The sequence below is a fragment of the Poromitra crassiceps genome, assembly GCF_964638095.1.
Source record: "Poromitra crassiceps genome assembly, chromosome: 15".
Lineage (NCBI taxonomy): Eukaryota > Metazoa > Chordata > Actinopteri > Beryciformes > Melamphaidae > Poromitra > Poromitra crassiceps.
This window is the reverse complement of record NC_139634.1, coordinates 42766634-42836893: the sequence shown is the minus strand read 5'-3', so window position 1 is coordinate 42836893 and position 70260 is coordinate 42766634. Positions and strand designations below refer to the sequence as shown.

Sequence of the window (70260 nt, the reverse complement as noted above, 5' to 3'; positions counted from 1 at the left end):
AGAAGCTAATGAGTCCCAGTCGCAGCAAGCACTATCCACTGGTTTCATAAGGAAATGTGACCCCCCCCCCCCCCCCCCACACACACACACACACACACACACACCCCATAACCTGACATGTTTGGGGTGTCGTAGTATAACGGACTGAGGTGGGGTATCTCTTTAACATTTGAGATCTACATTATTGTTGCCTTTTTCCATCCAGACTTCAAGCAGGATGTTCGGGTGGCACCGATCCGGTCAGTGGATGTCTACAACCTGATGTGTCGGACCCTGGGCGTGGATCCTCTGCCCAATAACGGCTCGTGGTCCCGGGTGGAGTACCTCCTCAGAGGCTCCACTGGTCCCTCTCAGCCCACGGCCCTCTGGACCTGCGGCACGGGCCTGCTGGCGCTACTGCTGACGCTATGGGACTACAACATATAACCTTACAGTTCCTAGTATTAGAAATCACCCAAAACGACTTAGAACATACACTGTAGAACTTTGACGAGGTATCGGCTTTAAATGTCCCTATAATGTTAAATAGACTAGAACATTTTGTAGAATGTTCTTAAGGACCAAGAAAACAATGCCTGAAGCCTCCTTCACACTGTGCGATTTTGGACCAACGTGAAAGAAACGTGGAGATACGTATCTTTGGTCGTGGGTACCAAAACGCTCGTCTTGCGTCGCGTAGTGAGAGAGGTTGTTGTCACAGTCTTGCGACCAAAGATAGCCTAGGGGGAATTCTGACAGCGTCAGAAATTTAGCGTGACAGCTACGACGAGTCTGATAACCAATGGAAATGCTGCATGATCATATTAGCTTAGATATGCTAAATGCTAATAAATAGTTGACGTTACCTCGCAAAATTGGCATCCACATTCTCCTCTCCTCTTCGGATGTTTTTTCATACACATAAATTCCACTTTGCAACGGCTGGATTAGGATTACGAAAACTTTATTATCCACACGTGGAAATTTGTCTTTGGTTCCACCATAGACATAGAAGCCTCAAACACAACAAACACATATGAAACAATGCAATGTGATAAGAAATATGACTACACATTTACAATACAGTCAACACATTCATCCACATTCAAAAACATCCCGATGCATAAATGTACACCTCACATTCAGGGTCAAATTTACAAATCATAGGTGTGTGACCTGTCCAATTAAAAAACAATTTAAAACCTCAGCAAAGTAAAAAGTAAAAGCACCACCCTATGCAGTATCTACCACATCCTAGTTTTATGTATTGCCATGACAGCATCTGGGACAAAGGAATTTTAAATAGATGTTCCTCTTTGCCATCGGTAGTCTGTAACGCTTCCCTGAGGGTCAAAGTTCAAATTCACTGAACAGTGGATGAGAGGGGTCCTTAATGATCCTCTCAGCTTTACTTCTAATTATTTCATGGTACAGACTACTTAGCTGCTTCTGTGGCTTCCCTAGGATCCTGGAGGCCATATTCACTATTCTCTGCAGCTTGTTTCTCCATTTAATGTTCAGATAGCCATACCACATAATCATATCAAAATATAAAATACTTTCCACTAGGCTCTTATATACAGTTTCTAGAATGTTTTGGCTTACCCCAAAATTATTGAGCTTGCGTAGCAAGTGGAGGCATTGGGCCCTATTCTCCCACAAGCCTTCGGCGCTAAAACGGGCCTTAAACGCAAAAAAAACGTGCCTTGCGCCTGTTTTGGGACGATATCAATATGGCTTTAGGCTGCCAAATGCGCTTTAGGCCGAATGGGCGTGGCGCAGTCCCAGAATGGGCCAAAGTGGGCGTGTCGGCGCTAAATACCGGCGTACTGCTATCTTCCGACCTGGCGTTAATTTAGCGCCTTGCGCCTTTGAAAAGCAGGCCTATTCAGTGGGCCAGTTGTGCGGAGCGCTCCCCTCTGGCTCTCTCCCTCCCCTCTGGCTCTCTCCCTCCCCTCTGGCTCTCTCCCTCCCCTCTGGCTCTCTCCTCTGTCACCCTTCTCTGTGTCACCTCTCTCCCTCTCTCCTCAGTCTGACAGGCACAATACCAACTGTCTCTGACTCCCTCGCTCAGAGTCCCATAGAAAAAATAAGCTGTAACTTCACTGCAATGTGAATGTCCCAAGATGCATTGTGTTTCTCCATTTCGCTACTAAATAGCAACCAAATGAGCCGAAAACCTATATTAAGGGAGGATCTAAATAATGTGTAATGGTAAGACAACCTCCAATTGTAGAACATTTCAATATTGGACCAAATAAAACATCGAAATGAAAACACCACCCTATGTGAAACATATATGTCCTACTGGGGCTATATATACCCCTTGTCGATTTAACGTGATTTAGATAAGTGACAGCGGAACGCGCTTCGGAAGCTTCTACTGTCATCTGCTATACTGTGATGTCCGCTCCAATAACTTGGCCCTACTCCACATTTAGTTTTACAATAAAAACACATTTATGCAATGACTTTACATAATGTAGGCTATATTTATGTGCATCATCCTTCCTGCAGCAGGCGAGAGAAAATTATATCTTTCTGGACAAACTTTCACCAATCTAATAGGCTATATTTTTCTAGCTGATGCGTTTAGAACATTATTTTCACTTTGATCTTGCTATAGTGTAGCGTTTTTACATGCTTGCAGTATTTCAACTGCAGTTATATTGGTTTGAGAAGCATCATAATATGGAATAATAGCCGATATATGGAGACAGACGGGATGAAGGGAGGTGGGGGGGGGGGGATCAGAGGCTTGGGTTTCGTCTGGTTTTGCTGGACCACTGGAATGGAGCTTAAAAGGCAAGCATGCAATTCGTTTATTGCACTCATCCAATGAACTGACGGTGCATAATTTTACGCTTAAAAGGCGTGGTTGTAATGGTTGAGGCTGCGTCTAGCGCCAAGACCAAGATATCAAGTGCGCTGGTCCACGCCCACTGATTTGGGTTGCGCCAGGCGCTCGGCCTAGAAACAGCGCCGATGCAACGATAGGGATTGTGTTTATTTTAAAGGTGAGAATGCTGTCAATATATGTTCCCAGATATTTAAAATCGTCAACCATCTCAACCGTTTGTCCGTTGATGATTATTGGCTGCATTGAATTTTTATTGTTTTGTAAGATTACCTCCTTGGTCTTTGAGACATTTTTTTCTAAGGAGCTTGTTGAATTCTTGCTAAGCTTTGTCAGTTCATTGTTGACATCTCTACCAGACAACTGTGCACATCCTACCCAAGTTTATTAGATCCAATGTGGCACAGTGTGGCCTGCAATAAATGTATACGATTGCCAACAGTGTGTAGAGGGCTTTAAAGGAACAGTGTGTAGAGGGCTTTAAAGGGTCAAGAGAAATTGAAAGGACAATACTGGTAACCAAGATCACCTTTTGTGCCTACAACGCAACACCCCACAGACAGTCACTATCCATGTTGCCTGTGAACCCCTCAAGATACCATATATATATATATATATATTTATATATATATATATATACATACATACAATGTATATATATATATATATGTATACAGTATATATATACTGATATTTGCCAAAGCATTTTCAATAGTTTTTCTTTGTGACAGTAGTTTGTAGTAAAAATAAAATAAAAATGAGAGATACTAGATTTCTGCAGGACATCAGTAACGTGTAGACAGGGAATTCTGCTGCTTTACCATTTATAGTATATTTCTCTATACTGTGTAGCCTGTTGCTGAAAGCAAAACTAACCAGATCAAATTGTATTGAATCTAAAAATAAAAAATAAACAGGCATATCATGAACTTTGGAAACAAGTGAAACTATCTCACCCTAGTGGCAGATTTGGTGAAAATATGATTTTCAGACTCAAATCGCCTGTTTGCAGTGAATGTCCTGTAAGAGCCTGTTGGCAGTGAATGTCCTGTAAGAATCCTGTCCTTGTTTGGGTTCGATCATCTAATTTGGCAGTCTGTCTTGACATATATTGTACTGTAACTGCGATGCTGGTTTCGGGTTGTTTTTTTCTGGTTTTCAACTGAATTATTTTTGTGTCCTTTTGTTTGACCTAGACCTTTGTGACAAACTTGTTTTATAAAAAGCGCTTTATAAATAAATTTGCTTTGATTTGGAAATAATATGTTGTATGCAATGGCTTTATTGGGGCTGAAATCCATTTGAGAGCTAGCAATATAACTGTATTGTCTCTTAGGGTCTGACCGAGTGCTGCCACCTACTGCACCAACTGCTGTAAAACAACCATTCATGTTATGCTTCTTACTCCTACCTGCTACACACTGCCCTCAATGGCTGTGCTGATTTCTCAGCTCAACATACAGCTTCGAGCCAGAGGAATATATTTTGAGGCATCTATCCAAACCCAGGGTTGAATCAGAATGAGAATCGCTTTTATTGCCACAGTAGGTAATCAGATTACATGAGGAATTTGACTTTAAGTGTAAGTATGCAGTGTAGGGGTCACATAAATAGTCAGAAGACAAAAAATATAGAATCAAAGTGCAGTTCAATACAGTATACCGTAAAACTTCAAATAAACGTTTGGGCGTTTATTTACCACACAAAAAATTCAGACCCGGCGTCTATAAGGGAGCAGCGTTTAATTATTTTTGCACAGAATTCTTGCTCTGCAAAGATTGGAAAGTATCAAATTGCTTATTTAAACCAGTATGATAGTACTTAGTACACACAAGAAGGTAGGTACAGGCAGTTTTGAACATGCCTAGTATTGTAGAGTACGGATTGGAACAAAGAAAAACTGAAATGTCCTTCCTCATTGTCGTTGTCGTCGTCCGACTATACCGGTACGCTACCAGTTCATTGCTCTCCTCTTCCTCCTCTGCCAAACAGCCATACTGTATTTCAAACAAGTAACGTTAGCCTACTGCTCTCATTCAGTTGTTTAAAACATACCGTAATGAAAAAGTACCCGGTGTCTATTTGGGACCAGCGTTTATTTACCAAAACATGTAGCCAGACCCGGCGTCTATAAGGGACCGGCATCTATTTGGGACTCGCCGTTTATTTGAAGTTTTACGGTACACACCAATTAGAAGAACCTTAGTGATAAATTCACACTCCAAAAGGTCCACGATGAAGTTAAAGAGAATAGTATAAAGTAAATGAATAGTCAAATGTTCTGGTAAGAGAAACAGCTATGAGCAGCCGGCAAATGTTATCAAAAGAATGTTGTAAGAATAGTGCCCCAGTGGTTCAGTGCGAGGGGTGCGTGCCATAAGGCTCAGTCCTTCCCGCAGCGACTCAGGTTCGAATCCGGCCCACGGTCATTTGCTGCATGTCCTTCCTGCTCTCTCTCTTATATCTTCAGGTGTCTAAAAAGAAAAAAGATGCATGTTCAATGATGAGGGAAGACTCATTAATTGTCCCTGTGTGTTGCGCCCCTCTTCTCCCAAGTTGTACCAGGCAGACAGCACCCACAGCTCCATCTTGAGGTTCCTTCACCTTCTGCTGTGACCTCACATTCTGCTATGACCTCACTTTCTTCTGTGGCCTCACGTTCTGCTATGACCTCATGTTCTGCTGTGACCTCACTTTCTGTTGTGACCTCATGTTCTGCTATGACCTCGTGTTCTGCTGTGACCTCACTTTCTGCTATGACCTCGTGTTCTGCTGTGACCTCACTTTCTGCTATGACCTCATGTTCTGCTGTTACCTCACTTTCTGCTATGACCTCATGTTCTGCTGTGACCTCACTTTCTGCTATGACCTCATGTTCTGCTGTGACCTCACTTTCTGCTATGACCTCATGTTCTGCTGTGACCTCACTTTCTGCTGTGACCTTATGTTCTGCTGTGACCTCACCTTCTGCTGTGACCTCATGCTCTGCTACGACCTCACCCACTACACCAGGTTATCTACACCAGGCCCTGCTCACCCACTACCCCAGGTCATCTACACCAGGCCCCGCTCACCCACTACCCCAGGTCATCTACACCAGGCCCCACTCACCCACTACCCCAGGTCATCTACAACAGGGCCTGCTCACCCACTACCCCAGGTCATCTACACCAGGCCCCACTCACCCACTACCCCAGGTCATCTACACCAGGCCCCGCTCACCCACTACCCCAGGTCATCTACACCAGGCCCCACTCACCCACTACCCCAGGTCATCTACACCAGGCCCCACTCACCCACTACCCCAGGTCATCTACACCAGGCCCCACTCACCCACTACCCCAGGTCATCTACAACAGGGCCTGCTCACCCACTACCCCAGGTCATCTACACCAGGCCCCACTCACCCACTACCCCAGGTCATCTACACCAGGCCCCGCTCACCCACTACCCCAGGTCATCTACACCAGGCCCCACTCACCCACTACCCCAGCTCATCTACACCAGGCCCCACTCACCCACTACCCCAGGTCATCTACACCAGGCCCCACTCACCCACTACCCCAGGTCATCTACACCAGGCCCTGCTCACCCAGTACCCCAGGTCATCTACAACAGGGCCTGCTCACCCACTACCCCAGGTCATCTACACCAGGCCCCACTCACCCACTACCCCAGGTCATCTACACCAGGCCCCACTCACCCACTACCCCAGGTCATCTACACCAGGCCCCACTCACCCACTACCCCAGGTCATCTACAACAGGGCCTGCTCACCCACTACCCCAGGTCATCTACACCAGGCCCTGCTCACCCACTACCCCAGGTCATCTACAACAGGCCCTGCTCACCCACTTCCCCAGGTCATCTACACCAGGCCCCGCTCACCCACTACCCCAGGTCATCTACAACAGGCCCTGCTCACCCACTTCCCCAGGTCATCTACACCAGGCCCCACTCACCCACTACCCCAGGTCATCTACACCAGGCCCCACTCACCCACTACCCCAGGTCATCTACACCAGGCCCCACTCACCCACTACCCCAGGTCATCTACAACAGGGCCTGCTCACCCACTACCCCAGGTCATCTACACCAGGCCCTGCTCACCCACTACCCCAGGTCATCTACAACAGGCCCTGCTCACCCACTTCCCCAGCTCATCTACACCAGGCCCCACTCACCCACTACCCCAGGTCATCTACACCAGGCCCCACTCACCCACTACCCCAGGTCATCTACACCAGGCCCCACTCACCCACTACCCCAGGTCATCTACACCAGGCCCTGCTCACCCACTACCCCAGGTCATACCCCAGGTCATCTACACCAGGCCCCACTCACCCACTACTCCAGGCCATCTACACCAGGCCCTGCTCACTCACTACCCCAGGTCATCTACAACAGGCCCCACTCACCCACTACACCAGGTCATCTACACCAGGCCCCGCTCAGCCACTACCCCAGGTCATCTACAACAGGCCCTGCTCACCCACTACCCCAGGTCATGCAGGGCCCTAGTCAACCACTTCCCCCATAAAGGGAATGAGTTGATTTACACATAATTAAACGCTTACACTGCATAATAGAAATGTATGTAACCACAAAATATTCAAGGCAGGAATGTTTGACTTGTTCCTATTAAGAGTTCCAGATTGTTAAGTGTTATGGAGGATAACCAACAGTGTGGTAATCAGGGTGCGGTGGATCTCTCTCGGGATCGGGTGTAACGGGCAAACAGCGGTCAGTCTGCTGCTCCAAGAGAGGTGAGAGTTAAGTGAGTTCAGCTGCTCTCAACTAAACTGTGCCAAACGTCACACAATCACAAAGTGTGTGTGTGTGTGTGTGTGTGTGTGTGTGTGTGTGTGTGTGTGTGTGTGTGTGTGTGTGTGTGTGTGTGTGTGTGTGTGTGTGCGTGCGTGTGCGTGCGTGTCAGTGTCAAGCCCCCTGTCTTCGAATCCAAGAAAAATTATTAGGGCATGTTACAACAAACAGTCTTTATCAATTAACAACGCTGAGTCATCGTCTCCAACTGTGTGTGTGTGTGTGTGGGTGTGTTGTGTGTGTGTCTGTGTGTGTGTGTGTCTGTGTGTGTGTGTGTGTGTGTGTGTGTGTGTGTGTGTGTGTTGTGTGTGTGTACTATAATCCTCCTGTATTATTGACCGGTCGAGTATAATGGTCCCCTTGAGGGGCAGCAGTGGCCTGGAGGTTGGAGAAGTCGGCTTGTGACCGCAACACAACCATCACACCAGCAGAGGGAGCCATGCAGCCTCTGAAAGCAGCTGCTCTCTGCTCCCTTTGCAGTTAATAGTCGCCGGCTGAGTCAATCCAGGGACAATAGAGTACTGCAGGAATGAGTCCGGAAGAAGAAAGACCCAAGCTTAATTTGTAGTTTTTTAAGCTAGTTTGCTTGTGTTATACCCATGCACGCCATGCATAATGAGTTTATTGAGTCATTAATAGATGACAACTTAGGTCCCAAAACTCTCCATATAATTAAAGAATTGAGCCATTTCCTTTTCTGGTATGAGTTCATTCACACAAACGTTTTTACTATGGGATAGGCACCAGAGAATACTTTCATGGTTTTGCTTTTGCTTTGTTGTGTTTTTAACTCCTGAGAATATGGATATAATGTATTGAAAAGTAATGGAAGACCTATGTAGCCTACTTACCCATCTTTGTTACATTATGCTCCATTTTTCTTTATCTAAGCAGCAGTGATTTTGTGTAGCCTATATGTCTTTATTATATTTTTTATATGAGACAATCTAGTCATGAAAACATGACACCACCTGTCTCTCTCTGACTATGATAGTCAAATAAAGCATTAAAATGTAAAAAAAAAAAAAAAAAAAATTAAATCTTGAATTCATAATTGTTTGCATGGTCCATTATGGGCTATTGGAGTTCAATGACCCCAGGACCTACCAAGTCAAAATCAGCCTGTTTCCTTTAGTCGGTGATGACTTTTCATCTGACAGCAAAAATAAACATATTCCTTCTCCCAAATATCCACATGGAAAAAATTACAGTGTGTGGTCGTGCATAATGGGCAGCTGCCATAAACATGAGTGCATCGCTAACAGCCCATAATATCCAACAAGATAATACTTATTGCAAAGCAGGCAAGTGAAAGGAGTGGGAGAGCTGTCCCACCTGGGTCTGTGGCCCCTGCAGTCACTCCTTAGTCACTTCTGAGTCATCTAAGTGTTCTAATGTGGTCAGGGCGTTTTGATCCACTCGACCCCCGTGATATAGGAACATCTGTTCTGAGCATAACCACTAGCCACCACACCCACCTCCAACCCATAGACTGGACCCATTCTGTGCCTGTGCTTCCCCTCCTGAGGCGAAGAATGTGTTTGTGTGGTTGGGGGTGGGGGGGGGGGGGGGATGATTCCCAAATATTTTGTTCTCTATCTCCCTTTCTATTTCTTTTTTTTTGTGATCAACTCTTTATTGACATCATTCATTCAATACAGGTACATGATGACATCACTGATAGAGTCATTAGCCAGGATGTATGAGCCCTCTACAGGTACATGACATCACTGATAAGAGTTATTATTAGCCAGGATATACAGTATGAGCCCACTTCCCACCCGGGCCACTCATATCACCCACCCCAATACCCTTCAGAACATGTGATGAAAGACGTCAGTTTTGTTTACCACAAAATCAAAAAGAAATAGGAAATAGAGGAGAAGACCCTCTCAAACCCCCCCCCCCCCCCCCCCCCCCCCCAGCCCCAGCACCCCCCCCCCCCCCCTCCCCCCAGCCCCCTGCGGTCTCTGTTCAAAGTAAACATCTCAAACTTTGCTATGGAGAACTGGTTCTCCCTTTCTATTTATCCTCTTTTCTCCACCCTCCTCTGGCACTCCTCCCCGAGCCTCTCGGTACTCCTCCTTACACATGCCTCTTGTTTGTTGAGAGTGTGTCAGGGGTCCGGCATCCATACAGACCTGTAGCTCAGCACGCCAGCAGATCCATACAGACCTGTAGCTCAGCACGCCAGCAGATCCATACAGACCTGTAGCTCAGCACGCCAGCAGATCTGACCCTCTGCGTGGAAATCCTATCTGACTGTAGAAGGTATAGGAGGTGGATGAAGGAGCACTGCAACTCGGGACTCCTCTGCGTTTAGAAGCCCAGATCGCCTCCAGCTGGGTCCAGACGTGCCCGGACACAGTGATGCTTCTGACATTCTTGTAACTCCTGAAGGATATCTTTCTCCAGCTGCCCTTTTGGGTCTATCGGGCGTATATGATTCTATGGTTCGGGCAGTGTTAGTAGCAAGACCAAACTGCCTCGAGATGTGTGAGAGCGCAATCTGACTGATTATTTACAGCAAGGCTAATGAACATCGGCCGAGTCCTCACACTATAGCGCTTACTCTTTGCTACTTCGCTGATGCCCAAGTTAATCGGGGCCAGAGGCACAGAAGCTCAGGTTCATCTCTTGAGCACAAGAACTTCCAAGAACTGCTAGGATGTCCACAACTGACCAAGTGGAGCGGGCCACCATGGCGAAAGGCTTCTACATATCCAAGGCGTTCGCCATCATCACCGTCGTCGTGACCGCATCAGCCATCGCCAGCCTCATCATAATGGTGATCGTGTACCAGACTCAGATCGCCAAGTTGAATCCGACGCCCAGTCGGACCATCACGACCACGACATCCCCCACAGAACGCCCACCCAAAATGAGGCTGCCGGGAGACCTGGTGCCCGACAGGTATGAGCTCTACCTCTGGCCTCGCCTCTACACCCGCATTATCGAGGGCCCAAACCCGAACATCACCGGCCCCAACCAGACGCCGGTCTTCACGGGCAACTCCACGGTCCACTTTCACTGCATCCAAAGTACCAAGACCATCTTCCTCCACAGCAAGGAGGAGCTGGCACTGCCCGTGGTGAAGGTGACAAACAGAGACGCAAACAAGGAGATGCCTGTTGCCGATGTGAAGCTCCACGAGGATGCAAGCGACTTCCTCGAGATCAAGATGGATGAGGTGTTGGTGAAAGGAGGGAATTATAGCCTGTTTGTGACTTTTGAGGGAGAAATGAATGACGATGGGCCCAGAATGTATGACAATGGACTGTATGTACGCAAATACAACACAAGTGTCCCAGCTGATGGAAGTAATGCAGAGAGGTAAGTCAAGAAAAATGACATGCAGAAACTTCAAGGTACAGTTCACCCAAAAATGACACTTCTGTCATCATCTCCTCCCCCTCATGCCAGTTGAGATAGAAGTGACGTTTGTCCATATTACACACAGTTGCCAGCACAACTTGAGAGAAAACCAGTCACCACTGACTTCGGTTGTACTGGTTACGGTTATCTGGAGTTGTGCTGGCAACCGATCCCTGTCTGTTATATGGACAAACTTCACTTCTATTTCAACTGGCTTGAGGGGGAGGAGATAATGACAGAATTTTCATTTTTGTGTGAACTGTTCCTTTAAATCTTTAAGAACATGAGATGAAAAAAATAAGTATAAAACATCAAGTTAAACACGCTACTTTTACAGATGTGACTCCTGCGGTGGACTTTGCTGCATGTCATCCCCTCTCTCCCTCCCTGCTGTCTAGCACATACTGTCCTATCAAATAAAGGCAAAATTGCAACAACAAAAATGTAAGAAAAGAAAATCTGACCAAAAGGGCCAAAGTGCTCGCTTTATACATCGAGACACCGGATCGCTACAATACATACAGTACATACATACATACATACATACATACATACATAGTAATACATACATACATACATACATACATACATACATACATACATACATAGTAATACATACATACATACATACATACATACATACATACATACATACATATACAGTATATTAAAGATTCAAGATTTTTATTGTCACTCCGTTGTACAAGTATGTACGTGTGAAATTCTTATGTTGTGTGTGGGCTCCGTTACAGCAAACTACAGATAGGGCAATAAGGCAACAGTTAAATAGGGCAAACAGTGTAAACAGTGTATGTGAAGGGCAATTAAGGCAAACAGTAAAGTAAGAAGGTAATAAAGTAGAAGTAATAAAGTAAAAAAAAAAGTGTCCACAGTGCCCAAAAGTGTCCACTTGTCAGTGGAAGTGTGCAAATGATAGTAACACAGGTTTTTGTTTTGCACTAGTGTGTGTGTGTGTGTGTGTGTGTGTGTGTGTGTGTGTGTGTGTGTGTGTGTGTGTGTGTGTGTGTGTGTGTGCGTGCGTGCGTGCGCGCGCGCGCGCGCGCGCGCGTGCGCGCGCGTGCACATGTTATTTTGTCTCGTGGCCTGCGGAAAGAAACTATTGCGCCGGTTTGTGCGTGCTTTCGGGACCCTGTATCTTCTCCCTGAGGGCAGCAGGGAGAACAGGCTGTTGTGCGGGTGGGTTGTGTCTTGATGATCTTCCAGGACTTCCTCAGGCCAAATTTCTTTAAGCGTCTGAGTCCGTGCAGTCGCTGTTGAGCCTTTTTGACAACAGTGGTGGTGTGGCTGGCCCACGGCAGGTCCTGGTGGATGTTGACTCCCATATACATAAATATATAGTTGTAGATGTTGTGCAATACATAATGCACGTAATACTTAGGTAATATAAGTTGGTTTACCCAATCCAAGTCACTTCTAAATCCATTGCTTATCTTGTGTTGCTTTGAATATAATGCACTGCTGCACTTTACCCCGCTCGCCGGACGCTTCTGGCTCATACTGAGCGCATTAGCGCCCGGCGAATGCAACGCATTTCACATTTTAGATTTAGCCATTTTCACGTCTGGGTCTAAAATGCCCTGCTCCTACCTGAGTCTTCACGTGAAGTGAAGACGCTATCCGATGTCCAACATCCTCTTCTTTTAATAACACCTAGTTGTTGCATCCAAAATGTTGCATAAAATCCACTTTTCTGTCGCTCAAAAACCGAAAACCATGGATTTGGAGCACCGCTCCTTCTTCTTCTCTGATCTGAAGCAACTCGGAACAACAACTCACTGTTTACTCACTAATGCCCCCCACACTTCCGCAATGGTATTGCACCTCCGTTTCTGCACAAATGCAGAAATGGGAGGTGCAATACCATTTCGGAAGTGTGGGGGGCATTGTTGAGTAAACAGTGAGTCGTTGTTCCGGGTTGCTCCAGATATATGGTTTTCGGTTTTTGAGCGACAGAAAAGTGGATTTTATGCAATATTTTGGATGCAACAACTAGGTGTTATTAAAAGAAGAGGATGTTGGACATCGGATAGCGTCTTCACTTCACGTGAAGACTCAGGTAGGAGCAGGGCATTTTAGACCCAGACGTGAAAATGGCTAAATCTAAAATGTGAAATGCGTTGCATTCGCCGGGCGCTAATGCGCTCAGTATGAGCCAGAAGCGTCCGGCGAGCGGGGTAATGCTGCACTGATAATATCTAACACGGAAATGTCTTTATCTGAATTGTCAGATTCCTTGTCGCCAGCCAATTTCAGCCCGCAGATGCCAGGAAAGTATTTCCTTGTTTTGATGAACCAGCGATGAAGGCGGAGTTTGATGTGACCATCATCCATAGGCGAGGCACTACAGCACTGGCAAATTCAGAGCAGTCAGGTGAAAAGACAAAATGCAAACAAAATGCCCTTTCATTTTGCAGTGTACACCACAATAACATGTCAATTATATATATATACGGTATATATATTGTTTTTCTTTCTTTATTAATTAATTATTTATTTACGGTATTTATTTATTTATTTATTGAGTCTTCCGATAGACTTCAAACTTGGCGCGTAGTCATAGCGCCACCTACAGGCATCTACTTCGAACTTGGTGGGTGCGCTGCTGTGAACCCAAGAACGGGCAATGTCGGATTTCATGCAATTCAACCAATGAGAACATGGCTTTCACGTATCTGGAGCGTTGTGCGATTGACTTCAAACTTGGCGGGTGCGCTGCTGTGCAAACAAGAAAATGCAGTGTTGAATTTTGTGCAATTCGGACACACGCATAGTCATAGCCCCACCTACTGGGAACAAAAAGCGTTTTATCTGGAGAACCATTCGTTCTAACGACTTCAAACTCTGGGAGTACGCTGCGGGGAACCCGACGGAGTGGCGTGCCAAATTTCATGCAATTTGGACACGCACATAGTCATCACGCCACCTACTGGGAACACAAAAAGCGGTTTATCTTGAGAACCGTTTGTCCGGTGGACTCTGAACCTGGGGGGTGCGCCGCTGGGAACCCGACAGAGTGCAGAGTTGAATTTTGTGTAATTCGGACATCCGCATAGTCATAGCGCCACCTACTGGCAAAACAAAAAATGGTTTATCTCGAGAACCATTTGTCTGATCGAATTTGAACTTGACGTGTGCTCTGCTGGGGCCGCAAGAAAGTGCAATGTCAGATCTTGTGTAATTTGACCAATGAGATATATTATATCAGAGATAAAGCACATCTTCCCTTGTCCTGGGCTGCCCTCTCGCACCCCTTTTAGAGTCCAGCATTATAGACGAGGAATGGATGTTCACCCGTTTCCATCCAACAATGAAGATGTCAACGTACCTGCTCGCCTTCGCCGTGTCAGAGTTCAAGTCTGCCCCCTCCAAACACGAGCGAGTGAACATTACAGTAAGTTACATTACAGATGAATTGCTGCTTTACTGAAAGCAATTAGTTTTTTTTCTCCAAACAGGAAATTGAACAAAGTTAATTGGCTGAATTACAGTCGCACAAGCCAAAGTTTCAACCACACCATTATATCGTGCCATAAACCCAAACGTTGTACGTTTATAAACCATTCACATATTTCCTGGAACTGTTATGTTGTTGTGAACTCCCATGTAATCTCATCTTTATCTGCCTTTGTGTTGTGTTTTGCATACAGATATATGCTCGTCCTGAAGCCATTGAGGCAGGCCAGGCTGAGTATGCAGCCAATATCACTGGAAAGATCCTTAAGTACTATGAGGATTATTTTAAGATTGAGTTCCCTCAGAAAAAGATGGGTACGGCACTGGATCCTATGATTGGGTGGATGGACACATGGATGGATGAAAGACAAATGAACGGAGGAATGGATCTTGAAATAGGAGTTAGAGTTGATGTCATTTGTGCATGAATGACATCACTGGGATCAACTTCAACTCAAATCAACTCTCAATAGCTGTCAAACTAAATGAATGACTGCAAAACTGTTTACAGTTTTCGGATGTGTGTGAGATCACGTGCAAAATAAATCAGCATTGTTTTTCGGCAAAGTTCTCCTTTAATGTTATCATAGACAACACGAAGAATTCTACTTATGAGGATAATGGAACTTGTTACATTATGAGATATGGCAGATGAATACGTTTTCAGGCAATAACTGAATGAGTGAGTCAATGAATGAATGAATGAACAAACAAACAAACAAATGAACATACGAATGAATAGTCTGCATGCTCTGAAGGAAAAATAATCTGATTGGTTGAGTAAAACGACCAGTTCTCAGTTAGCTAACTGACAAACTTCAATTGCAAAGCAGGGACTCTGGTCAAATTATGGCCTACATGATGTTGGAAGGTTAGCAGTTAGCATCAGTTACAATTTTGGACAGCATATGACCCAAAAAAAACATTTGTCTTTTCTAAAGTTTTATCGTCTTTCTTCCAGTCCCTCCAAATGGATGATAGCAATTAAAAATCAATCAAATAGCACACCTAAAATTCATATGCAATCCCAGCCATTTACTTTCGTCTGTGTCGGTGTATTAATATAGTCAATATTAACCCTTTATTAACCCTTCCTGTACCTTCACAATGTTACAGATACTTGTATAGTGTATGTACTCAAAGCTCTTATTTTTTCACATTTATCAGCCAATACCAATTCTCTGCTTGTTGTTCATGACTAAATTCATAACTTATTATTTTATGCCAAAATGTCTATTTATGAAATTTGATACATAGCTTCTGAAATATGCAGCCTATGAATTTATGTCACACCGGAAATTACACGAGTGACGGAGGGGATATATAGTGTCCAGAATCAGCTAACTAGCCTATCGCTAGTTTACCTAGCTAGCGATAGGCTAGTATAGCTAGATGGAATGGAAGGTCAGCTAGTCTAACTAGCTGACTATTCTTTGTATGTTAGCAGCAGGCTTCATATTAGGTTTATCCTCTCTGTACCTCTTGTCTTTTTCACTGGGCTTCAGTCATTGCCAGAAAAACAGAGGTCCTTTGGCTGCAGCCTGTCTCCAGAGCAGCTCTACATTAAAGAAATGTTTGTAATCTGTAATGTAATGTAGCCTACTTTTCTTATTTTCCCTGTGGTTGTTTACCCACATACTGTACCTGTGTGATTCCTCCAGACCAAATAGCAATACCAGACATTGGGGGAGCAATGGAAAACTGGGGACTGGTCATGTACCCGGAGGTGTACCTGCTCTATGAAGATGGAGTGTCCAAAACAACAGAAAAGGAACAGATCGCCATTGTCATTGCACATGAACTGGCGCATCAGGTCTGAGAGTAGAACTTGTCCTGCATGTTACTCATAGTAATAATGACAACAACAACACCAACAATAATAATAATAATAATAATAATAATAATAATAATAATAATAATAATAATAATAATAATAATAAATAATGGTGTTTTTTTTGTTAGCGCTAAACAACTTTTCATTTTTTCATATTTTTTCATTGCTTTTCTCCCATGTTCTCCCCAATTGTACTTGGCCAATTCCCCCTGTTGTCCCGGTCATTACTCCACCCCCTCTGCTGATCTGGGGAGAGCCGTAGACTAGCACATGCTTCCTCAGATATGTGCAGTCGCTATTCTCACCATTTCCCCTCCCACCGAACAGAAGCCCCGACCGACCAGAGTCACTAGTGCAGCGACCAGGACTCATACTCCACCGGCTTGCCACCCGCAGACACGGCCAATTGTGTCTGTAAGAACTTCTGACCAAGCCGGAAGTACCCTTGCCAGGAATTGAACCCGGGGCCGTCTAGTCGTAGGCAAATGCTTTTACCTCTACACTAGACGCCCCTGTTAGCACTAAACAACTTAAATATAGATCACAGTAGGTCAATTAGATCAGTGATGCAGTTATGCACTTATGAATATTATTGATCATTAATTAATTCTAATAGCATGTAAAAACATATACGGTATATACACCTTTTATGTAACCTTATTTATACGAGGAAGATTTTACAGTATCTTATCAACTCCACCAGGCTGCTTACATTTTTTATATAAGCACTAATGTCATAGTTCTTTCCAGGAAACTTTTTGAGAAATAAACACTTTCTATGATTACATGATTAATAAATTGGGATTGGGAAAGGGGATTGTCAGCCTAAACACTAGACAGGCTGCCCGGCCACCTCTCTGTTGACCTTTTCTTCTCTCGTGTCCCGGCAGTGGTTTGGAAATCTGGTGACAATGAGCTGGTGGAACCAACTTTGGCTGAATGAGGGCTTTTCCACCTACATGTCCTACTTGGCATTGGATCACGTTGAGCCGACCTGGCACATAGTAAGAACAGATATCATACATGCTCATTTCAACCAAAAGTCTTTTTATTTCCAGAGGTGGGGACTCCAGTCACATGACTTGGACTCAAGTCACAGTTTGAATTGGTTGAGACACTTGATGCAAGGACGTTTCACACCAGTGCAGATCTCCATGCAAATAAACAGAAATTTGGGGAAAAGAAAAAAAAAAGTTGTAATTGAAGCTTGCACACCGCGGCAGAACATTTTTATTTAGTTTTTTTCTCTGAGGGACTTCGACGTCCGTGGATTTCCGCCTGCAGAAAAATATGTTTGACAAATGAAATCCTTTGTTTACAGCTGATGTCATACCTCCGATACTGTTTTTGAACTCAAGTTGTGTTGATGAGGCTGATGGCAGTTGGGAAGAAGCTGTCCTTAAGACGTTTTGGTCTGGACAGACCTCAGCGTCTTGCCGAGGGGGAGCATTTCAAAGAGTTTGTCTCTGGGGTGGGAGGGGTCGGCAATGATTTTACGAGATGCGTCAACGTCCTGGCAGCGTGCGGGTCCTGAAGGGTTGGCAGGCTGCATCTGATCACCTTTTCAGCACAGTGGATGATCTTGTCAACTTGTTGCTATTTGTTTTCCTCAGAAAGAAATGCTTCCTGTGAGAGAGCGCCAAGAGCTGTTAGAGTTGGACACTATGGTCTCGTTTCAACCACTTAATTCCCGGCTGGATGCCATCCAGACGTATGCTGAGATCTACCAGAAGTTTGATAATATATCATATCAAAAGGTAGATAGAGAGAAAGAAATAGACACACACACATAGAGTCAACATCCTATGAATACTAACATGCACAATATATGTGGTCTTCCCTCTGTAGGGGTCAACTGTGTTGAGAATGCTGGCAGACTGCCTGACTGGCAGGGTTTTCCAAGCTGGGCTCAAAGTAAGCATTAAGTGCTTGTGGTCGATATGCACATCATTTAAACGGACTGGAATTGTGCAGTGAACTGGCAACCGGCAAATTTCTCTGACTGTCCCTCACTCTGGACTCAACACTTAAGGGTCCTACTGTATTTTCATTGCTGGCACTGACGGTGACCCTGCCCTGGCAAAGTGTCAACTTCGTCGGGTGCTTAATTGGGATTTCAATATCTTGAGAAGGTTTACCTTCAGTGTATTTAAGTTTATCGTTTATATTAATTTTTTATGAAATTCAACCACAACTTATAGAGGCAAACGATCTGAGGGAGTGATGCCTCACTTTAGTAGAATCGTTCTACTCTTCAGCATACACACTCCCATCGAAGTTGAGGTGTAGTTTATTATTATTACAAGGATCTATTCATCTACTAATATTTTTTATTTTTTTAGACAAGGTCTTCCAAATGAATGTGGGAATGTGGTGTTCAAGTACAGAAACAAGTGTTAGATATCTGCTTAAGGCAACAAAGAATGGTTGTACTACCTGTTTACTGTTGACCTCTCTCTCTCTCTCCCTCTCTCTCTCCCTCCCTCCATGTGTATTTAGATGTATCTCAATGCCTTCCAGTATGGGAACACTGAGCAGAAAGACCTCTGGGAGTATTTACAGAAGGTATTCTGTTGAAAGCTCCGAAAACAAATACTGCTCTTGGTCTGTTGTCTCTCCGGTCTGCCGCAGCCAATGACTGGAACAATCTGCAAAAAACACTGAAACTGGACAAATTGATTCCCAAATTAGCTTTTAAGCAATTGATTGTGGACATTCTTTATGATACATGCAGCTGTTTCACGACCCACTAATATCCCAGATCCCTGGTTGTAGTTTGTTTACTGTCTGTTGCATGTTTGTTCTTGCCTTGCTTTGCTGTGGCTGTTTTGCTTTCTGCCTGTTTGTCTTGCTGCTGTTGCCCGGTGTTGGTCTGCTAGCTACTTGTCTGTTGCTTGTGTGCTAGATTGTATAATGTTAATATGTAATGTCTCCTGTCACTCATAATACCTGTAAACGAATGGATGTGTTGGATCTGTTTCGACCTCACTCTGACCGTCACTACGGTCAAATAGGATGATAGCCCTCGTTCCGCCTACTCTCGAGACCAATATATCAACAAAGTCATGCCCATGACCCACGGAGGCGGAACCTCCCCCACTATAAAAGGGGGGGCAACTTCCGGCCCGACCTCTTTGCCTTTCTCGCCTCAGAAGACCGGGACAGGTAGTGTACTGAATTACACTGGGTAAACCACCTTTCAATTCTTCACCTGTGGGTGCAGGTGCCTAGTGTCCCTGTGAATTGTGTTGGTTTGCTGCTTAATATTGCTTGTATGTGCTAGTGTGTTATGCTAAGCTGCATTGTTAGATTGCTTGCTACATGCTAGTGTTAAGCTAAGGCTTAGCTTGGCTGGGTAGCTTAGCTGCTAAGCCTAGGGTAGCTTGGCTTGGTAGCTTAGCTGCTGAGCTATTGATTGTTGTAGCCACAGGCTAGTTGCTAACAGGCTAGCTTGGGCTTGACTGTGTGCTGGGAATTCTGTGTCTTGCAGGTTACCCATCAGTGACACTTCAATTAAAGAAAGTTTGATACCCCAGACCACTGTACGCAGTGGGGGGATTTATGTGAGTCTCGCTAGGTGCGTACGCGTACCGGTGCGGGCCACTACTTGGAATTAATTGCCCTTTACTGCTGTTCGCAGCTAGTGGGGTTGGTCTTGCTCTGGCCGAATCCTGCTGTTACATCATGGCTTCATGCTGTCGACTTTGTCGGTCGAGGATGGACCCCCAGGATGGGCACCGGGAATGCCCATCATGCTTGGGTATGGACCATATCTCAGAAGACGTGGACAATCCCTGCAGTGCAGCGGTTGACCTGTCAAGAAGGGAGAGACTGCGTAGATTGGACGAGGTCCGTAACTCTACGTCCGAACGTGGGAGGAGGAAGGACCGCGGTTCGGACAGGTCTGGTCATTATAAGAGCTCTCGCAAGCGTTCGCATGAACGTCGTCAGGATTCCAGAGACAGGTCGAACCGGGAGCAGACCCCTAGACCTGCTAAGCGGCCAGCCCCAGCTTCAGTAGCGGGGAACGGCAGCGCAGACACACAGATGCAAGTGTTGACTGCCATCCAGAGTTTGGCTCAGAGGATGGACAGATTGGAGGCTCGTCAGTCCGCTAGCCGGGACACTGTTCAGTCACGGGGGCCACAGAGCCATGTTGGGGGGGCCGCCAACAGGGAGGAGGCTGACGTGCTGTCGCTTTACGCGCCCCACTCGATGCTGGATAGTGAACGGCGTTCAGAAAGCGGAAGCCATGTAGCGGGCCCCCATTCACATTCTGCTGAGGTGGATGACCAGTCAGCGTTGGTGGAGGACGGGTCTGCCACAAAGTCTCTGATGGATAGAGTACTGAGTGCGGCAAGAATTGTCGGCTTACAGCCTCCCGTGCCCAACCCAGCCCCTGTAGGAGGTGTTTGGGAGGGCATATCTCATGTTAGTGCCCCTCCGGACATTCCGGTGGCAGACGACTATGCCTCGATGCTGAGGACAGCATGGTCGAAGCCGTCGCAGAAGCCACAATTCAATGCGGGCTGTAGACGGCTGGCTAATGCCTGTTACCCAGCGGAGACTGGGTTAGGGGATATGCCACCAGTGGAGCAGGCGATAGCGTCATGGACAACGCTGGGGCCAGCCCGTGTTTCTCATAATCCTCGCTGCCCCAGGAAGGAGTGTGCCAAAACTGATCGGCTGATATCGCGCTCGTTTAATGCTAATGCACGGGCAGCTCGTATGGGCAATGCCTTGGCTCTCCTCCTGGCAGCATTGCGTAAGACAATGCCTGTGGAAGATCAAGATTCCAGGGCTCTGATTGATTCGGCTTTGTCGGCTCACTCGCAACTGACACGCGATGTGGGGGAGGCGATGTCATCAGCAGTGTTGTGTCGTAGGCAAGTATGGCTGGCACAAACTTCGTTGCCGGAGGCCATAAAGGGTGAGCTAATGGAGCTGCCAGTGGTGTCTGGTCAAGTGTTTCATCCAGGGTCTCAAGACATGCTGGACAGGGGGGAGCGCTCTATAAATTTGAGGGACACGGTCCAACGGGCGTGTCGCCAGCCAGCCCCGGCCTTTAAACAGGGGTTTAAGGTGCCACAGGGGTTTAGGGTGCCACAGAAGGCACAACAATCTGCTTGGCATAGACAAGCTGGTGGGGGCCCGGCTGGGCCTCAGGGTCAGAGTTTTCGTGGCCACACTCAAAACCCTGCCACTAACCCCCAGAGGAGATCTCAGTTCCGGGGGGGTGGTAAGCAGAGGGGCTCAGGCAGAGGTGCAGGCCGCAACGGCGGTCCTGCATAGGGGTCAGGGGCCAGCCGTCGAGTGTCCCTTCCAGCTGTCTCGAGAAAGGGCCAGTTGGGAGGGAGCAGTGTCGGACCCATGGGTGTTGTCAACAGTAGCTCATGGGTATCGGCTGCAGTTTCGGCGGCGGCCCCCCCCCTTTTCAGAGGTCCATCACACCATCGTCAAGGACCCATTATTAGAGCCCGTACTGGTGGAGGAGGTGCGGGGTCTACTGCAGAAAGGTGCTGTGTCAGAGGTGCCGCGCAGCGCACAGCGGACTGGGTTTTACTCCACCTACTTCTTAGTTCCAAAAAAAGACGGTGGTCATCGGCCTATTCTCGACCTCAGGCGACTCAACCGTTACCTGAAGGTCCTACCATTCAAAATGATGCATACAAGAATCGTCATGCAGGCGATCAATGCAGGGGAGTGGTTTACGTCCATCGATCTGAAGGATGCGTATTTCCACGTTCCGATTTGGCCAGAGCACAGACCTTTCCTCCGCTTTGCTTTCAAGGGCAGAGTTTACCAATTTCAAGTGCTGCCATTCGGCCTGTCACTCTCACCGAGAATCTTTACTCGGGTGGTCTCGGCAGCCCTAGCCCCACTCCAATTGAGAGGTCTCAAGATCCTGCCATACCTGGACGACTGGTTGGTATGTGCCCCCTCTCGGGACCAGGTGGTCCGGGATACAGAGATGGTGTTGGTGCATGTGCAGTCTCTGGGGTTCGTGGTGAACTGGAAGAAGAGCAATCTGCAGCCTTCGCAACAGGTGAGGTTTCTGGGCCTCCAGTTCGACTCTGTGACTATGAATGCATGTCTCACTCCTCAGAGGGTGGAAAGTCTGGTGGGAGCATTACAACATTTTCAGCTGGGGAAGCTGGTGACTGTGCACAGAGTCCAGAAACTGCTGGGATTGATGGCAGCAGCTTCAGTGGTGATTCCCCTGGGCCTGTTGAAAGCAAGGTCTATGCAGCGGTGGTTGAACTCCTTTCATCTTCATCCGAAAAGGGACAGGAAGAGGACACTGCTTGTCACACGGGCCTGCATGCAGGCCTTGCTCCCCTGGAGGGACGGGGACCTCCTCCACAGCGGGACAGCATTGGGGAATCTGCCTCACAGGAGGTCGGTGGCCACGACAGATGCCTCTCTGACGGGTTGGGGAGCCGTCTGGGAGGGCAGAACAGTGAGGGGCATGTGGGAGCCCCCGTGGTCATTGGAGCATATAAATGTGCTCGAATTGAGGGCAGTACATCTTGGCCTCAAAGGGTTGTTGCCGGCCATACAAGGGAAGCATGTGCTGGTGAGAACGGACAGCACCTCTGCGGTTTACCATGTCAACCACCAAGGTGGGACGAGGTCACTACGCTGTCTGCAGGTGGCGAAGGAGCTACTGGTTTGGGCATGGCCTCGGCTGGCCTCGGTGAGGGCAGTCCACATCCCGGGGGTAGAAAACCTGGCAGCGGACATGCTGTCCAGGACAGGACCCCTCCCGGGGGAGTGGCGGTTACACCCAGAGGTTGTGACCCAAATCTGGCAGAGATACGGCGTGGCCCAGGTCGATCTCTTCGCAACCAGGGAGACAACACACTGCCAGGAATGGCACTCACTCACAGGCCAGGGGGGCAGTTTGGGCCTGGATGCACTGTCACAAGAATGGCCGACAGGCTTGTTATACGCTTTCCCCCCTCTCCCTCTGATTCCTCAGGTCCTCCGAAGGGTCAGGGAGGGTCGTTACAGAGTTCTGCTGGTGGCTCCACGTTGGCCGGGGAGGCCGTGGTTTCCGGAGCTGCTTCAGCTGAAGTGGGGTCATCCAGAACAGTTGCCATCCAGAGCGGACCTTCTGTCGCAAGTAGGCGGGCAGATTTGGCACCCAAACCCAACCGCGCTGCGATTGTGGGTGTGGCCTCTGCAGAGTCCATCTCTCAACAGTTAGACGAGACTGTCCGTGAGACGTTGGGTAATGCTCGAGCTCCGTCCACTCGAGCTAGTTACTCCATGAGATGGAGGATCTTTTCAGATTGGTGTAAAGACACAAATGTCGAGCCAGTAACCTGCTCGGTGCCGCTGGTTCTCCGTTTCCTGCAGTTGCAGTTGAGTCAAGGCAAGGCAGCCAGTACAATTAAGGTCTATGCCTCAGCTATTTCAGCATTCCATGGAGGAGCCGATGGCATGCCGTTGGGGCGGCATCCTTGGGTGTGTGATTTCCTGAAGGGGGCCCGTCGCTTGTGCCTAAGTCGGACGGTGCGGCCACCAAGCTGGGACTTACCCCTGGTGTTACAATCTCTCACTAAGGCACCATATGAGCCGCTTGTTGATGCAGACTTGAGAGCTCTGTCGCTTAAGACAGCCTTTCTTTTGGCTATTTGTTCGGCTAAACGGGTGGGAGAGCTGTGTGCTCTCTCTGTTAGTGAGGACTGTTTACGGTGGAGGCTGGATGGCACAGGAGTGTCACTCTGGCCTAACCCTGCCTTTTTGCCAAAGGTACTTACACCTCAATCTAGAAACCAGGTTCTGGAGCTGGGTCAATTTCAACCCTCCTCCTCCTCGCAGGCAGAACAGGAGGAGTTGCTTACTCTGTGTCCAGTGAGGACATTGCGTGCCTATGTGGCTCGTACTCAGCTTCTAAGGGGGTCTCAAACTCAACTTTTTGTCTGCTATGGGAAGGCAAGACTGGGGTTACCGCTGTCTAAGCAGCGTTTGTCCCACTGGTTAGTCAATGTAAATTCCCATGCTTATGTGGAACAGGGGTCTCTGGTTCCTACAGGGATACGAGCCCAATCAACCAGAGGTGTGGCTACTTCATGGGCTGCACTGAAAGGAGTTCCTTTGGGGGACATTTGTGCTGCAGCGTCATGGTCTACACCATGTACGTTTGCAAGATTTTACAGGGTGGACGTTACTCGGGCAGCACCAGTGAGCACTGCTGCTCTGATGTCGGTTGCCCAGCGAGATGGGGAGGATTAGGTGTCCTGTTCCTCGCGACCCTTTTGGTATGAGTCATCCTATTTGACCGTAGTGACGGTCAGAGTGAGGTCGAAACAGATCGTAAGTTATGAATGTAACTATGGATCTGTGAGACCGAAGGATGACCGTCACTAGTCCTTGTCGCTCGGAAACACTCTGAGGCGTTCAAGGTAAGAGGTCGGGCCGGAAGTTGCCCCCCCTTTTATAGTGGGGGAGGTTCCGCCTCCGTGGGTCATGGGCATGACTTTGTTGATATATTGGTCTCGAGAGTAGGCGGAACGAGGGCTATCATCCTATTTGACCGTAGTGACGGTCATCCTTCGGTCTCACAGATCCATAGTTACATTCATAACTTACGATATGTGCTGTTGTCCTTTTAAATGTTTTTTTTACTTCATTGAGTCCCTACCCCTCTCCCTCAAGAGGCTTGCCTTTTGTCAGGTCGCCATTGTAAATAAGAATTTGTTCTTAATGACTTGCCTGGTTAAATAAAGGTTAAATAAAAAAAATAAAGCCTGGGCAGCACATGAACAAAATGTATTGGATCTTAAAAATTCAGTTGGTCTCCAAGCTTCAAGCTGCGTTCAGACCAAACGTGATTTCGCAAATTAGAGCGACAAGATTACATACAAAGTCAAAGCAAATACACGAGCAGACGTCATTTCTCCCTAGAATGAAGATACATTTTGCGGCGCAAATTATGCGATTTTCGCCTCAGCTGCTTTTCGCTTGAATTGAAATCTTTTAACTTCAGTGAAGAATTTGCACGGTCAAACTCGACCGATTGTCCGCGATTGTGATTGCCCCTGGTGTGAATGCACAGTCAAGGCTGCGATATACTTCTGCGCCAGCCTCGACTTGCAGGCTCGCCGGCCGCAGCGCACCCCTCGGTGCATTCGGCGAGGGGTTTGACGCGTAACTATATTCAGGCCTTCAGACTTTAAACGTGTCGTGCAATAATAACGTCAGTAGTAATGACATTGTCTGAATAATCATATTTCGATCTGGGATTTATGATGTTAATTGTCATTGGTGCCGTGTTTGCAGGCAGTGAATGAGGATGGTGCTACAATCGACGTTGCCGCCATGATGGACACGTGGACCAATCAGATCGGCTATCCTCTCATCACCATCAACACCACCATTGGAGAGATCGACCAGAGGCACTTCCTCTACAACCAGGAAGTTGAGTACGTCATGGATGGCCAAAGGTAGGTGCTTTTAAAGACTATGACAAAAAACAAGTGTTTTTGTGAAATGGCAGTGTGACATGAGAATTAGAGCCAAAAAAAACAATACAGATGTTATGATTTATGTTCATAATGGCACTTCATTGAGAACATCATGCATTTACACTGTTACAGACCAATTGCACCTGGTAGTCTGACTTTTGTTGACCTTCTTCTGTGTCTTTTTTTCCCTTCTATTTAGTCTTTTATGGCACGTCCCAATCAAAGTCATGTCAAAGACTTCTGAAGCCTCTCTGGTCACATTGGACAAACCCACAGGTAACAGAATGTACTGTACCAGATGATTTGTCAATGTGTTAATGCTGTGGGTAAAAAAATCTCCACAAAGAAAATTTTCAGATTTGAGGACCATCAATTTCTGAAATTATACACTGAAATGTGACTGTGTTTCACACACCCCAGGATCATGGCACATGCTCAAATGAAAAATGTAAACCTCAAGTAAAAAGGAAAAAAGGAAAACAACACACAATTGGAGATGTGACTGTAGCAATGTGTTGTATTGTGATAAAGTTATCTTGCATGTCACCTCTCCATACCCTATTTCTCTTTGTTTTAGTAGCATACTGGGCCAGTGATTTGCAACCCATGTAGGCTACAGTTAGCTCGTATTGTGTCTTTTCAATAGATCAGAAAGAAGTATTCATTGCTAAGGCTGGAGAGTGGGTTCTGGCCAACGTCAATGCTACTGGATACTACAGGGTCAACTATGACGCAGAGAACTGGAGGAGCCTCTTCACTCAACTGGAGACTAACCCAAACGCAAGTATTGAGCCCAAGTTATGAGTGACTCTGCCATAACCTCTAATCCAACCTCCATTTAGGCATTTTTGATTTTGACCCAATAAAAATGGAAGGGGACAGTTGGTTGGTTGGTTGGTTGGTTGGTTTGTTTGTTTGTTTGTTTGTTTGTTTGTTTGTTTGTTTGTTTGTTTGTTTGTTTCTTTCTTTCTTTCTTTCTTTCTGTGTCTGTCACATTTTCTGTTTTTGTATGAAGATTTATTTGGTTTGTTTCACAGAGATAGATTATGTCATGTCCTTGATGAACATGAGTTTTCAATGGCAGAGTGTTTGCTAAGATAACTTTACAGTGTGAAATTACTCTCACTGTCGGGTTGAATTCCTACTATGGTGACTGACTTTGGGGGGGGGGGCGCATGTGATTTTCACTTTCAGTAGAGAGAACTCATTGCCTTCAATCCTCAATTCATAGCTGGATTATGCCCCCCTGTTGCCCCACCACTACCTTTGTTTATGTTTTGATTCGCTGTACAGAGGCCTTTTTCTTTTTTTTATTGATTATGCTTTTGATAGGACATAATGTGACTGACAGCTAGACATGAGTCTATAGATCTATTTCAAGGCTGAAGATTTGTTCCCCAATAAACTGAAGTTGGAGCTTTAACATTCATCTTGTTCCTGTTTGCAGCTCATTCCAGTCAACAACAGAGGGCAGCTTATTGATGATGTCTTTACTCTGGCAAGGTAATCGCTCTTATCCTTTGCCTCCTAACCTTTTTCAGTTAACTTTGGACCTAATGTTCATTTCATAAATGCATTTCTTTAACTTTGAAACACTTCCTGGCCTGTAGTTTTTGCTATCCATGGCTTCAGGGAATGGGAATCAACCCCATATTCCATAGAGCAGGGGTTCCCAACGTTGACATGTGACCCCGCTTTGACGTCACAAAAATCTAGGGACAAAAATGTCGGTTCAACATCGGTAATATAATCAGTGACATCCACAGTGACATCATCAATGATGTCACTTTTGTCCTAAGAATTCTGACTTTAATCTGATAATTCTGACTTTAATCTCAGAATTTTGACATTAAAATCAGAATGCTGACTTCTTATATATATATTTTTATTCTCTAGGCTTCGGGCATTTCATATGGTGTCCCTTCTGGTGAAGAATTGGAAAGCCATCCCGTACACAAAATCTGTAGATCTAAGACGACTAGACGATTTGTTGAAGCCGCGTGTGGGGGCCATGGGTATGTGGGGGCCATGGGTATGTAAGGGCCGTGGGTATGTGGGGGCCATGGGTATGTGGGGGCCGTGGGTATGTGGGGGCCGTGGGTATGTGGGGGCCATGGGTATGTGGGGGCCATGGGTATCGCCGTGACAGCTAGGTTCCCTTTGTCCTCTCTTTGCTGTGTGAGCCAATTATTTGTGTAGGTTGGTGGATGGGGGTCCTGCGGGGAGGGGCGTTATGTTTTTGAGTGAACTTGTTTGTATCTATTTTGTATTTTGTCTGTTTTTGTAGTTGTTTGGTTGTTCTTGTTTTTCTTATGTATGTTTGTATGTTAAAATCTTGGGGGGGGGGGGGGTCACACACAAAAATAATGGTGACTTTTTCTCAGGATTCTGACATTAATCTCACATTTCTGACTTTTCCCCTTCAAAATTCTGACATTAAACTCAGGATTCTGACTTAAGTCTCAGAAATCTGACTTTTTTTCTCAGAATTCTGACTGTTCATGACTATTAGCCCCTTCTCTCTCTCTCTCTCTCTCTCTCTCTCTCTCTCTCTCTCTCTCCCATCTTTCCAAAATAAAATGTGATCACCGTTTTTCCCAGTGCCAAACTTGTTAACGTGACACTGGCTCTGAATTCTACCCGGTATCTTCGTAATGAGACGGCGAACATCCCTTGGGAGTCAGCACTCAAGCACCTCCAGGTCTTCACCCTCAAGTTTGACCGCTCCGAGGTCTGGGGACCCATGCAGGCATGTGTGATGAAACATCTGTACACATTGACTCACAACAGACTTCTGTCATGGTGGCCCTGCTAGTGCAGTTGGGTATGAAGTCTAACATGAATGGCTGTTCAATGGCTGGCAATCAATGTCTGTTGACAAGGTTTGAACACCCACCTAGCCGGTTAGCCGGACACTTAACAGTGCTTGTCTGAGCGAACAGTAGCATAACCTTAACTTGTCGGTAAGGCCGAAGCACGTATCCAGCGCTCGTAGTTCTCCCCCTGGGTGGTGATCGTCCTCAGTCTAGGTGGTTCACAGCACCAGCTCAGGCAGGAAGCCGTCCCCCCTTGGTACAGTGTCCAGGCCCGCCCAGAGCCCAGTCGATATGGCTGCCGTTGGGCGATAGCAACTCCTTAAAGTGAAGAGGGTGGTTAACTAATGTCAACCTAATAATGAGCGACTAATACAAGGGACAAAACCATAAAGACGATGGGGTTGGTCACGGTTTCCCCGGGGGACGGGCAGGGTCTTTAGTTTGGTGTCTAGGTTTTCTCGCTGCATCGCCACCCAACTCTCTCTCACTTCCCACTTCCTACTATAACTCCTGCGAGCACAAGGTTGGCAATGCCCTATAGGCACATAGCCAATCATCTGCTCAAACATTAAGTTCAGTTCAGTTCAGTTATGTTATCCTTTATTGTGTCCCGTGGGGAAATTCATCCTCTGCATTTGACCCATCCTCTACCTTCCTAGAACTAGGAGCAGTGGGCAGCCACAGTGCAGCGCCCAGTTTGATTGACAGTTCCTTGGTCAGGCGCCCTGACAGGAGTATTAACCCTAACACAGGCCTTTGATGGTGGGAGGAAACGCACACGAACATAACTCTACACAGAAAGGACCTGGGGGGCACCGGGTTTCCAACCCGGGACCTTCTTGCTGTGAGGCAAGTAGGCAACAGTGCAAACCACTAAATGACGTCCACATGTGATAGACATGGCTACCAACCAATCCAACCGTGACACATTCACTTGATAATTGTTGATACAGGAAAGCAGGAAAGTAGCTGATGGATTCCAAGGTTTGACAGTCTTGTGGTTGGTGGAATCAGTCAAAATTGTATTGGATAGCTGGTGTTTATTTCTCTCCATTATCAGAAGACATTTTAAAGACCACCTAGTAGGTAGCAGAGCCGTGTAGATAGAAGAGTCCCGACATCTCCATTCACTCCAATGGACCAGTTTTTTACTCTCAAGAGTTCCAGGAAGTAAGGTCCTGGATTAAGCAGCACTTTCGAGTTGCAGCAAAATAGACAGTTTGTGTTGTACTTTGAAATGGTTGGAGGGGGGGGGGGTGGGGGGTGCACATCTCTCCTGCTCAGAAAGTCATACATATATATACAAGTCATACATACATACTTAATACATATATAGTATATATATTTTTTTAACTTTAGGGGGTCTTTAAGTTTAGTATCCAGCATTTTGATGAACAGTGAAAAAGGTGTTAAATTATGCTGTTTCTTCCTGCAGGCATATCTACGGGAGCAGGTGAGAGGCTTATACAGCTTTTTCAGGAACTACACAGACACATCAACAGTCCCATCTGACCACTCACAACAGTAAGGCGAACTTTATTGGTCCAGGAGAGGAAATTGCATCATTACAGCAGCAAAGAATAGCAAAAAAGATAGCAGTACAATGAATAAATTGAAGATGAAATTAATAAATTGAAGATGAAATATGGAGCAGAGTGGCTAGTTTGTCAAGATCCTTGGGTCTGACTGACTGCCATATAAAGCTGTGTATCATCTGCATAATGATGCAGCCAAAAAGTACTGCAAGGTTCTTTAAGTAATTATGGCTATTGTTTACCTGTGTTGATGACCAGTAGGAATTGCATCAGCATCATCAGATCTGGGTATCCAATTTCAGATACCCTGAGTGTGGGTCAGTTTATACTTTAATGTCTTGAGATGAGCATATCACCACCAAAGTTACAGATTATTGAACACCTGCTTAAACCCTCATTATGTAATATATCCATCCCGTACCTTTATACTGTATAATATGAAATTGTGATTCATCCCAAGGTTCAACCAGATTAATGCCATAAAATTAGCATGTACTACGGGGCTCCCAGAATGCCATGCGATGGTTATAAGGATGTTTCACAACTGGATGAGGAATGACACCAACAGCAGGTATGGTCATTTGAATGTGAACATTACATTATTTGCGTAAAACTGGACATAATGCAACCTATAACCTATAACGTAATGCCTTTTCTCTCTCCCTCTCTTCTCCATTCTTCATTTATTTGCATACCAACGATTTCATTTTCATATCTCGTTTAACCATATTCATTTTTGAAATGCACTTCAATCTTACCTGATCTGATACACTTCTTCAGACCTGATCTCTTTGCAAGAGCCACAATGCAACAAAAGAAGTCCCTGATCTACAGTGTATGTTTGCATGTGTTTCTATGGGACCCTCGAAGTGTCTGTGCGCGTGTGTTTCTCTCAGTATCCATATCCATGTCGACTTGCGGGCTGTCATCTACTGCCAGGCCGTGGCTGCCGGTGGGGAGAAAGAGTGGGAGTTTGTCTGGAAGATGTATCAGACCTATAGAGACTATGAAGAGGGCACCCCCTTTGCCAGAGAGAGAGAGCACCTCCTCCAGGCCCTCGCCTGCACCAAGAAAATCTGGCTGCTCAACAGGTGAAGCACATAATCTGCCTCTTCCATCTATATTTCATTCTTTTTGCATTTGTTTGTGAGTGGATTTTTTTTTTCAGTTCTGCACCTTGTTGACATATAAAGTGTCCCGTTTAATAGCGCAATTAACTCTTTCCCCGCCGTTCAGACAATGCTTGCCCGCTATGATCCAATGGCAACCCATGTTTTCACTGTTATGTAAGGGATAATGTATATTGAGGCGGTGATTACGGGGGAAATAATGACCGACAGGTGGATTGTTCAAACATTTGAGGTGGATTAATCGTTCACCTGAAGGTCATTATTTCCCAGTAATCACCGCCTCAATATACATTATCCCGCTTAGAACATGGCCTACAACTAAATCATTCATAATCTGACAAAAATAATTATTCAAATATATTTTTTAATAGCGTTTTCAACGACAAAGCGGTTTCATTCGTAATTGGCACACAAGACACCACAGCTGCAACTGGTTGGCCTAATTAGTAGTGTCTTGCTGACAAAAGGCTCTTATCAACTGATTAATCCAGGTGTGGCAGAGCAGCGGTCGGTTGTCGAGAAACAATGACCGGTGAATATTGTTGATTGACCAATCAGAATCGAGTATTCAAGAGAGCCGTGTTCTAAATGATAGATAATGGATAATGGACAGAAGATTTAAGCATCAAAAATCCTCACAATGGGGGGGAAGGGGAGCGGGGGGGGGGGGGGGGGGGGTTAATGGTTATTGATCTGCTATGATCCATAATCCCCCCTTTTTTTCTCTTTTTCTTTTAAATTCATGCTCCCTTTTATAGATTGATTGATAAAAACTAAGTGTTGTAATTAACCTCGATCCATGTCTAAAACTATGCCCTGTTGGGTCCTTGAATTTGACTGAATTGGGCCTTGAAAGTCATTGAAAAGTCCTTGAATGTCATGTTTCAGAAGGGGTTGGAACCCTGTAGAACTGTACTAGTGTACAAGACACCATCACTAACATTGACACTGCGGCCACCATCAAAGCATCATCTTTATATCATCATCTTTATAACATGCTGATCACATATGGTCGATATTAAACTTTAGACCCGGAGACAGACCCAAGCCAAAACATTCAATCCTACAGTTGAGTATGTATTCCCCATTGGCCCTGATGAGTAACGATATCAATGTTGTCAGTCTCTGTAGCAGCTGCTTTCACCACTGACTCGCCCATGATAACATGAATTCCACCCACAGTGTTTTTACTGGCTGAAGACCATTTACCAAATCAGCCGGGGGCCTTCCTTATCTTGCAGATGCCTGGAGTACACTCTGGACCCTGACAAGATACGGAAGATGGACGCCATTTCTACCATCATGGCCGTGAACGATAATGCGGTGGGGCAGGCGCTGGCCTGGGACTTTGTCCGAGAACACTGGATCTACATGATAGAGTAGGTTGGTGTTCTTGTTGTTTAGTGCAGTGGTTCTCAAATGGGGGTCCGGGGACCCCCCAGGGGTCCGTGGCACTTTGCAAGGGGGTCCGCGAAAAGTTTTCAGGAAAATAAAAATAAAAACGTTTTGTTGTTGCAAAAGCTTCATAGTTCAATGAAAAAATTATGTTATGCTTTAAATCTAAAATGGTTCATGGATTACATTCTAATCTAATATACCTATCAATTTAAAAGTCAAGCATGTTACCATGGAAACAATTAAGCTTAGCCCAAAATCACAAATCAGAATGAGGGGGTCCCCGGTATATTTTCTATCTTAATGTAAGGGGTCCTTGGCTGAAAAACATTTGAGAACCTCTGGTTTATGCCTCTTAAATTGCTTTTGCATCTGCACCCAGATTTTACCTCTGAGTCGAACCTCCTTTTAACTGGTGCAACCACTTCTATAAGTGACTTTGTGTGTATGAGCACGAGATGTAGTCACCTGGAAGGGGTTACAGGTGTGTGTGTGTGTGTGTGTGTGCGTGTGTGTGTTGAATGCATTTGCAATTGCTCAACTGTGATGTCACTCGAGCAACTGTGAGCAACTGTTATCTTCGTTACAATTCGTGACGGAAGTGATGTCGGTCGTGCAGGTGTGTGTGTGTGTGTGTGTGTGTGTGTGTTGTATGCATTTGCAATCAACAATGCAATCAATTTCACCTGAGATTTGTGTCTGAATTTGTGTCTGGATCGATGCAACAAGGAAGAGTGTGTGTGTGTGTGTGTGTGTGTGTGTGTGTGTGTGTGTGTGTGTGTGTGTGTGTGTGTGTGTGTGTGTGTGTGTGTGTGTGTGTGTGTGTGTGTGTGAAGTAATGTCACCCAACCGGAAATTATGCCATGCAATTGCTTGACCGTGATGTAATCAGGCAGTTGTGATGTCATCAGTGATGTCACTCGAGCAATTGTCTTTTTATAAGTTAAAATGTGTTAAGAAGTGTCCGTCTGTCTGCATCCAGATGTGATGTTCTTTTCTTTTTACATCTACAGGTTTTTGAAGGCTAATACAACACAACATACAATACATAATACAACACTAGTATTTTGGATTCCAGCTCCTGATAGTCAATATTTTGTGCCAATATTCAATATGCATAAATTTAGGGCATCTGCATAGTGTAGGGGTAAAGGCACTCGCCTACCATCACTACCTACTGGTCGCTGCGGTTACATGCTGCCATTCCGACGTGCTGCCACTCCGACGTTCTGCCACTCCGAAATATCGGCACTCAGAAAGGGGGTCTATATTCCCCGTTTTTCACTAACCTCTCCCAGCCCCCACGCCAAACCTAACCTCCCCCCATGCCTAAACCTAACCTCCCCCAGACCCTAACCCAAAACCTAACCTCTCCCACCCCCACGCCTAAACTTAAGGTAGGCATTGCGGCTTCTAAGGTGAACGACCGCCTTCCGAATAATGGAAGTTAACGTTCGGAGTGGCAGGGCTTCGGAAAGGCAGAGGAACCCCGGTCGCTGCACTAGCACCTCACCTCCTCTGGTCGTTCGGTTGGCTGTTCAGGGGGGAGGGGAACTGGGGGGAATAGCATGATCCGGGAGCTCACCACAGGTGAGGAGTTAGGTTCCGAAACCGCAGACAGACATTGCATGGTCTACAGTAGCCTCGACATGAGACTCAGCCTTCGTTCTTTATTCTGAGTCTCAAAGTAGCAGGCTCCGCTCAAATGGCCTCACATCTTCTCTAACATACCAGTCACAAACAAAACAGTACATACCTCCTGCACAAAGTTGTTATCTGAAAAGTATACTAGTTGGTGTTGCCAAATAGTGCGTCGTTTCCAATACCAAGCCATTGTAAACATGCCAGAGCATGGGGAGCAAATATTATTTATATTTAGCGTAAATAAAACTGGACCTGAGATAGACCCTTGTGGAACATCTTTACCAATCATAAGAGACATGGACCTAATACCGTCAGCCACAGCAGCCTGCTTTCTCCCATCAGTTAGAAAACCAGCTGACAGAGAGATCATCTAATCCAATGGAGGACAGCTTACTTAATAAAATACCATGTTCCAGCATGTCGCACGCCTTTGAGAGGTCGACAAAGAGAGCAGCACAATGCTGCCTATCAAGACCATGTTATTTATGACAAGGGATGTGGCTGTTAGAGTGCTGTGTGTCCAGGTCTGAACCCTGATTGTTGAGATTGGAGAATGTTGTGGAATGTTGTATACCTCTCTGTTGACCACCCATATACTTTTGCCCTTCCCTATAGGAATGGAGTAGGCACGGTGCCCCTTGGTGCTCTGGTCCAGAGGTTCTCAACAGACTTTGAACTTGAAGAGGTAATTTATCGACTTTATATTACTCAGAATATTACTAATGTGCAATGATATCATCTTTCCAATCACATACCAAAATAGGCAAAGCAAGGCCAGTTTATTTGTATAGCACATTTCATACAGAGAGGCAATTCAAGGTGCTTGACATAAAGTAGATCAAAGAAAAGAGCATAGAGAAATAAAAATGATTACAAAGTGGAAAAGATATGGTTCATATAAAAGAACAAGCAAAATGCATTACATTAAAATAATCAATTCAAGTAAAAAGGAAAGACATTTTTACCCCCCCTAAAGGCAACATAGAACAATATTGTGGCTCTCAACTGTTTTTCGGAGATGCGGGGAGACTGTCATGGTGGCATAACTTTTTCTGGTTATTTCCAGTGTCGGGGCAGACAAAGAGTTCAATCAAGACAAGACGTGAAGCTGTTCTGCTTTTCTTTTCTTTCTTTTTTTTTACAAACAGCGCTACAGTCTCAGTCATTATGCTGCAGTATTGGAACATGCTATTAACCTTCGGTTCTTATCAATGTAAGTTCTTTGGCACAAAAGGTGACGTGGGTTTATACAGCGTGCGCTCATGTACGTTTTCATAAAACACCAATGCTTCATACAGGAGGGGGCCTTAAATGTGTATAGATATCGTATGAAATTTGATACCGAGCTTCTGAAATATCTATGAATTTATGTCACTTAGCTTTCGGTTGGGAACTCTGTATAAAAATACCAGTAAAGACTGGAAATGTCGCGAGTAGCCAAGATAGTTGCGTTAGATACTTCTGCCAACCTATGATGCTCTAACTTGATCTCCTCTGTTGCTGTGTTTGTGTGTCCACAGCTGAAGCGTTTCCAGATGGACATGGATTATGACGGCATGGAAGAGGCCATAGAGGGAGTCCAAGAAAACATCAAGTGGATGAAAGAGAACAAACAGACAGTATTGGAGTGGTTCCGAAGAGAAACGGTCCATTTAGAATGAATGTTCCCCACATATCAAGAGTGCCCGTGCTTTTAAGCATTCTGGAGGATTTCAATTGAGAGCCAAAGTGGAACGTCACTTCCTGCTTCAGCACTGTACCAGAGATTTTCATCATCCGCCAACGGTACAGATATATTTAGAAACAGGAGAGATCGCATAACATTTCACTCGGGCCAAAACGTAAAAAAATGCAGGTTTGAAGAAAATATTTTTTCTATGTTTTTTTTTTAAGTTCCGGTCCGAGTGAAATGTTCTATGGTATCTCCCGATTATAGCATTAGCTGAACGTTTGGTTTCAACCAGTAAAACTATTTTTATAAGCATTTTACTATATGTCTATGGGAAAATAAATGGCGGATGAAAATCTCTGGTACAGTGCTGAAGCCGGAAGTAGGCGATCGCTTTGCCTCTCTATTGCTTGGGTAAAGATGTTTAAGAAACGCCTCCCTCTAGTGAATTCACCTTACCAAACAGAAAGGATCCAGAGGGAATCTTACAATGCCAGGATCCGAAAAATTATCCCTCCTCCGAAATGAGAATTTGTCACGTGACGTCACCAAAGAAATTACATGTTGACATACAGTATATGAGAAATGTGGCATCTGAGACTTGAGTGGCCTACAAGGTGAAAGTTATTTAATGTGAAATATATCGATACTACTTAATGAAGTACATTACGTTCTTATCTTTTGAAAAAAATACATTTGTTGTACATTATCTACCGTATAGAAATGATAATTTATTTTCCTTGGGGATGCACGATATTGGATTATTTGTGCCAATTGCTAATGCCGATACTAACTGATCCGGCCCTATCGTCGTCAAGCGCTATCAGACTAGTGACTGACGTATCGGCCGCTCTGACAGCGCAGGGCTCTGGTGTGTCCTGCGTCTGTTTGGAGTGTGGCGTGGGTCGTGCACATACTCAGAAATCAACGCTACCTGTACACTCCAAACAAATGCAGGAGGCAGCCATCATGCCCTTGCAAACACATAGTTAAAAGCAAGTTTATCTCTAAGCCTGATCTTAAAGGAACACTGCCGATTTTCAACCAGCTTTGTATCATTACAAAATCAGTAGTTTATCAGAAAACTGTAAACAGTTTTGCAGTCATTCATTTAGTTTGACAGTTATTGAGAGTTGAATTGAGTGAAATTGTGGACCAGTAATGTAATTTGTGCATGAATGACATCACTGGTCCACAACTTCACTCAAATCAACTTTCAATAACTGTCAAACTAAATGAATGCCTGAAAAACTGTTTACAGTTTTCAGATATGTGTGAGATTATGTGGAAAATAAATCAGCATTGAAAATCGGTGGAGTGTCCCGTTAACAAGAAGGTCATTTCCTCAGGAAGCAGAGGAAGTTCCTCCTCTCCTCACAGTCCCTGATCTCCCAGGGTCGGGCTCCGTCTTTGGGCAGGGTGCCACAGTGCTGCCTGGGGGCCGGGCAGAGAGGCAGGTCCTGGTACTGCAGCTTATCCCCGTTCACCCACAGCCACTGGCCAGCCAGGAAGCGCAGGCCCGTCCACACCTGGAGAGAGACAAAACACATGGAGCTAGCAGATCCATCCACACCTGGAGAGAGACAAAACACATGGAGCTAACAGGCCTGTCCACACCTGGAGAGAGACAAAACACATGGAGCTAGCAGGCCTGTCCACACCTGGAGAGAGACAAAACACATGGAGCTAACAGGCCTGTCCACACCTGGAGAGAGACAAAACACATGGAGCTAACACCTGTCCACACCTGGAGAGAGACAAAACACATGGAGCTAACAGGCCTGTCCACACACCTGGAGAGAGACAAAACACATGGAGCTAACAGGCCTGTCCACACCTGGAGAGAGACAAAACACATGGAGCTAACAGGCCTGTCCACACCTGGAGAGAGACAAAACACATGGAGCTAACAGGCCTGTCCACACACCTGGAGAAAGACAAAACACATGGAGCTAACAGGCCTGTCCACACCTGGAGAGAGACAAAACACATGGAGCTAACAGGCCTGTCCACACCTGGCGAAAGATAAAACACATGGAGCTAACAGGCCTGTCCACACCTGGAGAGAGACAAAACACATGGAGCTAGCAGGCCAGTCCACACCTGGAGAGAGACTAAACACATGGAGCTAGCAGGCCAGTCCACACCTGGAGAGAGACTAAACACATGGAGCTAACAGGCCTGTCCACACCTGGAGAGAGACAAAACACATGGAGCTAACAGGCCTGTCCACACCTGGAGAAAGATAAAACACGTGGAGCTAACACCTGTCCACACCTGGAGAGAGACAAAACACATGGAGCTAACACCTGTCCACACCTGGAGAAAGACAAAACACATGGAGCTAACAGGCCTGTCCACACCTGGAGAGAGACAAAACACATGGAGCTAACACCTGTCCACACCTGGAGAAAGACAAAACACATGGAGCTAACAGGCCTGTCCACACCTGGAGAAAGACAAAACACATGGAGCTAGCAGACCTGTCCACACCTGGAGAGAGAGAGACAAAACACATGGAGCTAACAGGCCTGTCCACACCTGGAGAGAGACAAAACACATGGAGCTAGCAGGCCTGTCCACACCTGGAGAGAGATAAAACACATGGAGCTGACAGGCCTGTCCACACCTGGAGAGAGACAAAACACATGGAGCTAGCAGGCCTGTCCACACCTGGAGAGAGACAAAACACATGGAGCTAGCAGGCCTGTCCACACCTGGAGAGAGACAAAACACATGGAGCTAACAGGCCTGTCCACACCTGGAGAGAGACAAAACACATGGAGCTAACAGGCCTGTCCACACCTGGAGAGAGACAAAACACATGGAGCTAACAGGCCTGTCCACACCTGGAGAGAGACAAAACACATGGAGCTAACAGGCCTGTCCACACCTGGAGAGAGACAAAACACATGGAGCTAACAGGCCCGTCCACACCTGGAGAGAGACAAAACACATGGAGCTAACACCTGTCCACACCTGGAGAGAGACAAAACACATGGAGCTAACAGGCCTGTCCACACCTGGAGAGAGACAAAACACATGGAGCTAGCAGGCCTGTCCACACCTGGAGAGAGACAAAACACATGGAGCTAGCAGGCCTGTCCACACCTGGAGAAAGACAAAACACATGGAGCTAGCAGGCCAGTCCACACCTGGAGAAAGACAAAACACATGGAGCTAACAGGCCTGTCCACACCTGGAGAAAGACAAAACACATGGAGCTAACAGGCCTGTCCACACCTGGAGAGAGACAAAACACATGGAGCTAACAGGCCTGTCCACACCTGGAGAGAGACAAAACACATGGAGCTAACAGGCCTGTCCACACCTGGAGAGAGACAAAACACATGGAGCTAACAGGCCTGTCCACACCTGGAGAGAGACAAAACACATGGAGCTAACAGGCCTGTCCACACCTGGAGAGAGACAAAACACATGGAGCTAACAGGCCTGTCCACACCTGGAGAGAGACAAAACACATGGAGCTAACAGGCCTGTCCACACCTGGAGAGAGACAAAACACATGGAGCTAACAGGCCTGTCCACACCTGGAGAGAGACAAAACACATGGAGCTAACAGGCCTGTCCACACCTGGAGAGAGACAAAACACATGGAGCTAACAGGCCTGTCCACACCTGGAGAGAGACAAAACACATGGAGCTAGCAGGCCTGTCCACACCTGGAGAAAGACAAAACACATGGAGCTAACAGGCCTGTCCACACCTGGAGAGAGAGAGACAAAACACATGGGGCCCTATTCTCCCACAAGCCTTCGGCGCTAAAACGGGCCTTAAACGCAAAAAAACGTGCCTTGCGCCTGTTTTGGGACGATATCAATATGGCTTTAGGCTGCCAAATGCGCTTTAGGCCGAATGGGCGTGGCGCAGTCCCAGAATGGGCCAAAGTGGGCGTGTCGGCGCTAACTACCGGCGTAGTGCTATCTTCGCACCTGGCCTACATTTAGCGCTTTGCGCCTTTGAAAACCAGGCCTATTCAGTGCGCCAGTGCACTTGTGCCTCTCCCCTGTCACCCTTCTCTGTCTCTCTCTGAAACCAGGCCTATTCAGTGCGCCAGTGCTCTTCTGCCTCTGAGTCACCCTTCTCTCTCTCTCTCTGACTCCCTCGCTCAAACAGACACAACACATAGCAGCACCCAGCTTCCCATAGGAAATAGCAGTTGTAAGTTCACTGCCTGTGAATGTCCACTCCCAGCATGCAATTGGGTCCTCCATTTCGCTACTAAATAGCAACCAAATGAGCCGAAATAGATATAAAAGGTAGATCTAAAATAATGTGTAATGGTAAGACAACCTGCAATTGTCGAACATTTCAATATTGGACCAAATAAAACATCGAAATGAAACACCACCCTATGTGAAACATATATGTCCTCTTGAGCCTATATATACCCCTTGTGGGTTTAACGTGATTTAGATAAGTGACAGCGGAACGCGCTTCTGTGATGTGCTATACTGTGATGTCCGCTCCAATAACTTGGCCCTACTTGACCTTTAGTTTTACAATAAAAACACATTTATGCAATGACTTTACATAATGTAGGGTATATTTATGTGCATCGATCATTCTACCTGCAGCAGGGGAGAGAAAACGATATCTTTCTGGACAAACTTTCACCAATCTAATAGGCTATATTTTTCTAGCTGATGCGTTTAGTACATTATTTTCACTTTGATCTTGCTATAGTGTAGCGTATTTACATGCTTGCAGTATTGAAACTGCAGTTAGATTGGTTTGAGAAGCATAATAATATGGAATAATAGCCTATAATGCAGTCAGACAGACAGACTGGATGAAGGGAGGGGGGGGGGCAGAGCGTTTGGCTTTCGTCTGGTTTTGCGGGATCACTGGAATTGGAGCTAAAAAGGCAAGCATGCGATTCGTTTATTGCAGTTATCCAATGAGCATGACGGTGCATAATTTTACGCTTAAAAGGCGTGGTTGTAATGGTTGAGGCTGCGTCTAGCGCCAGCACGACGATATCAAGTGCGCTGGTCCACGCCCACTGATTTGAGCTGCGCCAGGCGTTCGGCCTAGAAACAGCGCCGATGCAACGATAGGGACCATGGAGCTAACAGGCCTGTCCACACCTGGAGAGAGACAAAACACATGGAGCTAGCAGGCCTGTCCACTCGTGTGCCTGTATGGACGCCCGACCAAGCTGGCGGTAACACGGGGGCTTGAACCTGCGACCCTCGTGTTCCTGTGTCTCTTCAACCTTAACGAATTTCTTTTATTTGCCCAACATTTGCAAATTCACGCTAAAATTACGTTTGGTTTCAAATTTACATTGACATTAAATATTTGCAGAAACATTAAATGCAAACATTTTATTTCCGGCGGGAGAAGAAAAAGTTGCCATGTAACAATTTGACAGCTGTGAAACTACGTTTGCGCTGTTGTGCATTGAGGGACTGCATTGCCTCAGTGTAAACCAGGAAGGTGCATGTGCAGTGGAGTGATTGCGTGCCGCCAGGCCCGCCAAGCGACCCCTCCGTACCTCCATATTATAGTAGTGTGACGGCCCTCCCCCTCTGCCTGTCTGGCTGACACTCTCAGTCATGAGAGGTGCTTGGCAGAGTGGGGCAGGTCGTTAGCCCAACTTTCCTCACCTGGGAGCTAATAGAGAGGCAGGCTACTTGTACTCTGCTAACCTGACCTTCACTCTCTCTCTTCTCCTCCTCTGAGCTGCTGCTCCCAGGTCGTCTCAGGGTTCCTGATACTCTTTCCTTTACATTTATACATCCACTCACTCAATCACCACACTTCACTCATCCATACACTGCAGACATGACTGATGCCTACCGTTTATCCATACTGATACTCTTGTTTGGGTTGTTTGGGGTTTATTTTGGGATATTTAGGACATTTGAACTCATGTGTGGACTCCCGTTTTGTCACTCACTGCACCCGGTTTGTGACAGTAGTGAGATGAGATGGTTTGTGACAGTAGTGAGATGGTTTGTGACAGTAGTGAGATGGTTTGTGACAGCAGTGAGATGAGATTAGATGAGTTCAACAAAGTCCTCAGACACAAACACACAAACCTCATCCGTCATGGCTGCCGTGAGCTTCTCTCTGGCGTAGCGATGCTCGTCGTCAGACAGCATGCTGGCCAGGTCATAGCGGTGGCTGCGGTTTGCAGCAGGATCTACAGTGGCATCCAGAGCCAGAGCCCTGCAGAGCTCCAGGGCTTCCTCCCAGGTCTTGTTCTCCCTCACCAGCACCGGCTCCTCCACCTGCTCGTAGCAGAGGAATTGGTTTTTGTCCAGACAGCTTTGCGTTCCACACCGCAGAGCAGGACTGGGCTTGGATCTGAAGAGGACGGTCTGGCCACAGTCTGGAACATCTGGCCGCCCCTCAGCCACGGCTCTGCAGGGAGTCTTTGCAGCCCACCTCCACTCACCATCCACGGCCCTGAGCAACACCATCACAGGAATGGGGTATTTCAGGATGTCATGGTATTAGGATGAAGAACTAGATTTCATCTTTAACTGCAGATTCCTATTAGAGCGCCGCAGGAATGAGTCCTAAAACCCGGACGCTAGCATCGCCTGGTTCCCTCGCGGGCCCGGCGCCACGAGGGGGCGCCAGGGGGCTTTGCACCCTCAGTTCAATTTTCTGCCCCCTCACTTAAAAAAAAAAAATGTTTAGAATAGTTCATCTATAAAGGCCAGTTAGGCAATGTTTGTACCCGACATGTTTCGGCTGCTGTTTCTGCAGTCTTCATCAAAGTTGATGTAGGCTACCCCCCTATAAACATAGCTCTGTTTCAGAATTGGCAGGGAAGCGCTATTTGCTGTGCTTTGGTTGTCACAAGGTGTCAGAGATGTAGCTATTTGAACCTCACTGCATCTTGTAGTGATCATGACGTGATTAAAACACGCACACACACACACACACACACACACACACACACAGAGAGAGACAGAAATCAGCTCCACCCAAGCACACAGCATGCCATGAGCAGAAAGATGGAGACAACACATCTAATCACTTTATTTCTTTAATTTAAAGGTCCCAATTCGTGCAGCTGTAACCTCTTAAAAACGTGTGTCTCTGGTCCATAAAACATGATTCTGGATTAATCTGTCGAAAATATAGCAACCCCGTTTGTTGTGACGGAGTTCTCACTTCCTCATCTCGTCGCTTCCCAAGAATGGCCTGTTTCTATAATATATTCAGAACTAACAGTTCCCATTGGCCGCTGAGGGAGAGCCCGCCCCAGGCTCCCAGCGGCCAATCAGATTAGCGTCTGTGGACCAGCACGCTAGGTTGCGAGTTATCGTTAACTTAACGGTACTACGCTAAAGAGGACATCTCAAAATGCCTAGACTTACCGAATGCACCTCTGCAGTTGCTGGATCACGTACAGTTGGCGTCGCTCCAGCTAGAAGTGTTAATTTTGTGGCTATAGACTAAATGGTGCAGGTAGCTTGTGTGAGAGAGACCCGCGCAGTATGCAGGAGGAAGCTAGTGACGTCCCAATTCCCCTCTGGGCAAACGAAGCGTTTGGGGGTGTGGCTTGGAGGAGACTGCAGGGGGACGCTGGATAGGGACAAATCCAACTGTGGCAGTTCTGAGCGTGTGACCACTCATTACAGGGAGGGCTGACAGCAGTATATATGCATTTACAAGTAAAAACAGCTTTTGCACGGAATGGGACCTTTAATGAACCTGGCACTGACTGGCTATTATTAGTTTTTTGTCGATTTTTGCAGAAATTGTTTATTCTATGACTTTTCATATAGACATATATGTTCAGAGTGCTCCAGACAGGTCCCGCATTTCACGTTATGCAAAGCTCAGCTCTATTAATGCCTTAATCTGCTGCTGTGAAATAAATGTTTTATTTGATTTTGAATAGTAGTCTTTCTTGTGTTGTTATTGCGCTTTTCAGAGGTTATTATGGTTAAAAAGTCCAGAAATAGGCATAGCGGGTACAGTATATAACCTATGTTTTACGATATAAAAATATAAAAAAAAAAAAGAAAAAAAAAAGAAATCAGCCCCCTCCCCAGTTATAAACCGCCCCCTCAGTTATTTCATCCTGGCGCCGGCCCTGTTCCCTCGTCTGGAAGTCAATTGGATTTTTGTTTGGGGATTTTGGTCAGATTCCTGAAATAAAGTCTGTGGTTCACAAAAGTTTATGAAACTCAGACCTTTGTGTTCAGCAACAAATTAACACCACTTTTATTTATTTATATATATATATATATAATTTATTGATTTATTGGGGGGGGGGCAAGATGAACCCCCGACACTATCTAACTAGTCCTGTATTTTGAATAATGTGCTGCTCCCTCTTGTGGTTTCCTGAATAATATTGCAGGCTGCTTATTGCACAATAGCCTACACAACCTCACAAGGCAGAGATAAAGAGATCGCATTTGTCACATTAAATCAATTAAATAAATTCAGCTTCACCATAACTGGGTGTATCCAACTGGCTCTGCACTCTCTGCTCTTTGGCATGTGAATGAGCATGTGCTTTTGTATAGGAAAATACAATACAAAAAGTACAAATTGAATGAAATGTGATTTAAGCTCATTCAACTGAATACCACACAATAATAGTGCACAGGATAACACAAGGAGACATTAAAGGGATAGTTCAGATTTGTTTTATGTGGGGATGTATGAGGCCATCTTCCATCATTAAAATTACAATGTAGCTAGGGCTTATGCCCACATGGTGGCAGTGTGTGGCACAACTGTCTCTGTATGTCTTAATGGTGTCAGTGAAGGAGAGAAAATGGATGTGGCTATTATCCTGTCTAAGTTAATTTATAGATAAGCCATGAAAATGCTTATAGCCTATAAATATACTGTAGTTGGTGGGGGGCTTGTTTTGGACATGTTTCCTCCTCAAATATTTTGGGCGGTTTTGTGTGCATTTTGGGGTTTTTGAACCGTTTTTTTGTTGTTGCTGGAAACCATTAGCTCCATCTGGCAACACTACACCCAATCAATCCAGCAGTGACTTTCTCACAAAACTGAATATAATCCTCATAGCACACAAACAGGCCATTTAAAAGAAAAAAAATTTGTTACCTAAACAATCTGATCCAGACTTCATCAAACTCAGCATCCAACCCCTCCATGTTCTGGGCAGTGATGGTGGCCAGGCCTTGGTAATTCCTCTCACAGTAGTGCTTAGCTTCCAGCCAGTCCATTTGCTCTTTCCCCAGGTGAATGGTGCTGCCGTTGTTGCAGAGGGGGCTGCGGCGATGGAAGCATGGCTGGCTGGACCACCTCCACGTACTCAGGTCCATGGAGGTGCACGGCCCAAAGATGTTACCACCCTCCAGTTTGAGCAGATGGTCAGCCTTCTCATGGCTCCTGAGCAAACCAATAAACCAAGTAATGGATCAGTTCATCAATCAACCAACATGGGTAAACAAATGTGTTGGGGGGGGGAATTTATTTATTTATTTATTTATTTATTTATTTATTTATTTATTGATTGATTTATGTATGTATGTATGTATGTATGTATGTATGTATGTATGTATGTATTTATGTATTTGTTCATTTATTTATTCATTTATTTATTTTATTTATTTGGGGGGGGGGGACGGGGGGAGGGGGGGGGGCGAGACGAACCCCCGACACTAACTACGTAGTTTGAATAATGTGCTGCTCCCTCTTGTGGTTTCCTGAATAATATTGCAGGCTGCTTATTGCACAATAGCCTACACAGCCTCACAAGGCAGAGATAAAGAGATAGCATTTGTCACATTAAAACAATTAAATAAATTCAGCATGCATATGCTCCATAACTGGGTGTATCCAACTGGCTCTGCACTCTCTGCTACCACTAACTTTGGCATGTGAATGAGCATTATGCTTTCTATAGGAAAATAGAATACAAAAAGTACAAATTGAATTAAATGTGATTTAAGATAATTCAACTGAATACCACACAATAATAGTCTACAGCAGGGATACTCGGGGGGCCACTTTCATGAAATGATAGGACGCCAGGGGCCAGTTCATAAACAAACAATACCAATTTTTCTGTAGCGGATTGCTGGAGCTCAGTCAAACTTTATTTCACGTTAGTTTTTGATTGTGAATTAGATTCTAATTTACAATGAAAACTAACATGAAATTATTAGAAAATGGTCGGGGGGCCACTCTGCACCCTGACGCGGGCCGCATCTGGCCCCTGGGCCGCAAGTTGAGTATCACTGGTCTACAGAATAACACAAGGAGACATTAAAGGGATAGTTCTGATTTTTTTTTTATGTGGGGATGTATCAGGCCACCTTCCATCATTAAAATTACAATGTAGCTATGGCTTATGCCCACATGGTGGCAGTGTGTGGCACAACTGCCTCTGTATGTCTTAATGGCGTATGAGTCAGTGAAGGAGAGAAAATGGATGTGGCTATTGTCTAAGTTAACTTATATATAAGCCATGAAAATGCTTATAGCCTATAAATATAGTTGGGGGGGCTTGTTTTGGACATGTTTCCTCCTCAAATATTTTGGGCGGTTTTGTGTGCATTTTGGGGTGTTTTTGAACCGTTTTTTTTGGTTTTTGCTGGAAACAATCAGCTCTATCTGGCAACACTACACCCAATCAATCCAGCAGTGACTTTCTCACAAAGCTGAATATAATCCTCATAGCACACAAACAGGCCATTTAAAAGGGGTGGAAAAAAACATTTTGTTACCTAAACAATCGGATCCAGACTTCATCAAACCCAGCATCCAACCCCTCCATGTTCTGGGCAGTGATGGTGGCCAGGCCTTGGTCATTCCTCTCACAGTACTGCTTAGCTTCCAGCCAGCTCATTTGCTCTTTCCCCAGGTGAATGGTGCTGCCGTTGCTGCAGAGGGGGTTACGTTGAAGGAAGCATGGCTGGCTGGACCACCTCCACGTACTCAGGTCCATGGAGGTGCAGTTCCTGTTCTGCAGCCCAAGCCAGTAGGTGCCACCATCCACCAGACTGAGCAGATGGTCAGCCTCCTCCTGGCTCCTGAGGAAACCATAAGCCAAGTAACGGATCAGTTCATCAACCAACCAACCAATATGAGTAAACAAATGTTATAGCCATAAGTTTGAAGGTCAGAGCTCTGACATGCATGTGAGCATGCTAGAAATGAGCCTGTGATGTGCCAGATATTTCTAGTATTATTGAGACGGGTTACATTCAAGGGTCCAGACTAGCTTTCTACCAACTTTCTCAGTGCCCACGGCGTCCCAGGCGGGTATCGAACCGGGGGACCCTTTTGCTGTGAGGCAACAGCGCTGCCACTGCACCACCGTGCCCCCCCTTTTTCTTGTACAGCATGGCCTTGCATGCTGATGGAATAGTTGTGTACATTTGCATAACCTAGTTTTGCATTGTTGTGATTGACAGTGACTCAAGACTTCATATTTGCAAGATCATTTTAATCTGACCATTAAGCTTCTCTGTCACGAGCAGTGGCTCGACCATCTAGCTCATCTTCTATATTATATAAGTTTAAAGCAGCTACGAGCAACTTTTTCGATTGTTATTAAACAGGATAAATTTAATATCAATGCATCACATCTTACCTCTAATAGTCGACGAGACCAAAGCCGTGTGTATCTGAGATTGCTCCCTTAGGTGATTATTAAGTCTATAGTCTGTCTAAACTCGCGCCAACAGGGGGCTCTCTAGAGCGACCGGACCGGGTAACCCGGAAGTGAAACCAGGAAGTGAAACCAGGAAGTGAAACGCAGCTGCCTTTTTACGCCGTTTGCGCTGCCTAGCAACATAACATAAACAATGTGAACGCCACGCATACTCGCGGGAACATCTCTCGTTATATTCTAACAGGTTTTTTGGAAGTTATTTTGTGGTTATGGCCGAAGTGGCTGCTGCAAACCGTTTCATTTCAATTCCTGATCTGCCCTGGCTACAGACACACTAACACTGGCCGATTCACTCGGGGTTCAAGCGAGACTACTCTGCGTTGGTATCGTCGACTATTAGAGGCAAGATGTGATGCATTGATATTAAATTTATACTGTTTAATAACAATCGAAAAAGTTGCTCGTAGCTGCTTTAAAAGAAAACATAACAAAAATGTTATCAAATAATTATGCAAAGCATAACAACAGCACGCGCAGTTTTGATGCCTTTGTGTGTTTGATCTCATGTTGTAACTGTTTTTTACGGCTGCATAACCAATTGCCCCTCTGGAGACAAAATTAAGTTAAATTGAACTGAAACAGCAGCGTTCAGTTCACCCCCTGCAGTTCAGCTCACAGGTGCCAGCTCATATAGTTAGGCCTCTTTCCCTGGAACAACCAATACTGTTAACTGTTATAGAATAGAAATTGACCATCCTGTATCAACGCCAGTTGTTCTAGAACAGAAATTGACAGCCAAAAGGTAAACAGTGAACCACTTGAAGAAAACCACTTGTCATCAAAAAGATGGAGCCAGGAGTCAGAAGTCGTCTGATATGATGTATTTGACATAGATCTTGGCCAAGAGATGCACTCTTATATATTCATGAATGGATACACAGGCTTACATCAAATAAACAGAAAGTCAAAGATACTTATAGGACACACATCAGATGACATCTGTCTTGACACACATTTGAAGGCTACTCTGTAGACTCAACCTATCTGTTATTCTGGCCCTGTAGAGGACATAGTGATACAGTGACAGAGCACAGTGTGAGATAGAGAGGAGCTGCAAATGTGCGCTACAGGTTATCTGAATATGACGTCTGTCGCTGTATGCACAATAACTATGTGTAACTTAAATGAAAATGTATATGAATATATTAATTAACTAGTGATTATCCAACTAAATGCTAATGTGATTTAAATTATTCCCTATCAGTAACCATCAGTGGACTGCTTCTCCTGCACTGGCTCCGTGGCTCTCTCTCTCTCTCTCTCTCTCTCTCTCTCTCTCTCTCTCTCTGCCTTCAGCATCAGCTGCGTCTGGGTCAGACTTCTCAACTTGCTTGCTCTCTCCTCCTCTCTCTAGTTTTTTTTAATAATAATCAGCTACTGACCCTGTCATCTTTAAGAGATATTATGTAAAGTTAAGTCCGAAACAAGACCAACACCATCAAAAATCGGTTTTTGAGTCCTGTCCGGACTCGAGTACCTCAGCCCTGCTTCCACCCACAATGACATTTGAACGATCACATGGTGGTGTTTTTTTAGGGCCACACTAAACTAGACATCAAAATGTGAATGAATCTAAATGATCTTATAATAATAGGTCATCAATCTTCCTCTTTCTTGCATAGCATCTTCATAGCATTTTTAATTGACTGTAACCTGTCATTTTCTAACCCCATATAATTTACTGTATTTCAATCTGTCCCTTCCAATGACATTTTAACATGTAAATGCACAAATGACTGATTCATCTGATGTTTTTAAATCTGTTCATCTTAAATTAATTGTGCTCACAATTTATTGCGTCGTTTTGTCTTCAAATTCCTACACTGTAAAGTTATGGGTGTATTGCATTGCAAGTGTATTACAGATTATGACTTTCAAATGATGAACATAGTTGAAGAGGATATTCTTATTTGAATGTTCGTACCCCTAAAAGCAACATTTAGAGAAAAAAAACCTGAAAGTTGGTGAACAAGTTTGGGTCGCCCTGAACAAGCTTAGTTTGCTAACAGATTCGTTAGTAAACTATTTAGTATTTAGTGGTCCTAAAACTGTTGTTTTTGTTCAATTGAGTATACGTTCTTCAACATCTAAACTTGGGTGATATGAAAAAAAGTGTTTGTTAACAACCTTTTATCTTCATTTGTGCAATTTCACCGTTGCCTAATTGTTACCAGAACCGTGGGGCCATAATGTAGTATTACAGCAAAACCGACCTGATTGTTGCCAGATCCGTGTAATGGCTCATGCAGTGTGCTCTGGCATCCTCCCAGGTTTTTGGTGTTGTAACAACATGGAACTTGAACTTCTTTCTCAACCCCAACACACCGGTGGTGGTGGTGACGACGACGACGACGACGACGATGAAGAAGAAGAAGGGGAGCGGTCCAAGCAAGTTGTTCTTCATGATTTTGAAAAGTTCTCTGTGATGTACACAGTGAGACGTCTAACCCTATCCTCTTATTTCTCTCTATATTCTCTCCTGTTCAGATCAACTGTTATTCAAATTGATTGTATTTCCAATGCCAGTCTCTGCTTCAATGATGCCACTTAGGATCGTAATCTTCTGTCACCCTGTATGGTCAGTGTCCTGTTTTAACTTTGGACTCTGGAGCTGCCTGCCTACCTGGATATACTTTCTCAGGTCCCTCCCCCCTTCAGGTGAGTCAGCAGGTGTCTGGCCTCTGCCCGTCATGCCAGTTGAGTCCATTTACAACACAAATGTGCCACCATCATCATCATCATCATCATCCTCATCATGAGGGAATCTTACTGGTAGTAGCTGGAACATAGTGTTGTCGAGAGGTATAGTCTTATTCAACTCCAATGGCACATACAGTACAAGGCTCAGAAGAAGATGCTCTGTAGATGTACAATAACCCTACATTGCTCTTGTCGATATGGGCATGATCTCAGGAGGATGGTAATGACACGTAGTAAGTGTACTGTACACGGCTAACACAACATGTAGTAAGTGTACTGTACACGGCTAACACAACATGTAGTAAGTGTACTGTACACGGCTAACACAACATGTAGTAAGTGTACTGTACACGGCTAACACAACATGTAGTAAGTGTACTGTACACGGCTAACACAACATGTAGTAAGTGTACTGTACACGGCTAACACAACATGTAGTAAGTGTACTGTACACGGCTAACACAACATGTAGTAAGTGTACTGTACACGGCTAACACAACATGTAGTAAGTGTACTGTACACGGCTAACACAACATGTAGTAAGTGTACTGTACACGGCTAACACAACATGTAGTAAGTGTACTGTACACGGCTAACACAACATGTAGTAAGTGTACTGTACACGGCTAACACAACATGTAGTAAGTGTACTGTACACGGCTAACACAACATGTAGTAAGTGTACTGTACACGGCTAACACAACATGTAGTAAGTGTACTGTACACGGCTAACACAACATGTAGTAAGTGTACTGTACACGGCTAACACAACATGTAGTAAGTGTACTGTACACGGCTAACACAAAGAGGATGGTAATGACACGTAGTAAGTGTACTGTACACGGCTAACACAAAGAATATGATCTCAGGAGGATGGTAATGACACGTAGTAAGTGTACTGTACACGGCTAACACAAAGATCAGGAGGATGGTAATGACACGTAGTAAGTGTACTGTACACGGCTAACACAAAGATCAGGAGGATGGTAATGACACGTAGTAAGTGTACTGTACATGGCTAACAGGAGGATGGTAATGACACGTAGTAAGTGTACTGTACACGGCTAACACAAAGATCAGGAGGATGGTAATGACACGTAGTAAGTGTACTGTACACGGCTAACACAAAGATCAGGAGGATGGTAATGACACGTAGTAAGTGTACTGTACACGGCTAACACAAAGATCAGGAGGATGGTAATGACATGTAGTAAGTGTACTGTACACGGCTAACACAAAGATCAGGAGGATGGTAATGACACGTAGTAAGTACTGTACACGGCTAACACAAAGATCAGGAGGATGGTAATGACACGTAGTAAGTGTACTGTACACGGCTAACACAAAGAGGATGGTAATGACACGTAGTAAGTGTACTGTACACGGCTAACACAAAGAGGATGGTAATGACACGTAGTAAGTGTACTGTACACGGCTAACACAAAGATCAGGAGGATGGTAATGACACGTAGTAAGTACTGTACACGGCTAACACAAAGATCAGGAGGATGGTAATGACACGTAGTAAGTGTACTGTACACGGCTAACACAAAGATCAGGAGGATGGTAATGACATGTAGTAAGTGTACTGTACACGGCTAACACAAAGATCAGGAGGATGGTAATGACACGTAGTAAGTGTACTGTACACGGCTAACACAAAGATCAGGAGGATGGTAATGACATGTAGTAAGTGTACTGTACACGGCTAACACAAAGATCAGGAGGATGGTAATGACACGTAGTAAGTGTACTGTACACGGCTAACACAAAGATCAGGAGGATGGTAATGACATGTAGTAAGTGTACTGTACACGGCTAACACAAAGATCAGGAGGATGGTAATGACACGTAGTAAGTGTACTGTACACGGCTAACACAAAGATCAGGAGGATGGTAATGACACGTAGTAAGTGTACTGTACACGGCTAACACAAAGATCAGGAGGATGGTAATGACATGTAGTAAGTGTACTGTACACGGCTAACACAAAGATCAGGAGGATGGTAATGACACGTAGTAAGTGTACTGTACACGGCTAACACAAAGATCAGGAGGATGGTAATGACACGTAGTAAGTGTACTGTACACGGCTAACACAAAGATCAGGAGGATGGTAATGACATGTAGTAAGTGTACTGTACACGGCTAACACAAAGATCAGGAGGATGGTAATGACACGTAGTAAGTGTACTGTACACGGCTAACACAAAGATCAGGAGGATGGTAATGACACGTAGTAAGTGTACTGTACACGGCTAACAGGAGGATGGTAATGACATGTAGTAAGTGTACTGTACACGGCTAACACATGATCTCAGGAGGATGGTAATGACACGTAGTAAGTGTACTGTACACGGCTAACACAAAGATCAGGAGGATGGTAATGACATGTAGTAAGTGTACTGTACACGACTAACAGGAGGATGGTAATGACACGTAGTAAGTGTACTGTACACGACTAACAGGAGGATGGTAATGACACGTAGTAAGTCTACTGTACACGACTAACAGGAGGATGGTAATGACACGTAGTAAGTGTACTGTACACGACTAACAGGAGGATGGTAATGACACGTAGTAAGTCTACTGTACACGACTAACAGGAGGATGGTAATGACACGTAGTAAGTGTACTGTACACGACTAACAGGAGGATGGTAATGACACGTAGTAAGTGTACTGTACACGGCTAACACAAAGAGGATGGTAATGACATGTAGTAAGTGTACTGTACACGGCTAACACAAAGAGGATGGTAATGACATGTAGTAAGTGTACTGTACATGGCTAACACAAAGAGGATGGTAATGACACGTAGTAAGTGTACTGTACACGGCTAACACAAAGAGGATGGTAATGACATGTAGTAAGTGTACTGTACACGACTAACAGGAGGATGGTAATGACATGTAGTAAGTGTACTGTACACGGCTAACACATGATCTCAGGAGGATGGTAATGACACGTAGTAAGTGTACTGTACACGGCTAACACATAATCTCAGGAGGATGGTAATGACACGTAGTAAGTGTACTGTAAGTGTACTGTAAGTGTACTGTAGTAAGTGTACTGTAGTAAGTGTACTGTAAGTGTACTGTACACGGCTAACACAAAGAATAAAGTAGATTTCATGACTTTGCTAAGCATCACAAGTCTTCTTGATTGCCAGCCATGTGCTCCGCTAGACCTCTGGTTACCATGGCTACCAAATAAACTCTTATGGAAAAAAAGTTGGAGGCCTACACGTAACTGTGCGTTATGGACAGGTAGGCAATGTAAACCTGGAATGTTTATGTTAATAATGCCAATTCCTTTATGTAGTTGTATGGTAATAAGTTGACCATTTTCAGCCAACCTTTATTTTGCAATTTTTCATAAAATATCAAATTAGAAACAGTTTATATGAAATATACACATATTTAATTAGATATTGCCTAATTTGCATATAAAATACACTTTTTAAGAGTAAATGTAATTAAAAAAGACTAAATGTAACTAAATGTAATACAAAAAATATGTCTCTTGATGTGAAGATTAAACTAGAGATTCATGAGAATATCTTCTTATATCAACATACATGGAGTGTCTTCATGATTCTAGGTGCTGTGGTTCAAAAGTTCATTGTTCAAGTTTGCACCAGTGGCCATGTTGGATTTCTGGGTCAAAATAATGTCATAACATCAAACTGATGAGGAGGCACGGTGGCGCAGTGGTAGCGCTGTCGCCTCACAGCTAGAAGGTCCTGGGTTCGATTTCCACCTGGGACGCTGTGAGGCTGAAGGAGTGCGTGCCCATCCGCATGTCCTCGAGTGCCCACCGCCCAGGTGGGGTCATCAATAGGGCCTTTCTGTGTGGAGTTTGCATGTTCTCCCCATGCCCCCTGGGGGTTTCCTTCATATAGGAACCCCTCACCAAAACATGCAATATCCTGGTCGCTGAAGTGGTGCCTCCTCTGGTCGTTAGGGGCACCTGTTCGGAGGGAGGGGAACTGGTTGGAATAGCGTGATCCTCCCACGTGCTATGTCCTACCGGTGAAGCTTCCCCTGTCAGGTGAAAAGAAGCGGCTGGCTACTGCCCATGTCTCGGAGGAAGCATGGAGACAGTTTTCGGCTCTCCCCAGATCGGCAGAGGGTGGAGCAGCAACCAAGATAAATAAATTAAAATTAGCGCTAATGGGGGATAAAAATGGGATAAAAATCTGAAAAAAAACAAGAAAAAAAAAACATCAAACTGATGCCAGAATCGGAATCCTCGTGGTCAGCTTACATGAAAAAGTGTCTTCATACATGTGCTATGGTTGAGAAGATTATTTTTCAAGCTTGCGCCAGCAGCCATCTTGGATTTGGCTCTGTGGAAATATATATAATGTTACTCTCTTCTATGACCCGTAAACATGGCCATTCTGAACATTTTGAGCACCTCAGAAAAGCTGTAGCTCCCAACGGTTTATATGCTAATTTCTGCATATTTAATGATATATTACCTAATTGACATATTAAAAATTTAAGACCCTAACCCTAACAAATATTTCTCTTAATGTTAAACTGGTAGAAATTCATGAGGATATATTTATAGGGAGAAAAAAATTCTATTAAACTGTAGTGCCAAAAGGGCGTGGTCATTTTCAGGTTTTCTGTTCAGGATAGAGATTTTGGCACAAATCCCAAGTTGTTTTCTGGGTTCAGATTAATGGATAACAGTTGAGTTATTCTCTCTTAAATTAAGTGTGCAGAGATAAAATACACACATTCTTTATTAGAAGTGCAGTTACTTAAAAAAAAGGTAAATTGATTCAACTTGTTTACCCAAGTCAAAGTAAAAAAAAAAGTACACGCTCTGAAATGCAATAAAGTATAAAAGTAAAATGTATTGGCTGTTCTGTGCAAAGCTACTGTAACTTAAAATCATATCATATCTTACTACTATAATTGGAGAGCTGTCTGTTTATCCGGCCGGAGTTGGTGCACCGTTGCTCCAATTGCCTCAAAGATTTACCAAAATGCCAAGCTGCTGTCAACTTACTTTGACTTAATTACTTTGACTTTCATTACTTTGACTTAATTACTATGTATAATATAATATATTATATAATATTATATATATAATATAATATGTTTTATATGTTTTGTTTAATATGTTTTACTCTTTTCTTCAAGGGATTACGCAACTGATCATTGCTTTGTCCCTGGATTTAAGAAGTAAGGTGGGATGCAAAACCTGTTGATGTAGACATCATCAAGTTTTGCATGCCAAGCTTCCCTCTGTGTCCTTGAATGCACTTCAGGCACATCATGTCACATTTGTTTCATTTGCTTTGGAGCATGTCAAATTCAAATGAAGAGTGAATAAGCATTCTCTCACACTGATGACCTTCGATGGCAAAATTCTCCTCTTGTCAAACTAGTCAGGCGATATTATCAGATACCTGGTCAATCTGGGAATAAATGGCACACGTCATAGAATATTCCATAATATATATATATATATATATATATATATATATATATATATATATATATATATATATATATATATATATAATGGTATATCAGAAGAAGCTAATGAAATGATGCTCTTAGTGCTAGGCTAACTCTTCTTCTTAAAGCCATTAGATGTGTTTTTTTCCTCCTGTGGAGAGTCACAGAACCATCTGGTTGTATTTGCTGTAGATTAGCGCGGGCTGCTAGACTCATACCGGGCTAACCACTTTATTGTGGAGTCTCCATTTAAAGGCAATTAAAGCCCAGAATGTTAATGAGTCATCAAATACTTAAGAGGTTTGTTTAACGAAGCCACATTCCTTCATCACCTGGTGACACGCCGCCTACACAAGGTCATGTGACCTGCGGAGGACGCTTTAAAAGACACCCCGACACCCTATGCCTTCAGAATCAGAACCCCATCCAGGCCGATCCAGACCAGAACCAGAACAGAACCAGACCAGACAAGGAGACGGTACGGGTTCTTTCTCTTCTTTGCTTCTTGTTATCAGTTGTGGGAAAAGTATTAGACTTTCCTTCTCAAGTAGAAGTTGTTATCTTACTGATATGTTGCTTAAGAAGTAAGACGTAAAAGTAGAAAGTAGCGGGTAAAATAATTACATTTAGAAAAGAGAACGTTATTAGCTGTGAACTTTTCCATTCAGTTCTTAAAGGATTAGTAGAAGACAGAGTTCAAAATGTATTCTGTTACAGTAATTGGAAAATTTAGAAATTACAAAATAAAGTGCACAATGTACTGTAGGCTAAAGCCAGATTACGTTTCTCAGCTGACTTCCGTTCACAATGTTTCTTTTCTTTTTTTACTCTGTAATGGATGTGATTTAAAATGGAGTTCAGTGCAAATTTTCAGGGTAAAGATACTTAAAGTGAAAATCTCAAAGATTTTCATGGAAATAAATGTCACTATCAATTCCCAACTGAGTAAACACAATGCTGATTGAGCCTATATGGCCCATGGATGGAATGGAAGCCTTTGCATTTTCAGTATTGCAGCATTATGAACTGGGTGTCTGACTGTGGTGACACAAATGCAACACCATTTGGATTTTTACCTGCAATTACAACTCATCGCCATAGGTGTCGCCAAAGAGAACGAAACTGAAATCTTTGAGATTATAACTTTAAGTGAAAGTAAATTTACTGACTTGAAAGAATACATGTACACAAATAGCTCCTCAATTACAGTAATGGGAGTAGATGTAATTCGTTCTTCCACCGTTCCTTGTTATTCTGTTCCATCATTGTTCTTATTTTAACGCTCATCATTGTTATCCCTATAGGGATGAGGTCCATGTGGTGTTCCAGTGTGCTGGTTGTGTTGGCATTGGCTCTGTCCGGCCTGGGCGTCGCCTCCCAGGCCGACACAGACCAGGAGGACCACAATCAAAACCAGGACCAGAATCTGGAGCTGGACCTGGAGCTACGGCACCACAGACTGCTGCAGCAACGTGCTCGCAATGCCGGCTTCATGTCACAGGTTAGAGAGCTGCAGAGTTTTTATTTTATTTCATTGAGTATGTTCACATGCATGCTAATCCCACTATTATTCCAAACATGACAATAAGCTATTCCAAATCTGATACGGGTCATGTGAACAGCATATTCTGTTTGGCTACACAGCAGGTGAAAAGGGTAAAACGTCTGTTTTCCCTTTCTCATACTCTGAGCCAAAAATCTCCACTTCAGCACTTACATTATGTACACACAACTTTCCAGTTTTATTCCTATTTTTTTTTCTATTTTTTTACGGAGGGGTTTGTTTATATCATTCACAGCCTGATTTATATAACATTTTATTCCTAAAAACATGGCAAAATTAATTTTTTTTAAATTACTTTTGACAGTATTTTCTGATTTATGGAGTGATAAAAAGAAATATCCTAAATCCCCCCTGCAAAACCTTTGGCTGTATGTCAACAAAATGAAACATGAATTTTGAACCTGGCTTTTTCCTAATTTATGTCCTTGCTGGAAAGTATTATAAATTAATCAATAGTAGATATTGCCTCATTTGCATATTTATACATAACATTTCAGATAACTTGTAATCCAACAATTTACTCTATTCCCCAGGGGTGTCTCACCTTAAGAGATGTGGGATATGCCGATATTATTGGAGTTTTAGGAAGATTATTTGGATATGTATGCAGCACATTTGGAATCGGGTTTTTACCACAGTTTGTGACATACAGCGGCCTGTTTATGTGTGTTGTAAACAAACAAATTAGCCAGAGATACATGGCCAAAAGAAAAGCCCAGATTTCTGGTAGGAAGGAGAAACACACGTACTTTTTTTTCCAGATTTTCCCCCAATTGTACTTGGCCAATTTCCCCCTGCTGCCCCAGTCGCTACTCCACCCCCCTGCCGATCTGGGGAGAGCCGTAGATTAGCACAATGCTTCCTCCGACACATGCGCAGTTGGCAGCCACTTCTTTTCAGCTGACAGTGGGGAGCTTCACCGCAGGACGTATAGCACGTGGGAGGATCACGCTATTCCCACCTGTTCCCTTCCACCCCGACCAGGCGCCCCGACCGACCAGAGGAAGCACTAGTGCAGCGACCAAGACACATACCCCTAATCCAGCGAACCTGCGACCCTCGTGTTGGTAGGCAGGGAATCTACCGCCGAAACACACCTACGTTTAACCATTATGAAAGACTTGGATATCAATCTATTAAGAAAGTGGCATCTTACTAGATTGCTCTGCTGCTGGAAGGCAACCAATCAGAGGCAGAGAGTGGGTCACTACTGTAAATATCCTAAATAACATGCCACACAATTGTAAATGGCTGTGAAGTCATTTGACAGGAACTTCAACATTTCTACAAAAAAAATCTCAATTGTGCACTTATTTCTACTGTGCGCTGCTGTGCCAGTGGTTAACCCTTCGCGTGCCAGAGGTGGCACCCGTGCCATAGGTTGCTGACCCCTGGTACACTATGCGCGTGCTTGCATGTGTGTGTGTGTGTGTGTGCGCGTGTGTTAAGGAGTGGAGAAAGCGTGCGGTGGAGGACCTGCTGTCCCAGCTCTCCCTGCCAGAGGGCGACACCAAGCGGGAGGCGGAGGTGGTTTCCATGGCGACGGGGGGACGGATGGAGCTGGAGCGCTCGGTCGACCCCCCAAACAGCCTCGCCAACCGAGAGCGTAAGCCCGGCTGCAAGAACCTCTACTGGAAGAGCTTCACTGCCTGCTAGACCCCCCTCTGACCCCCAGGTACCCCACCTCCTGCTAGACCCCCCTCTGACCCCCAGGTACCCCACCTCCTGCTAGACCCCCCTCTGACCCCCAGGTACCCCACCTCCTGCTAGACCCCCCTCTGACCCCCAGGTACCCCACCTCCTGCTAGACCCCCCTCTGACCCCCAGGTACCCCACCTCCTGCTAGACCCCCCTCTGACCCCCAGGTACCCCACCCCCTGCTAGACCCCCCTCTGACCCCCAGGTACCCCACCTCCTGCTAGACCCCCCTCTGACCCCCAGGTACCCCACCTCCCGCTAGACCCCCATGTGACCCCCAGGTACCCCACCTCCTGCTAGACACCCCTCTGACCCCCAGGTACCCCACCTCCTGCTAGACCCCCCTCTGACCCCCAGGTACCCCACCTCCTGCTAGACCCCCCTCTGACCCCCAGGTACCCCACCTCCTGCTAGACACCCCTCTGACCCCCAGGTACCCCACCTCCTGCTAGACCCCCATGTGACCCCCAGGTACCCCACCTCCTGCTAGACACCCCTCTGACCCCCAGGTACCCCACCTCCTGCTAGACCCCCCTCTGACCCCCAGGTACCCCACCTCCTGCTAGACACCCCTCTGACCCCCAGGTACCCCACCTTCTGCTAGACACCCCTCTGACCCCCAGGTACCCCACCTCCTGCTAGACCCCCCTCTGACCCCCAGGTACCCCACCTCCTGCTAGACCCCCCTCTGACCCCCAGGTACCCCACCTCCTGCTAGACCCCCCTCTGACCCCCAGGTACCCCACCTCCTGCTAGACCCCCATGTGACCCCCAGGTACCCCACCTCCTGCTAGACACCCCTCTGACCCCCAGGTACCCCACCTCCTGCTAGACCCCCCTCTGACCCCCAGGTACCCCACCTCCTGCTAGACACCCCTCTGACCCCCAGGTACCTCACCTCCTGCTAGACCCCCCTCTGACCCCCAGGTACCTCACCTCCTGCTAGACCCCCCTCTGACCCCCAGGTACCTCACCTCCTGCTAGACCCCCATGTGACCCCCAGGTACCCCACCTCCTGCTAGACACCCCTCTGACCCCCAGGTACCCCACCTCCTGCTAGACCCCCCTCTGACCCCCAGGTACCCCACCTCCTGCTAGACACCCCTCTGACCCCCAGGTACCTCACCTCCTGCTAGACCCCCCTCTGACCCCCAGGTACCTCACCTCCTGCTAGACCCCCCTCTGACCCCCAGGTACCCCACCTCCTGCTAGACCCCCTCTGACCCCCAGGTACCTCACCTCCTGCTAGACCCCCCTCTGACCCCCAGGTACCTCACCTCCTGCTAGACCCCCCTGTGACCCCCAGGTACCCCACCTCCTGCTAGACCCCCCTCTGACCCCCAGGTACCCCACCTCCTGCTAGACCCCCTCTGACCCCCAGGTACCCCACCTCATGCTAGACCCCCATGTGACCCCCAGGTACCTCACCTCCTGCTAGACCCCCCTCTGACCCCCAGGTACCTCACCTCCTGCTAGACCCCCATGTGACCCCCAGGTACCTCACCTGCTGCTAGACTCCTCTGATTTATTTCTTCTTCTGCCTGCTGCTTAATACTGAAATTTCGACTGTTTTCACGAAATTTCGAAACTATTTCCTTCCTGTCATTGGAAACTATTCTGTCCCCCTCCTGTAATCCCCCCCATCATGCATGGCCCTAATACTCTGTTTTAGATCCACAACTTAACTCAAATCAACTCTCAATAACTGTCAAGCTAAATGAATGTCTGCAAAACGGTTTACAGTTTTTGGATATGTGTGAGATTATGTGCAAAATAAATCGGTATTTTTTTTTCTGTGGAGAGTCCCTTTAATATCTGCAGTCTGTTGAAAAGCAGCTATAGGCTTGTTTGTTCAGACTGGCCTTTTTCTTTTAGCATCTAGAGGCAAAGGCCAGTCTGAACAACACAAGATTTTGTCTGTATTTCTGTGTTTTTATGTCCTTTGTTATGTTTTGTTTCTATGGTCTTATTCTAACTATTTTACTCCTGTGAAGCAGTTTTTGTGACTCTGCTTTGTGAAAGGTGCTGTATAAATAAACTTGACTTGCGCATTTTTTTCCTGTGTCTGATAGCCGTGACCACGCCTCCACCAGACCAACCAACCAATCCCAGAACACCTGGTCCGTACCCGACCAATCAGCATCCGGCTGGCTAGCTGCTGAGCAGAGCGGTGTTCCTGTCTATAATCAATTAAAGAGAGAATTCAATCAAGCTCCAGGCTCCGCCTCCTGTCTGTCCCTTATTACTGTCGCAGCAGAAAACACAAAGAGAATATACAGTATTACACACTGTACAGTATTACACACAGGATTACCCCCCCCCCTCCCCCCCCCCCCCCACACACACACACACACACACACACACACACACACACACACACACACACACACACACACACACTTATGGCAGATGAAAGAGTTTTGTTCACCTGTCCACAATCTTACTTGACCTCCGGGTCTGGGTTGGGGGCCTCAGACCTAGCGTGTAGCTGGGGTACGTTTTTTCTGTGAATTACAGACCTTGTGCCAGATTAATTTTGTTCCGGTCCCATGCATTCATTGGAGTTAGTATTAACAAACATGTCCGTGGTAATTTAATAAATTTAATAAATTAACCTTTACTTACTTATACAGGCGAGCTACATTTATATTTCCTATATCACCAATGAAACAAATGGCATTCAGTTCCGCTGGACAGCTAAATGTCTGCTTGTATTGTATTGAAACTTGAATGAGGGCTCTTGCATAGGTGTTGCGTTTGTAGAAATGATATGAACCAACAGCGTCTTCGCTTATAATCAAATTGATATGTCGATCACATTGATATTGTCAAGTTTGGTTTTTGTTGTAGCCTATACTGACACGATATTGGAGCAGAATTCTTTCTAGAGATTTCATAATCAGTGAGGTAAGGACTATTGATCTGAAGTTCTTTTGTTCTTTTGGACATGGGATTGTTGGGCAATGGTTTTAAACTTTTATAGTACAACATGAAGTAGTTTTCCATGACAAAGGAATAGTGTCCACGGAAACCTGAAAGATTGGTTGCCACACTATAGTTGCATGGTAGTTCTTGAAAAGCGCTGCATGGTTATGAACATTTATAGTTTATGAGCTCCATACAGACAGTTCAATTAGCCCCATACAGATGGTGGTTATTGGTTAAATAAGTTCACTAAGTTTAGTTCAATCCCACAAGGCAACACTGTTGAGCTTTGTCTGACAACAGAAGAGGGGTTAGTCAAGTTACTGTTAACAGTATGGGATATGGGAAACACATATTTTAGTCAAAGACGCCCTCTAGAGGGCATTTTACAGAGCAACTGATGCCTGAAGCCTATAATCTAGGTATTAGATTGGACCTTCCTGACAAACTAGCATGATATGATTGGTACAAATCGATTCCTTCAGTCTTCTTGTTTTATATGATGCCAGAAACTTCACTCTGGCTTCAAAACTGAGCCTGCTGCAGCCTCTGAAAGTAAATGTTCAAAATTGTGATATTTTCCAAATATTGTGATATTTCCGAAAATCGTCCCAATCCGGCTACTTCTCAGGGTTAATGTGTATGTAAAAACTGTTTGTAAACAAAACAAAACAAAACAAAAAACTCTGGCGGACCACCAGCCGGAGCCCCGCAGACCACCACAGTTTGGGAACCAATGATCTGTATACCTCACAAGCCTGCTTCTTGGCAACCCATCTCTTTTTGTTAGCTTCTATGTTGTGCTATTCTTCTTCTGTAACACCTGCCACTCTGAATATATTGTCAGCAAGCAACAGAATGGTTGTGATAGCATAACCACATCACGAAACATAATGGTCTCCTAATGGTTATTAACATTGTTGGATGAGTGATTAAAATCAGACAGAAAAATAATCCTGATAGTGGCACTGTTCTGACAGCAGAGGTAAAAAGCTATTAAAATAACCCATGAAGAAGAAGCCTGAGTGCCGAGCTGCAGCTGAGGGGCTCTTACAGTGGAGGTCTGCAGCCAGACACTATTGATTAGCTGCACCATGGGAAAATGGCCACCATCCAGTAACATTGATTTGAATGGGAATGCCTGTTGTATCCATTCAAGTTCTGTAGGAGTTGTGTGCTCACAAAAGTTTGAACTGACAAAGAGCCAAGCAAATAATATCAATTGATGTCCTTCTTTGATGCTGGAACTGACGTTAAAATTACTATTGTTATTGCTTTTTGTTATTTTGTATAGTTATTCATTTTAAACCTATCTCTCAAAAACATTACACAATACACCAATTTTGTGTAGCTTATTTAACATGTAGAGGAAATGTTAGCTAAATGTAATGTTTAATATGAACATGTAGCCATCATATCCATCATAGTAGCAAACATTAGCAAAACCTTGCTTGTTTGCCAGCTAAGAGAAACACAAGTCACACGTTTTATTGTTACAATAAATTGTGTTGATTCAGGATTTACTTTTATCTATGCATATTTTTTATCATGATCACATATTGTCTGTTTTAATCTATTTCCATTATTCTGCTATGTTTAATTGTGTGATGTATTTTAATCTGTTGTACGTCGCTTTGGATAAAAGCGTCTGCTAAATGACAATAAAGTAAAGTAAAAGTAAAGTACTTTGTTTATGCACACTATTTTATTGTCGTTTTAATAATTTTATTATATAAATGAGAACAAAATAAGTCTTTCAACAATCAAATACTGTATACTTCTTGGCATACTCATGCATGTGCAAATATATTTTTTCATACAGTTATTTCAATTTAAACATGTTTAAAAGTGGTATTGATCTTGCCAATTGGTGGTACTGTGTCCTATGTGGCTTTGCCTCCTGAGAAGGATGCTTCACAACCAGGAAAAAGGCCACACCAGCTTCAGCACCACGTTTTATTGGTCACAGACAGGTGGTCTGGTGATATTATGTATATTAAAAAATATATATACCGTATATATATTTTTTATTAAAAAAAAGTTTAAGGGCGGTGTGAGGTCCAAGGAAGTGGTTTGTTGCCTCAGGGCAACTAATGCTATGCCATAGAGAGGTAGTTCCCAACCTTGGGGTCATGACCCTAGGTGGGATCGCCTGGAATTCAAATGGGGTCACCTGAAGGAATATATATATTCCTTATTTTACTTCGTTTATTATATATTATTATTATTAACACACACACGCACGCACGCACGCACGCACGCACGCACGCACGCACGCACGCACGCACGCACGCACGCACACACACACACACACACACACACACACACACACACACACACACACACACACACACACACACACACACACACACACACACACACACACACACACACACACACACACACACACATACAGCTACATATTAGTGAACTCGAGTGAACAAAAACCGACCTGTCACATTTTATTTTGAAATGTTGACCGGAAAGCGCATGTTTCATTCCTACTACAGTACCAACCTTGACACAAGCAGCTCCGCATCCCTACTCTCACCACCGTACCTGGCTGACTGACCTGCAGCCAGCAGCAGCAGCTCCATCCATACACAGAGCCAGTGTAGCGGAGCGTGCCAGGCACAGCACGGCACGGAACGGCTTTAACCCGGGCTAAGCACCGCTCTTGCCCCGGGGACGACAGGCGGACAGCGGGACAACAACACGGACAGACAGGTGTCCCACGAGACTACTGGCGACGACAAGAGGGGGGCTCGACGCGCGCGCCGCATCCGTTGCCTGGGTGAATTCATTAACCTCGCTAACGTTAGCAACCATCTAGCTAACCTACCTACAAAGGTATCAACGACGTTTTCTCCCCCCCGATTTAAAAGGAAAATCACGAATGTCAGCTTGTGTTTGGAGCGGGACGCGCTCGACATGAAGCGTGACTAGACGCCGTGGCCGCGACACACGGCGACAGATTCCGCTGGGGAGAGGTATGAGAGCGTTAAAGGTGGAGGAATGTGTTTGATATGAGGCTAGTAGGCAGCTAGCAGGCTAGCTTCACCGACATGCTATGCGGCTGCTGCAGAGCTCAGCCAATAACGTTAGCTGGACACCCTGCTAGCTAACATGGACTGTTTATTCTCTACGTGTCTGATGATGATGATGGTTAACACGATGATGATAATAACATTGCATTCGGCTGCAGCCAGCTAGGGAGGACCGACACGACCGATGGAGTCTTTCCTGCAGATAGCCCCCCACTCCCTGGCCATAGTGCTGTCCAGGGTCGGGGCCGGCGGGGAGGCAGGGGGGGCCGCCGGGGTGTCGGAGAGCGACGAGCTCCCCAGGCACCACACCGGCTACGAGATCTTCGCCGACTTCAAAGCGGAGAACACCCAGCAACACGTGTGGAACCAGCGGGTCACCGAGGCCGTGTCCGACACCTTTTTCCTGGGATGGATAGACGAGCATGTGCTGCTGATACAAGGCAAGGAGGACCACCTGGAGGTGCTGAGGGAGGGATGGATGCGGAGGTCCCTCAACCCGCCCCGGGGCTTCACCATCAAATATCTGGGTAAGCCTCCGCACCCACCGCCGCTGTCTGTCTGACTAGGTTTGGGTTTAGACCAGCTGTTATTCGAGTGTGTTTCATTGAAGGTATGCGGCACTGCCAGCTCCATTCAGCACCACGACATTCACACTAATACATCAGGGGCGGACTTAGTGATGTGGGGGGTGGCAAAGGCAAGCATGGGGCCCCCTGAATCCCAACATTATCTAAGTTGGGCTGAGTAAAGTAACAAGCAAACACTTTTCCCCTCTGCACCATATGGGTGGATTTGATTATTATTATTGGTTATTATTATTATTATTGATTGAATTTATAGTGAGGGAATCAGTGTTGGTAAACAAATGGCTTACTGGGGGTAGAGCTGTCACGATTCCTCGAGTACCTCGAATAACTCGAATAATTAAATTGATCGAGGCCAAAATGATTCGCCTCGACACGCATCTGAGTAATAGAAGAGAGTGGGTAAAATAGAAATTCCGACGGAACCTTAAGGCAACACGTGAGAGCGCGTTACGTCATTCCGTCACTCTACCTGAAACGTCAACAAACGGGAGCAGCCGAAAATGTGGCTACACTTTCCCAAGATAGACTCAGACAACACTGGTTGCAACATTTGTGATGTGAATTGCAAAGCTGGCCAGGGAAACACCTCAAACTTGAGGAAGCATGGTCAAACACAAGATATATTTACAGTAGCTAAATGCTGAAGACTGTAACGTATTAGATAGGCTGAGGGTGAATGAAGCAGGCACCTAACGTTAGCAGCACCTCCTCAGCTGTAACGTTGAGAGAGGCATCAACTTCTACAACATCAGGTAACGTTATTTAATTAGCTAGCGTTAGCTGGATAAGTTGTTTCACTGCCGTTGTGGTTGTTAGATAACGGGGCTTTTCACTGTCTTCACAACGACTGCAAAACAGAGATCGTTAACGTTAACGCTAACGCTATAACGTTGCTGCAGTAATTGTCAAGGGTTCAGAACGTATTTCCTCAGCCTGTATAGTAGCTATCAACATGAAATAAAAAGCATTTGACAGCTTAAACCAGTGGCTTTTTATTTGGAAGGGTTACATTTGCCGTAATCTTTATTAACATGTCTTAAAATGCATTAGAATCTTTTTATTTTTTGGGGTTAAAGATTTTTAAGATTTTTTTTAATGAACATTAGAGCAAATATAATACGAAAAGCCAAAGGGTTAAGCTCTCAAATGCTTTTTATTTTTATGTTTCTATGTACTACAGAGCCTGAGATATGAAGGCTTTAGTGAATACCGACCGCTCTCTCTGAGAAGTTTGGACCGTTTTCTGTGAGAAATACAAAGCTCAACCTAACATTAACGTTAGCGGCTAATTTAACAGCGTTTTGTGTGTGTGTGTGTGTGTGATCACACTAGCCTGTTGGTGTGTGAGAGAGAAAGAGAGAGTGAGTATGTGTGAGAGAGAAAGAGTGTGTGTGTCATGCAGCTGTAAGGTAAATGAAGGATGTAAACTAGCTAGTAAGCCATTCATTCATATTATTTAACGGTTGCTGTACACTGGAAGAACTCAAACGTCAGGTTGAAAAGATGAATGGTGCCACTGCCAGTTCTATGCAATTTAAAAATCAAAATGTTGTTTTTTCTAAGAAAGAAACTAATGTAGTTGTTTATTTGAAGAGATTTATCTTATTTTTTGGTGTATATTTACGATAAGCCTTTGAAAACACAAAAAAGGGTTCTTATCCGATTACTCGATTAATCGATGGATTATTCGGTAGAATACTCGATTACTAAAAGAATCGATAGTTGCAGCTCTAACTGGGGGCAACTTAGGGCAGGGCGATATAGCTAAAAAGTATATCGATATAAAATATTTCATATCACCTGTTTTTATGCCTCCACCGGCGATAGCCAGGCCGGAAGCATTATGGATCCGGATTGTACGTCCGTCCGATGTTCGTTAACGTGATATCTGAGGAACGCCTTGACGCAAATTCATCAAATTTGCCTCAAACATCGACTTAGAACTCAAGGATGATCTGATTAGATGTTGGTGGTCAAAGGTCAAGGTCACTGTGACCTCTCGAACGCCATTTTCAAGCTTGTTAACGCAATATCTCAGGAATGCCTTGACGGAATTTAATCAAATTTGCCTCAAACATTGCCTTGGACTCGAGCATGAACTAATTCGATTTTGGTGGTCAAAGGTCAAAGGCCAAGGTCACTGTGACCTCTCGAACGCCATTTTCAAGCTTGTTAACGCGATATCAGAGGAATGCCTTGACGGAATTTCATCAAATTTGCCTCAAACATCGACTTGGACCGAAGCATGAACTGATTAGATTTTGGTGGTCAAAGGTCAAAGGTCAAGGTCACTGTGACCTCTCGAACGCCATTTTCAAGCTTGTTAACGTGATATCTCAGGAATGCCTTGACAGGCAGCGTTTCATCACATTTGCCTCAAACATTGACTTGGACTTAAGGATGAACTGATTAGATGTTGATGGTTAAAGGTCAAAGTTCAAGGTCACTGTGACCTCACACACCCAATTTCCCAGCTCTGTAACGCAACAGCTCAGGAGCGCCTTGACGGAATTTCCTAAAGAATTTCCTGAGAATCAACTAATGGCAGAGGCATAAATCCGCGGTGCGGTCATTCTAGTTATTAATTCAACAAAAAACACGAGAAGAAAAAGTTTGCATTTAACCACTTTATTTTGAACCACCTTATTTTCAAGGCACACAGGTAACAATCGCAATGTTACCACTGTCACACACTGTCACATACACACGCTCTGAGTGCAAGCAGTGATTTACAGACATGGTGATGTTTTATTTTGATGACATAGCTAGTGTTGCCAGCCTTCTCAAACAAAAAAACAATATTTGGTACCCTGTATTTCAGGGTTGTTTAACGTTAACGTTGGGTGATTCCGTGAATGAGCTGCCCGCATTCCGCAAAGTAACATTGCAGACGTCCGCATTTGTGAAATTGGTGTGTAACATTAACGTTAATGTCCCAGTCACACAAAGACTGCGGGCTTGTAACGGTAAAGTTATTAATATGGTACACATGTTAACACGTGGTCAATTTACGTTAACATGAATTGAAACTCACTCACATTGAATTCTTTGTAATGCTTACAGACAACTGTGTTCTGCTGTCAGCATCCCTTTTATTGACACTTTTCTCCACGTCTTCTCGCTCCGCACTCCTTCTCTTTCTTCTGTGTTGTTGTTTCACATGTGTGGTGCCGGGTGAGACCAAACCTGCTGTTTCAACCTGCTCAAAGGGATGCTCGGGGTTTGTCTGTTGAATGATTGGCTGTTTCCGTGTCACTTGTAGCACGCTCCATTAACAAGGGAGATGATAGGCTGTTTATTAGGGCTGTGCAATAAAATCGATATGGCAATATATATCGCAATACTTTTTTCCGCAATACTGTATCGATATTTCAGAAAAATATCGTGATATATCGCCATATCGATTTCTTTGCACATCCGTGTGTTCAGTGACACAATAGGAATACTTTTTTTTATCTCAGCGCATTCAGTAAGTCAGTCAACACTCAGTAGTTTTGACTAAATTTGTCCAGTAAGATGTACATATTATTACACTACCTGGGTGGTACTACACAGCGTGTTGTATTTGAGCTCTATTTTAAAATGTTCAGTAAATTATGTACAATATTGCAATATGTATTGTATCGCAATGTATCGAGATACAATCGTATCGTGACCCATGTATTGTGATACGTATCGTATCGTGAGGTCCTTGCCAATACCCAGCCCTACTGTTTATGAGAAGAGGAGAAGCACTCTTGGTTTTTTCATGCAACCGTGAGTTAAGCTATCAAACTTTCTATCAATTTTGTTTTTATTGTATTGATGACGTCTCTATCGCCGACATATATTGCTATCGTTTTATCGCTCAGCCCTTAGGGCAACTTTATAATGGGACCCTATGGAGCCAGCTGAGTGTCTCACTCTAGCAGGCTGTACTTTTTACTAAATTCACTTCATTTAAAAAACTGCGACAGTTCACACAACTTTAACACTACATACATATATTATACATCAGACCCTTGAGCTACTTCTGCTCTCACTCAGAATGTCATGATATAAGCATTGCAATGTGATGTATAGCGTTTGAGATATTAAAGTTTGTTTGGCACAACTCATACTAGTTAACTGCTGGGGTTCCGCATTTCCGGGTGGTGGTGATGTCACGCTGATTCCTCCTATAGCACCTTTCTAGATACTCAAAGCGCTTCACATATCAGGGAAGGGGAGGGGAGGTAGCAAACTCAACTCATCCACCACAGATTATTATTATTATTATTATTAATATTCATATTAATATTGTTCTCTATCGATCAGAGAGTTCCCCAAACTTTTGAGCAGCCAGTCAGATTGAAAAAGTAGCCGGCTCATGTTCGCGGCGTTTGTTCCAGTGGTCCTTTTCCCAATTAATGAACAAACCTCAAATATGTATCCATGAGTGTGACAATTAAAATAATACAAATAAACATTCATATAAAGGCCCAATGCTCAATTGAATTATAAATAAAACAATATCCATATTGCAAAACACAAACAGGCAATGTATCTTTTTAAGAACAAAGAAAATACTAATAACTATGTTTCCCACATTATTTGGAGAGATTATGGTGGGTAGACCTTGCT

General features: G+C 45.0%; 3 protein-coding genes and 1 pseudogene across 4 annotated transcripts in view; all 4 read left to right on the top strand.

The window, feature by feature from the left end:
- Positions 1 to 4092, top strand: part of enpp6 (ectonucleotide pyrophosphatase/phosphodiesterase 6) — a 36911-nt gene extending 32819 nt beyond the window's left edge. The window contains exon 8 of the mRNA XM_083651558.1: positions 206 to 4092. Coding sequence (XP_083507684.1) covers positions 206 to 426 — 221 coding nt within the window. The 3' untranslated portion in view covers positions 427 to 4092. The remainder of the gene's footprint in view (positions 1 to 205) is intronic.
- A 6269-nt stretch (positions 4093 to 10361) lies between these two features.
- Positions 10362 to 36055, top strand: LOC310790240 (aminopeptidase N-like; the record flags this gene model as incomplete). Its single annotated transcript, XM_083651909.1, has 19 exons — positions 10362 to 10993; positions 13285 to 13427; positions 14314 to 14447; positions 14704 to 14824; positions 16171 to 16322; positions 17234 to 17347; positions 17957 to 18100; positions 18192 to 18257; positions 18843 to 18908; positions 25632 to 25795; positions 26016 to 26092; positions 26463 to 26600; positions 28501 to 28565; positions 30068 to 30156; positions 30628 to 30738; positions 31064 to 31258; positions 32539 to 32676; positions 34952 to 35021; positions 35857 to 36055. The coding sequence occupies 19 exons, from the start codon at positions 10362 to 10364 to the stop codon at positions 35995 to 35997; spliced, it is 2760 nt and encodes a 919-aa protein (XP_083508035.1). The 3' UTR covers positions 35998 to 36055.
- Positions 36056 to 56239: 20184 nt separating this feature from the next.
- LOC310790239 (somatostatin-2 pseudogene) lies at positions 56240 to 61278 on the top strand (annotated as a pseudogene). Its single transcript, XR_014553929.1, has 4 exons — positions 56240 to 56315; positions 57142 to 57338; positions 58851 to 59076; positions 61172 to 61278. The product of XR_014553929.1 is annotated as a somatostatin-2 pseudogene (transcript).
- A 3977-nt stretch (positions 61279 to 65255) lies between these two features.
- Positions 65256 to 70260, top strand: part of LOC310790237 (storkhead-box protein 2-like) — a gene marked incomplete at both ends in the record, with an annotated part of 139872 nt that continues 134867 nt past the window's right edge. Inside the window, one exon of the mRNA XM_083651908.1 lies at positions 65256 to 65598. Coding sequence (XP_083508034.1) covers positions 65256 to 65598 — 343 coding nt within the window. The remainder of the gene's footprint in view (positions 65599 to 70260) is intronic.